Source organism: Rattus rattus, chromosome 5 (genome assembly GCF_011064425.1).
Source record: "Rattus rattus isolate New Zealand chromosome 5, Rrattus_CSIRO_v1, whole genome shotgun sequence".
NCBI lineage: Eukaryota > Metazoa > Chordata > Mammalia > Rodentia > Muridae > Rattus > Rattus rattus.
In genome coordinates, this window is record NC_046158.1 from 106340153 (window position 1) to 106411276 (window position 71124).

The 71124-nt window shown below is 45.7% G+C and overlaps 2 protein-coding genes across 4 annotated transcripts; one reads left to right on the plus strand and one right to left on the minus strand.

The window, feature by feature from the left end:
* Positions 1 to 12866: 12866 nt before the first annotated feature.
* Znf2 (zinc finger protein 2) lies at positions 12867 to 34193 on the minus strand. 3 transcript variants are annotated; one of them, XM_032904167.1, is made up of 7 exons: positions 34136 to 34193; positions 31021 to 31091; positions 30474 to 30600; positions 28514 to 28630; positions 27073 to 28043; positions 23261 to 23268; positions 12867 to 13791 (listed from the first exon to the last, which is right to left on the minus strand). In XM_032904167.1, exons 2-7 carry the CDS (start codon positions 31051 to 31053, stop codon positions 12876 to 12878), a joined length of 2172 nt encoding a protein of 723 aa, XP_032760058.1. In that variant the 5' UTR covers positions 31054 to 31091; positions 34136 to 34193; the 3' UTR covers positions 12867 to 12875. The 3 variants fall into 3 exon arrangements, with proteins under 3 accessions (XP_032760058.1, XP_032760056.1, XP_032760057.1); XM_032904165.1 differs by lacking the exons at positions 12867 to 13791; positions 23261 to 23268 and having other exon boundaries at positions 26182 to 28043; positions 28514 to 28627; XM_032904166.1 differs by lacking the exons at positions 12867 to 13791; positions 23261 to 23268; positions 31021 to 31091; positions 34136 to 34193 and having other exon boundaries at positions 26182 to 28075; positions 28514 to 28627; positions 30474 to 30573.
* A 2632-nt stretch (positions 34194 to 36825) lies between these two features.
* On the plus strand, positions 36826 to 52351 carry Mrps5 (mitochondrial ribosomal protein S5). The gene is made up of 12 exons (XM_032904168.1): positions 36826 to 37101; positions 40106 to 40192; positions 41321 to 41458; positions 43965 to 44090; positions 45137 to 45370; positions 46345 to 46379; positions 47728 to 47818; positions 49461 to 49507; positions 50279 to 50336; positions 50566 to 50628; positions 51014 to 51150; positions 51970 to 52351. Exons 1-12 carry the CDS (start codon positions 37044 to 37046, stop codon positions 52192 to 52194), a joined length of 1299 nt encoding a protein of 432 aa, XP_032760059.1. The 5' UTR covers positions 36826 to 37043; the 3' UTR covers positions 52195 to 52351.
* The last annotated feature ends 18773 nt before the right edge of the window (positions 52352 to 71124 follow it).

A 71124-nucleotide genomic window follows, 5' to 3' on the forward strand; every position in this document is an offset into this window, starting at 1 on the left:
AAAGGCTAATCACAGGAGCATGGCAGCTGATCTGTGGCTACACCACTGAGAGGATGTGTCTCTGCACAGTGTTAGTCTTTGGAAGCAATCAGAGCAGGCTGGCAGGACGGCATGTACAATGGTTAGCTTTGTTCCTGTAACAGAGATAGACCAGCTTACAAAGATAAAAGGGATGTCTTGGCTCACAGTTTTGGAGACCTCAGTCTAGGGTCCCTTGGCCTTGTTACTTTTAGCCTGCGGTGAGATAGTACACATCACGGTGCACGTGAAAGGCAGAGGAAGCTGCTCACCTCCTGGTAGCCAGGAAGCAAAGAAAGAGTGAAGAGGGGCCAGAATCACAAAATTCCCTTTGAGCACATGACCCTAATGGTTTAACTTCCTTCTCCTCAGCCTTATATGTGGAAGGCTCCACAGCTAACAGTACTGTGGGCTAGGGATCAAGCCTTAAACACCTGGGCCTTTGGTGGTCATTCAAGATCCAAACTGTAAAACATTTCCAGACACAGCATCTCAGGCTTCACTTTCAGGCTTCACTTTCATACAAAGCCCAAAGAGCTGCTGCCAACTGCCTCCTGTGAGGTCCCAAGAGAGGATCCCTCAGGCTCTTTCTTAGAGTCCCTCCCAAGATCCCAAGAACTCCTTCCTCTCTGACAAGCAGGGGAGAAAGTAGGGTCATCTTTCCACTCTGGGCTGGATCTGCCTCCCAACCTCTAGTCCCCTAGGTGTGTTTATGGAAACAAGTTTGTAGACCGGATACTGCAGGAAACTGGTGGATAAAGGCTGAGTCCTGCCAGGCTCAGAAAGGCAGCTTATAGGTGTGTGTTAGGAACAGCCTGCTGTGCATGGGGGATGGGGGGGAGGGTGATGGAAACCTGAGCAGTTAAGGTATGTGGGGGCGGGGGCAGCGACAAAGACAGTGTGTGTGTGTGTGTGTGTGTGTGTGTGTGTGTGTGAGAGAGAGAGAGAGAGAGAGAGAGAGAGAGAGAGACGGAGACAGAGACAGAGACAGAGTATGTGTGTGTGTGTGTGTAAGAGAGAGAGAGAGAGAGAGAGAGACAGAGACAGAGACAGAGACAGAGAGAGAGACAGAGACAGAGAGAGTATGTGTGTGTGTGTTTCCAAAGCTAAACCAAAGTGCTATGGTTTGGGGTCTTTTTAAGAACCCCTGGACAAAGTGAGGGTGGCAGGGGCAAAGCCAAGAGTGCGACCGGAGTCACCCCTTGGAAAAGGGTGTCTTTCAAAGGCAATTAGTCTGTCAGGGTACAGGACTTCCCACATAATAAGGCAAGGGAGGATTAAAGAACTAAAAATAACTCCAGGTTCATTTTGCCAAGACTCAGCAGGCCATTCTACACGCACACCTTCCTTTAACCATGATGCCGCTAACACAGGCTGAAAGCACAGGAGAACAGGGGTTGCTTCTGCAGCTCCGGTCCCCTAAGTGCAAAGATGAGCGGCCCACAGCAGGGACTGTTCACAGGATCAGGGTGCAAAGCTGTGCTAAGAATGCACACGGGAGAACCGTGTTCTATTTTCAGGGCTTGTTTGCTTGCTTTTTCATTTCGAGATCACAGTAACATTATCTCTCTCTTCCCTTTCCTCCTTCTAAAATCTCCTTGCCATCTTTCAAATTCATGGCCTCTCTTTCTCATTAATTGTTACTGCATGCACATGTGTATGTACTCATATGTTCCTAAATATAACCTGCTCAGTCTGTATAACGTTATTCGTTTTGCATGTTTTCAGGGCTGACCATTTGGTACTGGATAACCAGTGGGCATGCTCTTCCCTGGGGAAAATGCTTTCTCCTGCTCTCAGCGTCCCTTCGTTGCCTGTAACTCTTGGTCTTCCCAGCCGCACTGGTCTGTCTATTGGTGTCTTCTTCAGCTCATGTTTAGGCAGTCACGTTGATGAGTTTGAAAGGGTCTTTTGTTGCTCTGGCTGGCCTGGGTGCACTAAGACCGAGGACTGCGGAACTGGGACCTTCTCAAGAATTTTTAGGAACGGAACACAGAACACTGGGCTGGGCAGCTATGTATCTTTTGTTTTCCCAGCCGGTTCGACAGAAGCACCTCAGAGCTCCCTGCCCTGGCTGTGCCCCTGTCAGTCATGACCAAGCTGTCCTGACACTGGCACTGGATACAGAGAGCCCCTGGCTACCTGTTTCTTGGCCTCAAAATTGAGATAGCATTTGTCCCCACATCTTAAAGCTATCAGATGTGTTCAGGGGACATGGCATGTGCTCCACAAAGGCCAGCAATTACTTATGGAGTCCAGAGCTCTCGATGCAGCTAGTAGGGGAACTGTGCCTTTCAGCAGGGAGACTGAATCTTTGTTTTAAATTTTATTTACTCTTTCACAAGTTCTTTTAAAAATTATTGTATTGTTCACATATTTGGCGGGGGCATGCCATATTGCACACATGCAAGTAAAGAAGAGTTAGAGGAGTCAATTCTCTTTCTGCCATGTGGGTTCCCGGGATAGAATTCACATGGTTAGACTGGGAGGGAGGTGACTTTACTGCTGAGCCAACTCACCAGTCCTATCGTACAGTCCAAGTGGGCCTCATCTTGTGATCCTCCTGCCTCCTCCTCTTCAGGATATCCTACTGGTGTGAGCCACCGCAACTGAGTGTCACAATCTCTCTCCATCTTTGTCTCTGTCTCTGTCTCTCTCTTCTCTCTCTCTCTCTCTCTCTCTCTCTCTCTCTCTCTCTCTCTCACACACACACACACACACACACTGTACTTTGATGGGTCATATTCCTCCCTCATCCCCCTCCTCCCCGCCCCTCCCCCTAGCCTTTCTCCCTTCTCCCCAGCAGCACCCCTACTTGCTCCGCTGTCCTTGAGTGTGCCCCATTGCATTTAATTAGTGTTTCATCCATGAATAGCTGGTGGGGGCCATTTACTTGAGGAAGAGCAACCTTATCAGTGACTACACCACTAAGGATATATATGCCTTGCCATCTCCTAGCAACCATTATGTACTTGCAGCCCCTCTGCGAGGTATAGGACTTCATGCTTCTGTCCCCTGTTCACAATGGAAGGCTGCTGGGCCAGTCTTGTGTGGGTAGCCATCACTGCTTTGGAGTCCGACTTGAAGACATGGCTACTCTAGGAAAGTACGCCATCACTGAGATTCATGGCCAGACCATCTCTAACTTTTTTTTAAAAATGAGTCAGGGGCTCACTATATTACCCAGACTGACCTTGAACTTGAGATCATTCTGCCTTTGCTTCCCGAGCAGCTTGAGGTTACAGACATGTGCAGGGGGGATCCTTCCCCTACCCCCCGACTCCGATTTTCCAAACCCTTCCACAGGGCTCTGTATTGCGCATGTGCCACCTGTCAAGTATCTGTGAACTCTGCTACTGTTCAGTCCTCCACAAGGCCCTAGGGTTCCTACACCAGAGCTGCAGATGTGTTCTAGATGAGCAGATAAGTCGTTTCCCGCGGAGACTGGTGGATTAGATAGGCAATCGGTGAATAATTCGATCTACTTAAAAGTGACGGATGGTAACAATGAAAAAAATGGCCCTATGGAGCCGCGGAGCTGCAGAGGCAAGGATCTCCACCGAGCAGCCTCAGGAGTCCGACAGACTGGTCGACACTGCCACCTGGTGACAATTATGAGAACTACATGGACATCCTTAGGTATAGGACCAAATGCAGAGAGAGCCCCTGGGGAACATCCTAGGAGCCAATTAGTGTGCAGGCACCCCCAGTTACCCCAGACTAAGCCAATCTGGGGTCTCTACCAGGCTACTGTTATTGACATATTCTTGTTTTGAAATAGAGTCCTATGTTAGCACAGGCTTGCCTCAAACTTGTAACCCTGCTTCTGCATCCCGAGTGTGAAGATAACAGGCACACACTGCTATACCCGCGGCTTCTTAATTTCTCTTTGAAACGCCTTAGAAAGCTTGCTGTGCCTGTCACAGATATTCCTTCCCTAACAAGCAAAACCTTTCTCTTTTCTGCATTTGCCATCACTTTGGCCTCCTTTCGAGGGGCCCCTCAAAGGAGGGAGCCCGGTAGCATTGTGCTGTGGGTTCTGGTTTCTTCCACGGGCAGGGTGTGAAGTTCACTGTGTATCAGCAGCCCTTCTCTACCGCTGGCTAGTGGCCCATGGCAGGAACATGCTGTGATTCGTTCTCTGCTACACTGACGATGAACATTCAGGCCAGTGACACACTTACAGAAATCTCTTTTTGTGAATGTGTTTCCACTCCTCTTGGGCACACACCCACACGTCAATGTGGTGTTGAATTGTGTTATTCGACGTAGTGGTAGATTCCTTTATCCATTAAGTCATTTCCCTGGCCCTCCATGGTTTTGGGTTTTTGTTTTGTAATTGCATGATGGGAGATAATATAGCAATACAGACACAGTGGGCCTTCTTCTATCTGTGGTCTCGCTTTCTGAAATTTCAAGTACCATCCGAGAATACTAAATGAAAACTGCCAGAAATAGTCAAGTCGTATGTTTCCAGTTCACTTATCTGAGTGGTGTGGTGAACTGTCATGGCCTCTGCTCCATCCTCCCCAGGGGGAACACGAATCACCTCTTGGTCCAATGTATCAATGCTGTATACACTACTTTTTCTCAGTCACTTAGCCATCACGGTTACTATGACGACTGCCAAAGCATCACAGTGTTTGCATTTAGGGAACCCTTGTTTTTACTAATAATGACTGTAAAGCACAAGACCAATGATTTGTGTATACCAGAGAGACTATGAGAATAAAGTGCACATGATACAGAACTACTCAAGGTTTCATGCTTCACTGGGGATATCACGGAACACACCCTGATACATAAATACAGCTGTGTCTGAGAACAACATTACGAGAATGTCTACTAGGCTTCCAAAGATGAATAAAAATGGAATTTCTAGAGCAGACAAAGCCCTCAGAGGCACTGTGGACGTAGCTCTCTGGCAGAGTGCATATTTACCTTCCAGAGACCCCAGGCTCTGTGCCCACCGGTCCCTGCCAGCTTCCAGGTGTCCCTTTTTAAAACGTTTCTATTTTTATTTTGAGTATGTGTATATGTGTATCTGAGTATGGTTTTGCGCATGAGTTCAGTGCAGAGGCCTGAAGAGGGCATCACATCTCCAGGATCTGGAGTTAGAGGACCTAGCCCCCTTGAGGGGAAGAAGGGATACATGGAGGGGAGGGGAGGGAAGGGACACAGGAAGAGTTGGAGGAGGAGGGGAAGAGGGGGAGCGATACAATTAGATCTTAAAACATTTAAAAATGTAAATGCAGGGCTGAAGAGATGGCTCGACAATTAAGAGCACTGACCGTCCCCTTAGAGGACCGGGGCATGATTCTCAGCGCCTACGTGGCAGCTAATGGCTGCAACGGCCAATGCTGCCTGCGACTAAAGTTCCACACGATCTGACACCCTCTTCTGGCCTCCATGAGCACTGTACAAACTCGGTGCACAGACATATATGCAGGTCAAATATCCACTTACCTGAAGTAAAAATAAATCTCAAAAAACATTTAATGTGAATGTAAAAAGATCTTAAGTGTGTCTATGTGTGAGTATTGGTGTGCACCTGCCATGGTATGCATGTGGACATAGAGGACAACTTTTGGGAGCCCGAGTTCTCTTTCCCCTTGTGGAAGCGGGGTTCCTCTTATATCTGCTGTTACATGGCTTAGTCCAGGTCAGCTGGCTCACGAACTTCTGGGGCATACTCCCATCTCCACTGCCCTGTAGGAATGCTGGGGTTACAGCACCCCTTTTTTGACACAAAAACTAGCCAGCACAGTTACCTGTCAGAGTCGTGTCATGAGTGACCCATTCCAGTCAGGCACTGCCTCCCAGGCTCTCCCCATCCCTTCAATCATTTAACTGTGAATCCACCAATGAATTAACCTGTTAGCATCCTCATGAGCCAATCACTTCCCCAATGTCCCTCTGAAAATTGCATTAAAGACCCAGTCTTCAGTGTGTGAGCTTTCTGGAGGTACACTTGAGACTCTAATCACAGCAGGTAGAAATACCACTGTAGGCTGAAAAAGACTACAAGAGGCCAGGCAAATGAACACAGTGTATGCCATTACTGGCTGGAAACAGGATAGGGGGGCTGCAAATGGTATTTTGGGAAAACCATGGATAAGCTAATGCTCTATGGCAAAGAGTATTACCCTGACATCCGATTTCTTAGGTTGACTAAGGGTGTGATGGTAAGACATACCGATATAGTCAAATGTAAAGGAATAAGAGAACACCATAGAAATTGCTCAGAAATTAAAAATGGATACCAGGTGGTGTAGCAAGCCTACTCTCTGGCACTGCCATGGTTTGGGTAAGCATCCGCCATTAACTTTTCAAGCATACTGAACACGAGATGGATGAATTTTATTCTATGTAAAGTCAATATTGGCAAAGTTGACTTTCCAAATACCCATAAAATTAGTTTCAAAGGCCTAGTAAAGTTGACGAACCTCTGTTAAACAGAGCCAAGGGAGCGACTATAAAGAAGCAATCTCAAAAAAAAAATTATACAATTACAAGCCAAACAGAGACTAAAAGGAGAAAAAAATGAGCTCAAATGACAAAAGAAAAAGTTTAAGAAAAACTTAAAAAATTTAAGCAACAGAAATATGACTAGGCCCTAAAGCTAATTAACAAATCTACCAACACACCAATCCCAATTTAGCAGGGAACCCAGACACTCAAACCCATCTCTTCCAGATGGGGAAATCGTGACATTGGGTCAATCTCAGGAATGCTTGGGTCCTTTAATATTAAAATATCGATATAGTTTGTCCCATTAGTATGAGCAGCTTGGGGCTGGGGACGGCTCAGCACTGAGAATGTGCACAGAGGACCTGAGTTCAGGTGGCGCCTACGTGTGTAACTCACAACTGCCTGCAACTCCAGCGCCAGGAGATCTGTGTATCCGACCTCTGTGGGCATGCACAGGCGTGTGTGCATATCCTCACATGGACACACATGTAATCACATGAATTGAAAAGCTAAATGCTTTAAAAATTAAAAGTATGCATATATATATTATATATATTACTGCTTAAGGAAACGTAGTTGTAAATGAAGATACAAAGACTCTTATAGTCATTTTTATTGAGCTACACCACCATCATAAGGAATGTGGAATGGACAGGTCATATAAACGATTATACTAATTATATCTAATAATTACATAACACCTAATAGTTTACCAGTCACTTTTGCATCCACCCTCTACCTAGTTCTAGCCGCTCTCAAGCAAGTATGGCATTTTCCAAATACATATACAAAGAAACACTTCAAACATGAAGTGACTTGTCTCAAATGTCAACTATCATCTGAATTTTGTTGGTCCTCTATAAAACCATATATCAAATGAACTGATAGCCATATATAGGTAATGCATAATTGGGAAAAATAAATCCAAGTGACAAATGTAAATTCGATTTGCCGATGGCTCTTATGCGATCTGGGAGTAAAGAGAGAGATAAAAATATTGACGTGGCAGTTTACGCTCACGGTTGTAGCTATCTTTCCTTCTCAAGTTTGCAGTAGACAAACTGAACACTGCTATTTCAATTGAAAAAGTAAAGTTCCCTCAAAGCTAGGAGAAGCAGTGTATAGTTCTTCCCACACAGGAGCCTATCTGCAGAACCAGTGGCCATTCCAGTTCTAGCTGATTATTCTGTACTGCCGTCTGTATGCCACAGACCTTCAGGCTGTGCTCCACAGAACCCCACGTGCTGTGTCAGTGCCCAATGCAAGAACGGCAAGGGAAAGATGGAGTCGCTGTCCCTAACAGCTCAAGCACAGATGAAAATCTCGGTAAGAGAATACAAGAAGGTTCTCACAGGTAGAGAGAGATAGATGAAATGGACAAGGACCTAGAAACCTGAGGGATCCCACAGCAGAATTTCTTGGCACTTCTTTTGCCTTATATCACAAACTGCTTTTTGGAGAAGGTGACAACCCAGAAACTCAGAGTTGTGGAAGAGAAGAAGAGGAGAGAAGGAAGAGGGGTAGATTTTGTTTGTTTGTTTGTTTAAAGATTTATTTTTTTTTATATATGTGAGTACACTGTAGCTGTCTTCAGATACAACAGAAGAGGGCATCAGATCTCATTACAGATGGTTGTGAGCCACCATGTGATTTCTGGGAATTGAACTCAGGACCTCTGCAAGAGCAGTCAGTGCTCTTAACCACTGAGCTATCTCTCCATCCTGGGATGGGGGTAGATTTTTAAAGGTCCAAGAAAAATCTTATTCTTTCTAAAAAAAAAAAAAAAAAAACAGGCCAGGAAAGGAGCAGACCAGCCAGCCAGAAAACTTTTAGATAATATCGCCCAGTTTTAGGACAGGAAAACATGCACAGGCTATTTGGGGAGTTTGCATTTCCACTCTCCACCCTCCGCTGTGGCGGTATCAGAGTTCGAGGGGCCACCAAGGCCAATGGAGGACACATGAAGGGATGAGGCTCCCAAATCTACCCAGAGACAAGGTATCCCTTCCCAGCCTTATTGGCATCCGTGGGACCTACAGTTAGAATTTGCCCCACTCATCTCACCCCACCCTAATACTGATAGTCATGGCATTCATGGATTTCCTGGCCAGGGCAGCATGAATGGGGAGCTACAAATCCTTCCCCTCTCTAGCAGTACTGAAAACCCCTCTCCTACTGTAGTGCCAGTAGAGGAGCAGGTAAAACCAGACTTCTAATGACAACTCAAAGCAACATGGATCCCAGAGTTCTTTCTCCACCAGAGGAGGCCTACCAATGCAGAAGATTTAAATAGAGTATCAAGTTTTGTGATACACAAAATATCCAGACTTCTGTATAAAATCACTCATCACTCCAAGACCAAGAGAATCTTCACTTGAATGATTATGTCCAACACACTGACATGGCATAGACGTTATAATTGTCTACCAAGGGATGAGGGGCACACACAATATCGGGAAAAATGGAGCAAAAAAATACAGTAGCTGAAATAAGTTCAAAAGAGAGAGGAAAAATCTGGCTACAAACCTGAGGACTGAACAAAAGAAAATATTCAATATTATCAACAGATCAAATGACAAGAGACTGAATTGTATCCATCTGTTTCTCCCCACCCACCCTCAGTTTATTATGTTGACATTCTACCTTGCATTAGTCAGGGTTCTCTAGAGGGACAGAACTTATAGGATGAATCAACTATTCTCTCCCTCCCTCTCTTCTTCCCTCCCTCCCTCTCTCCTCCCTTCTTTCACTTCCTTTCTCTCATACGGTTTTCTAGAGTGACTTACAGGCTGTGGTCCAGCTAGCCTAACAAGAGCTGTCCTCCAACAGAAGGTCTAAGGATCCAGTTCTATCCATGTTCTGTCCATGAGGTGGGATGTCTCCGCTGGTCTTCATTATAGGCTGGAGTCCCAAGGAAGTAGTCTCTAACGCCAGTGAAGGAATGGGTTTGGTAGAGATCATAGGAGTAAGACTGCTGGCCTTATAAAAAGCAAAGGAGACCTCTCAGAGTCTCCTATACAGGGGGAGGCCATATGAAGATCATCTTCAAATAAGGAGGAACATTCTCATCAAGAACTGAACCTTGCTGGACCTTGATTTTGGACTTTTATCCCTCAGAACTGTGTTTGAACCACCCAATCTATGGTTGTTATGGCATCCTGAGCCAACCAAGATCCTGGTGCCAAAAAATGGGATGCTGGAAGAGCAAACATTAAATGTGACAAAGCACCTTTGCAATCCGATAGTGGGTAAAGGCCAGAAGAGTTCTGAGGTATGCGCAGAACGCAAAGGCTATTCTGGTGAGGACTTAGATGGCAACGAGGAACCTGCTCTTGGAACTGGAGATGACCTTTTCATAGTGTTGAACTTGTCTGATGAGTATGCTAATGTTTTGCAAAAGGAAAAACCCAAGAGTGATGAAACTGGGTAGTTAGTCGCAATTTCTAAATAAAGTACTAAGTAAAGTACGTGATGAGTGGAGTCTCACTGCTTTTAGTGAAGATGGGAGATGGGAGAGGTGAACTAACGACTGGAGTGCTAATCAAGAAGGAAAGAGAATCTAAAGATATGGAAAAAGTCTACTCATATGGGGGACTTTGAGGAAGTTTATTAGAAAGACCACACTAATGTTATGTTTGAACAACCATTTGATTAAGATGATGGGCACAGCTCATGGGCTAATACAGTGATGGGCACAGCTCATGGGCTAATACAGTGATGAGCATAGCTCATGGGCTAATACAGTGATGGGCACGGCTCACAGGCTAATACAGTGATGGGCACAGCTCATGGGCTAATACAGTGATGGGCACAGCTCATGGGCTAATACAGTGATGAGCATAGCTCATGGGCTAATACAGTGATGGGCACGGCTCACGGGCTAATACAGTGATGGGCACGGCTCACGGGCTAATACAGTGATGGGCACGGCTCACAGGCTAATACAGTGATGGGCACAGCTCATGGGCTAATACAGTGATGGGCACAGCTCATGGGCAAAGTCAACTTGTTCAGCTTGGTTTCAACAGGGAAGATGGCCTTAAACTTAAACCTGGAGGCCAAGGCCAGGGATGGAATTATCTGGAAGAGCCATAGGGGAAGGATTGCCTCACCAACAGGTCCACAGGCTGTGAATCAAACCAAAAAGGATTATTCTCATATCTCACAATCTAGTGGAATTCTCTACGTTTTGAACTTGCTTGGCATCTGTCATCCATTCCTTCACTGGCATTTCTATCCTTTGGTGCAGGGATTCTGTCCTACCATAGTATTATAGAACTGTATAACTTACTCAGTTTCACAGGTTCACAGCTTAGGTCAGATAATCAAACGTCTTAGCCATAGCTGATTCCGGTGAAAGACCAAGCTCTGGACGTTAGATGTTACAGCTGGGGCTGGAATGCTACACTTTGGGAGCCGCTGAAGCAGAGTGAGTGCATGCCATGCATGGGCATGAATTTGGGGGGAAGCCGCAAGAGCAGCGTGACAGGGAATAAACTGTGTCCCCTTAAATGTGTGTACGGAAGGCCTGGCTCCTAGTGCAAACTGAATTTGGAAAGAGGACTTTCCAGAGGTAATTAAGGCTAAGTGAGGTGGTAAGAATAGGATTCTAGTCCAAAGGGATCGATAACATAACGAGAGAGGCATTCTCTCACCCCGCACACAAACCAATGATAGTCTGTGTGAAGACGCATCAAGAAGCCAGTCATAAGTCACCAAGAAGGTGGTGCACTCCTACAATACCAGCATTTGGACAGGGGTGCAAGAGGATGAGGAATTCAAGGGCTTCTTCAGCTGCATAGAGTATTTGAAGCCAGCCTGGACTACATACTACATAAGATCCATGGAACACCAAAAAGGGAAGCAGATGTCTGTGACTCAGGAAATGAAGCCAGATGATTCCTCAAGCTCCAGGACTCTGGGAGACACTTTCCTAAGAGATTCTGTCTCAGCAGATCCAGAAGACTAATAAAAAAATGAACTTAAAAAGTGAACAGTCTTAAAAACCTGTGAAACTATAATCAGAGCTAATGATTCTGCCACTCAAATCAGAAATGGACACCAGGCAGGGTACTGGGCTAAAAATGCATTTTGAAAAAATGGTATCAGGCTGAAAATTCTTCAAACTTGACAAAGGATATAAACCTATGGACAGAAGCAGCTCAACAACTGCAGAAAGATATCCACTCAAGGAAATCCATGCCAGGACACAGCATTATGTTTCCAGTACTAACCTTCAAACTTTCCGTCACAAGTGTATACACACAGTCACCTGGCACTACCCCAAGAGTCTAATGGAGAAGGGCAAGCTTCTCAGGGCAAGCTTCTCAGCCAAGGCTCTCACAACCAATGCAGCGTCAGTGCAGACCTACAGTTACAGTTTCTGCGGCATAAAAAAAATTCAAGGTACAAACTACTTACCACTGAGGTAAATCTTTATAAATAAGTATTCTTGGGTAGCTCAGTTTAGAACACACTGAACATATCAAAGGTCTCTTTTGTAAACTGACTAAGCTGTAAGTCTTCAGCCTTGGGACTAAAATGACTCCCAGTATACATCTTACTAAGCAAGACAGAAGGACAAGAAGTGCGGAAGCCCCCATGCCAGTGTTGCTCAGCTTAGGGCAAAGCTGCCCTCACATGAGCTTCGAAACACAGCAGCTGTTAAGTCACTGCAACCAACACTTCCTGGGGTCACGCCTCAACTCTTTCCCCTGTCCTTTCTGTCTACTTCCTTAGTGTTCTTGGACTTAAGGACAACTGTTCTACCGTTTCTGACCCTGGGCAAATTCATTGTGATTTCTCTTTCTTTTTTCTTTTTCTTTTTTCCCCCGGAGCTTGGGACCGAACCCAGGGCCTTGCACTTGCTAGGCAAGCGCTCTACCACTGAGCTAAATCCCCAACCCCTTCATTGTGACTTCTCAATCTTTTCTATCTACCCCTAACATGGCCATGTATTTAGACTTATCTCCCCATCACTAAGAGACTCCATACCACAGGTAACATGTCTTCTCTCCACAATGCTACATCCCACTCACTCACAGACTTGGCAGTGTACATACGCACTACGATGCTGGAAGCAAATTTCTGTTTTCCATTCAGGAAATATTTTTAAAATGCAAAACCTCCTTCCACAGTCTAGTGAGTTATATCTCACACCAGCAGTATTTCAATAACTTTTAAAGTAACAGTCTTAAATTTCTTTGTAGCCCTCATAACATATGATAAACATTCAAAACCAAACAAACAAACAAAAATATCCTTGGGGGGTTGGGGATTTAGCTCAGTGGTAGAGCGCTTGCCTAGCAAGCGCAAGGCCCTGAGTTCGGTCCCCAGCTCCGAAAAAAAAGAAAAGAAAAAAAAAATATCCTTGGGATGTAATATGCTTATCCAGTATGGATTCTCTTTTGTTGGCCACAGACTAAATACTCACTAAAGGCTTGTACATATGCCTTGTTTTTCCCTCCAGCATGAGTTTTCTGATGTTGAGAAAGAGATGAACTCTGGCTAAACGCTTTTCCACATTCTTTACACTTATAGGGTCTTTCTCCAGTGTGAGTTTTCTGGTGTTTTGTAAGAGATGAGCTCTGGCTGAAAGCCTTTCCACAGTCCTTGCATTTATAAGGCTTCTCTCCAGTGTGTGTTCTCTGGTGCCGAATAAGGGCTGAGCGGTCGCCGAAGGCTTTGGCACAGTCCCCACATTTATAGGGCTTCTCCCCAGTGTGAGTCCTCTGGTGCTGTGTCAGGGCTGAACAGTACCCAAAGGCTTTCCCACATTCACTGCACTCATAAGGCCTCTCCCCAGTGTGAGTTCTCTGGTGCTGAATAAGGCCCGAGCGGTCACTAAAAGCTCTGCCACATTCCTTACACTTGTAGGGCTTCTCTCCAGTGTGAATGACCTGATGCTGGGTGAGGAACGTGCTTTGGCTGAAGGCTTTCCCACAGTCGTGACACTCGTAAGGTTTCTCTCCTGTATGAATTCGCTGATGTTGAGTGAGGTACGAGCTCTGATTGAAGGCCTTGCCGCATTCGTTACACTCATAGGGCTTCTCTCCAGTGTGAATTATGTGATGCCTAATAAGGGCTGAGCGGTGACTGAAGGCCTTCCCACAGTCGAGACACTCATAGGGCTTCTCTCCCGTGTGAATCCTCTGGTGCAGGGTAAGGTGTATGCTCTGGCTAAACGCCTTCCCACATTCATTACACTCATAGGGCTTTTCTCCTGTGTGAGTTCTCTGATGCAGGAGGAAGGCTGAGTAGTAACTGAACGCTTTCCCGCACTCATTACATTGCCAAGGTTTCCTCCCTGCACACGTTTTCTCTTGTTTAATCATTTCTGAATTTGTAAAATTCGTAAGTGAACCACAATTACGAAGTTTCTCTCACTGGTGTTGAACAAGTAGTGACCGCTGACTAAAATTCCTTCTAAATTCATCATGTTGGTAGCCTCTCTCCACAGAAAGTCTCTTCCGAGGGACCAGCTCTCGTCTTGGATGTTTCTCATGGTTTTCCTGCTGATTTTCCACAGAGTCTTCACAGCCCCTGGCCCTTTCCTCTGGAAAGTTCTCCAGTAACGCTCCAGGGGATGAGTCCTCTTCAGAAAAGTGCTTCTCTGGAGTTAGCTTCATGCCTTCTAGTATTGTCTCCCACTCTGAAAGAAACAGATTACATACACAGAGAAAAATAGCATTTACACTAGAGAATAATAAAAAAGGTGAAAATATTTGCAGAAAACACATACATTTCATAACTCTCAAAAAGAGTCTTGCACTGTTGGGAGGACATGAAAAACAAGATGGTGGACTGAGAAAAGATGCTGCAAAAAAGGGTGAGCAGTCGGGCAACACTGCTTTAGGCATCGAGGTAGGAAGTGAAGAACAGTAACAGAACGGAGCCTCTCAGTGCTGACTTAAGGGTCTGTGGGACACAAGGACGGGACCAGAAAAGCAGCCTCTTGGGACTTAGTCACTGTGCTTTCACTGAGTACCTGAACGAAGACCATCTTTAACTTTCTTTCTTGCTATAACTTTTTCCCATGCTCTCAGTAATGTCCTAACTGTAACCAAAAACTAATCTCCTACACACAGACACACACACACACACACACACACACACACACACACACACACACACTCACATACACATTCATGCATACAAATTGACTGCTACTGCTTCAAAACAAGATGAAAATTCTAGAAGCTAGAATTCAATGTTATATGTATCTATTAACTCAAATTATTAGGAAGCTTAGGAGTTAAAAACACATGACTGGGCATGGTAGCACATGCCTTTAATCCCAGCACTTGGGAGGCAGAGACAGGTGAATCTCTGAATTCAAGGCCAGCCTGGTCTATAGAGTGAGTTCAGGACAACACAAGGCTATACAGAGAGAAACCCTGTCTCAAAAAAACAAAAACAAAAAACAACCAAAAAAAACCCAAAAATCCAAACACACAAACAAAAACAACAACAACAAAAAAGAAAGAAAACATGACAATCTCTGTCTGCTTAATATCACTCCCAGCCAGAAAAAAAAACACAGAACTAAAGTGGACACTTCTAGGTCTTTGGAAAGTCAGTTATGTCAAATGACGATTCGCTGGGGCACACGGGTGAGAAGGTGTCTTGCTAAAGCAAATGTGAAGAACTGTTCTCCTGAAGCAGACGCAGGTGAAAGGATGTTTGGATATGGCAGACATGTGAAAGGACCCGTGATGAAGATGTATAAATGTGGGCAGACAGAGGGAGACAAGCACTGAGCCTTGGTTTGGTTCTCTGAGTCTCGGCATTCTTCATTAAAGACACACGTGTATTGGTTTGCCTTACATAGTGTGGTTGAGCTCAACTTGTAGTAATGCTGCCATTGAGAGAAACTCACCCATTGAGAGAAACATTGTGAGGTTCCTGTGGCAGCTTGCTGCTTCTGCAGTCGTGCCTTAGGCCAGTTGGTGAGCCTGGCAGTTTCTTCAGGATTGAACTACAGCTGCCTGAACTCTGCTTGCCGAAAGGACTCGAGTGTAGCTGCTGGTTCGTGCCTGGTGTCTGCCTGCCTAGAGGACTGGTTTGCAGCTGCTGAATTGTATTTGGTGTTTGCTACAGGTCTGAACTGCTGCCAAAGATTAAGCTCGCCCCCAAAGGACTATTGCTGAACAGGTCCACTTCCCCCATATCCTAATAGCTTTTCTCTTATACTGCGTCTGCTGGGTGGTGGGCAAGAGGAGGACTTGAACCCTAATTAAAAGTAGGTTGCAAAAAAATTTATGCCTACACAGAATGAAACAGAATCACTTTTTTTTTTTTTAAGAAAAAGAGCAGTGTGTGCAGGTTCCATTTGCTCAGATTGGTTCCTGATGTGTCAAGGCACCTGTGTCAGAATCCTGATGTACTGGTAGACTTCAAGGGGAAAGTTTCATTGCCAAAAGTAGTTTTAAATCCTTCTAGGCTTCCAAGGTGTTATCATTCGAATACAGTTTGAATGTGGCCCAAGGGGTCATGTGCTAAATCAGTAAAGAGTGCAGCAGCGTTGGGGAGGTAGAATCTTTAAGAAATGGGGACTCATGGGCTGGAGAGATGGCTCAGTGGTTAAGAGCACCGACTTCTCTTCCAGAGGTCCTGAGTTCAAATCCCAGCAACCACATGGTGGCTCACAACCATCTGTAATGAGATCTGATGCCTTCTTCTGGTGTCTAAAGACAGCTACAGCATACTTATATATAATAAATACATCTTTTTAAAAAAAGAAAGAAATGAGGACTCATAAGATGTATTAGGTAAAGGGGCCAATACTGTTGGAAGGGTGTTTTGAGGAGTGAATTAATTCTTGCAGGAAGGGGCTGTTATAAAATTGGACTGCCCTATATACTTGGTCCCTTCTGCAAGTGACAATTCCCCATTCTGTTTTTCTGCCATGTAGTTAAAGAAGCTCTTACTGGGGCCATTAACACGTGACACAAACCTCTTCATTCTCCAGAACTGTCTAAAGCAATTTCTTTTCTTACAAAGTACCTGTCCTTGAACACATATACCAACACAACACAGACAGAAACATAGATACCAACACAAACAGAAAGTGCCTGTCCTTGAACATATATACCAACCCAAAACACACTAATACAGATTAATACTAATTAATGCTATTTAAATTCAGCCACGTCTCTAAATGTTATAAATTGCACACCACACTCAACAAAGTACCTGGAATTTTCAAGGACAAATAGGTAGAGAAATATCAAAAAGCAAATGGATGTCCAGCTAAGGGAATGAAGAATTGATGCTCTAAGTATAGGTAGAGAGCACACGATTCACGGAGGATACTGAGATGCGCCTGCTTTCTGTTAAGGATTCAAGAGAAGTGAAAAAAGTTTAGACACACAGACTATGATGACTTTAGAGGAGATGGGAAGATGTAGTTGGAAGAGTTGGCAAAGAACCTAGCAAAATGATGCTTCTTCAATTACACAAGGATTAAGACCAGAGAAGTATAATTTGCTGGTAATCTGTTGCAATGATTCATTTTGACATTTTAAGAAAATGACATTTTAAAACATCCATGACATCATTAAAGAATACCAGTAGACAATAGCATTCATTTGCTTAGCATACAGGAAGGTGCTGTTCTAAACATTTTCCTAAACTATTATATTTGACCTAAGAGCTGTATTGTTTTACAGATGAGAACCCTGACTCACAAAAGAGGGTAACCCACAGAAATAATGAGTAACTAAGACCAGCTTTGAACCCAGGAGACCGATTTCAAATCTACCCTGAGGGTAGAAAAGCATTATACCATGTTGCTTCTGCTTGAATAGAGAACACAGAAATCAAACAAAACAAAACAAGTCAGTGGACTAAGATGGGAAAGAAAAGCATTATGCTGTGAATATAAAATATTATGTAAAAAGCAGTCAAGCAGTGTAGGGGCACAGAGGCCCCTGTGCTCACACGTAAGCATTAGGGAAGCCAGGAATGCTAAACGCACAGGATCGTCTCTTCAAAAGGAGAGATGTATAGCCTGTTTTTCACCCAGAAGGCCAGGAGCACAGCCCGGTATCCTTTGCACTCTCCGTGTGGCTGAGACCACATCAGAGCCTCTCCCAGACCCTAAGTATTAGCTTGTTCTTCTCAGTCAGTCTACAGAACCCATCTTTATGCATAATGTCACAGGTATTTTACAAAGAGTTTTGATGTAGTCATGCCTTTTAGCTTTATTTTACACACAGGACTGAGTTAATTATCACCAAGAAAAAAAATTCACCCAACTGTGCTTTGCTTAAATATGCCTAAAAAATTACTCAGGGTCAGAGTCTAGAAATTTGAACCAACAGACAAATCCTGAAGTTTGAGTAAACAAACTAGGTACTGAATTGTGTTGAACCAGACTGCCTTCTTATCTCTCACAGACAGACACTCTGCAGGCCGTGATGTTTGCGGAGACCCCTGCGAAGCAAGAACTAGAAATATTAAAATACCCATCATACTTTTCATAGTATCTGATGTGATTGATTCTGGCTTTATATCAAATCATCTTCACAGGGCTAGAAGGCAGCACAGGAGAGACCGGGTCTCTAGGTGGCCATTTCCATGGGTAGAGGCAATCCATGGGCAATAGCTCATCTACAAGCACGTATGTGACTGCCTGAGTTATATTCCCACTATTCCCAAGAGTCACTCACCTGGACTGGCTGCTTTCAAGACATCCCTCTCTAATTCTACCCTATCTTCCAACTGAGAGATCACCTCACGTTTGGCAATTGGAAGCCATGCTCACAAGGAAGGAAAAGGTAAGGAGTGTACTGACGGTGTTCTGGTCTTAAGGGAAAATTTGGCAGAGTGGGGAGAAGGGGAGGAGAAAAGGAGAGGGAGGAGGGGCCTGTTCTGGATTTCTTCAACAGTGCTCAGAAGAGGGTTGAGAAGCTCATGTGGGCTTGGTCCTAGTTAGGGCTACTACTGCTGTTGAAAGGCCAAATCTTTAAGTTCAGATTCCATTTTAGAGAACCTGACCTAAGTTTGAATTCAGGTAAACTAACAGGTGGGTACGTAGTATTAGTTTTCAAGTTGCCCCCCCAAAAACCCAAAGACTAGCTCTAATCTCTAGGTTAATCCCCAACAAGACTGTCTCCAGGTTACACTCCCAACATACCTGCACCCCCAGGTTACAAGCCCACCCCTGCCTAACGACCACCAATACAGAGGGAAGCAGAAATTAAGTTTATGATATGACACCCAGCACCAGCCAGTTATGTTAAAGGCCATAGTAACTTTCCAATTAGATGCTTGCACACTCACAACCTGCTTGCTGCTTACTATAAAGTCTTGCCAAGATAGATTCCTGAAAAGGCACCAATGCTTACCAGTGGCCTCCTGCCAGAGACCCACCAGAAAGACCCGAAGTGACAGTAGATGGGTGACAGAAAGAGCAGATGAAATGACCCTGGCATCCTTTTTAATACGAAGACCCTCTGTCATAGCTGTGTTCCTCAGACCTGTTCTTTGTCCTTTTAAGTCATCTGGATAGAAAGAATGACCAATGAAGAACTATCTCATTGCTTTCCTTTTAAAATTTATTTTTATTTTATGTGTAAGTATTTTGACTGCATGTATGTATGTGCACCCCGTATGGCCTGGCGCCTGAGGAGGCCAGGAAAGGATGTTATATCTGGAACTGGAGTTAGAGACAAAGACGTGGACTGCCGCGTGGATGCTGGGAACCCAACCCAGGTCCTTTGAAGGCATAGCCTAATATCTCTCTCTCTCTCTCTCTCTCTCTCTCTCTCTCTCTCTCTCTCTCTCTCTCTCTGTCTGTCTCTCCCATCCTCTCCCTCCCTCCCTTCCTCCCTCCTCTTCTGATCAGGAATTTTATCCTGTCTACCATCAGCAACTATATACCTGGTTAGATGTTTCCTAAAAGCTAGGTATGATATGGACAGCTGTGCCAGAACCTATACAAAAGACCCGCTAGTCTTCGAGAGCCCACAGAGACACCTTTACTGATTCCTTTCCCTCAGCTGTGGCATGTTTCATCTTGTTGGGCCTCTGGAAACCCTGATATGGCCCTCATGGCTTATGTGACCATGGTCTATGTGACTAAAGACCCAGTACAGATTTCCTGTGGTCTGGCTGTAACATCTCCTCCTTAGACTTTAACTCACACCACAGTGACACAGACTTCTTGGCCTCTCCAATCACTTACACACACCTTCCCCTCCAACCAAAGCTCCTCTCTCGGAACATCCCTGCATTCTGCTTTCCAACTACCTACTACCCTCCTTGGCCTTTCAAAATGAACTTTTTAAATCTTAAACTCTTTTCAAATAGTCTAGTTGATGGACACTCTTCCAGGGGCATTAATAAATTGACAGAGACAATCATTTCTGCATTTAAAACACATGTGTCCCTTCATCTATCTGGTTTATGTATCTTCTGTTTCAGCAAACGCCATGAGACAGGGCCTGTGGCTGTTAGTCCTTTGCATCTCACAAGGCCATTTATAGTGCTGAGTGGCTAGAACACGTTCAGTACAACAGTGGCCAAGAAGCATCGCTGGAAACCACTGAACTGAGAACGGGACCCCCGTTGAAGGAATCAGAGAAAGGACTGAAAGAGCTTGAAGGGGCTTGAGACTCCATATGAACAACAATGCCAACCAACCAGAGCTTCCAGGGACTAAACCACTACCCGAAGACTATACATGGACTGACCCTGGGCTCCAACCTCATAGGTAGCAATGAATAGCTTAGTAAGAGCACCAGTGGAAGGAAGCCCTTGGTCCTGCCAAGACTGAACCCCAGTGAACGTGATTGTTGGGGGGGGGTGGTAATGGGGGAGGATGGGGAGGGAACACCCATATAGAAGGGAGGGGAGGTTTGCTTGGAAACCGGGAAAGGTAATAACAATTGAAAGGTAAATAAGAAATAACCAATTTAATAAAGATGGAGAAAAGAAAAAAAAGAAGCATCGCTGGGAAGGAAAGTTCTGTCTAAGTGTGGACCATTTCCTGTGAGGCTCACCACTCGTGGGTCTCTCAGGATGGCCCCAGTGGTCTAGGACACAGGGCAGAGCAAGTTTAAGAATAGAAGAAAACATAACCATGCAGAGAAAAAAAGAAATATAGACTTATCTGGGCCCTAGGAGTCAGTAAAAAAAAAAAAAATGGTTATGCCATTTTCTTTAGGTTTTCCAGCACTGGGAGGGCCTGAGTCCTCAGAAAGTGAGTCTAGAAGTGGATGCCAGGAGCCATTACAATTAGTCCAGCCGCCAGCCACTAGCTACCTTGTCTTAAAGTTAACACGGAACAATCCCATAACATCCCTGATACAGGATAGCTGATATGAACTTCTACCTCAGGTTCCTCCTGGACACCTCTGCAGTTACACTACAGAAGAATTCTTCTATGAGAACCTGAATACATTATACAAATGCATACTTCTTTTCTTCTGCTCAGTCAGAACAACACAGATCTCTCTGTACATAGATCCGTGCTTCTATTAACGATTTGCCTGTGTTCTACTCCAGGCTCAAGGGATGAATGAAGCCGAAATTGGTTTTACTCTTTTTGACCACTGGTCTTTCAAATACAATACCTGCTTTCTCAGAGCAGTGATAGGTTTTATGAGAAAGCATCTAAAGCATTTAAAAATTGAAAGCAATTAAAACCCAAAACCCAAACAAACCGGATTCTAAATAAAATCTGAGACTTCAAATCCCTGCTTTCCTTTCCTGTCAAAATGGGTTATTCTCTTTCTTAAAGGAGTTCTCACGGGGACAAAGGCAACTCAGTGTCAGAAGCTAAATTGTCAAAGCAATGGGTTTTAGGAGGACTGTCCACTGACGGCTTTTTATCAAAATCTCAATGTGAGACCCAGAAGCAGAAAGCAAAATGCTCACTTCGCTCGAAGAGCCTCACCTCGGACCGGGGCTCCACGGAGACTGCCTCACCGCCAGGGGGAAGGACGTGAGGGCACCGCTCGGGTGCATCTAGTGGCCAGGCGCATCCAGGTTCTTCACTGCGCTCAGCAAACTCCGAGGGGTCTAGGTTCAACCCTCCAGGCTAAGCCTTCTCACCGCCTAGAAAGGTACTCAGATCTTGGGCCGAGGGGCTACAGCGAGCTGCTCAACCGAACTACAACTCCCAGAATCCTCTGCATATAGCACCTCGGCTTTTCACACTGCTTCCCAGAGGACCTCGCGGCGCCTTCTACTATCCCTGCGTGAGGGCTAAAGCCTCTCATTTTCCCACGATGGATGCACGTGGCTCTCCCATTGCTGCCCGTCTTTTGATGCAGGCATTGTGTACCGCGTGCGGTGGGACCTCCGCTCTGGGTTACAGTATCCCGAAGGATCATGAACCTTACCCATGCAAGCTCCATTTTTCCTCTTTAAGAGGGAATGCCTGGATGCAGCCCTTATAGGGTTGTTTGTCTGGAGCAAGCTTTCACTTATATTTTACTTTAAAGTTACATCTGTTTGTTTTTGTTTATTTATTTGGATGTATAACACAAAATGCCTATAGCGGTCAGAAGACAACTTGCTAGAGTAGGTTGACCCTCTACCATATGAGTCCAGTTTGGTAGCAGGTACTTTTTTTAGTCACTGGGTCCTGTTCCAGCCTCCATTTTCATTAAACTTGTTACTGGAAACTGGTACCTGCTGTGAAATGACTAAGGTAAGGCCATCTTGTCCCAACTTTGTGTCCGCCTAGAAACTTCTCAGCCCACCCCACCCCTCTCACCCCCACCCCCAATAGCCGTATCCACCTTGGCAATGGTTTGGGAACTGTCGTGACCATGACCCGACATGTAATGTCTGAAAATACTGCTGAGCTTTACAAAGAAAGCAGATATTACTAGGCCACCTGGATTCCCCCAGTAATGTAGCTCTGATGTAGTCGTGGTTGTCTTTTAAAAAACATACCCCTGAGCTTGGACACCAAGAGACTTTTCAGAGACACAGGCTCCCTCTTGGTCTGGCCATCAATAAAAGGACTCAAAACTTTTAGTTGGCTTAGTTAATATAGTTGTCAGTAACAAGCTCATGTTGATAATTTCAGTTGCCCCTGCTTGAAAGAGCTAGTAATTTGAGAATGGTTGTGTGTGTGTGTATCTTGGTGGGGGGTGGGACACAGGGGCAAATTTATTTGGAAAGTAGAAGCTATGGCCAACAAAGACCATCTTAGCAGGTGATTGCAAGGCGTATGTATAGAGGCTTATGTTCAGAGGCATATGAGAGGAACCAAGGTAATGATAAATTTAGGGTGGTCTACTTCTCCCCAAATTAATGACTACCAAAATGAAATCAAAGGAAGTGGAGCCTGAGAAGGCTTATTTAGCTTGTCTCAGTGACAGGCCTGTTATAACTGGAACAGAGACTTACCTTGATTTATATGAAATGATTGAAGATGCTTGTGCCGTCTGAGTAAGGCTGTTCTGAGTAAGGAAATATGGATTTTCAACTCTACAAACTACCTCAATTCAGAAATGGCCAGGTTCCAACAAGTGTTATTGAACTGGTACTACTATTAACCATTTTTGGAGTGGCCAAGGCAACACCTCCTTGTCCTGATCATACCCTGACTCCATTTTGTGCTCAGGCATTTTCCAGCCTTTCCCCTACAAGCTGTCATTTTTGCCTCATCAATGTGATGCTTAACCGTACATTTAAAGTTTATTACCTTCTGTGCTTGAGAAACCAAAAAAGCAAAAGAGAGTGCCTCTAATACATTAAATTCCTAACTTATACAGGCTGTACCCCAGCAGCCTACTTCCCTTTTTCCCACTCATTGGACTATTCTTAAATTTACTGTTCTATCAAGATAGTGGATCATGAGACTGCTATTTTGGGTTTTGTAATTGTACTTGCTTATTCTACTCAGAAAAATAACTAGGACAATTGCAAGACATATGTGTTAAAATTAGACCCTGCCTACACATAGACAAAATGCATATAATCTTGTGGGGTTTGCCTTTATAAGCCCAGGGCTGATATAGCAGGTGCTATGTCTTGGGAGTGTTCTCAGGTGCAGTCCTGGCCCCATATTGGGCACCATTGTCTAAAACAAAACACCTGTTGCTATTAAAATTTATTTATGGTCATGGTGAGTCTCTGAACTCATCAATGTAGTCAAGACTATTCCGCATCTAAGACCTGGACCATAGCCCAGCTGTATAACCCAAACAACTGATGTGTTCTACCAAAACAAATGTTACCAGGTTCCTGTGACCCATACCTGACAATGCTATCATTTTGGGTTTTGCCTAACAAATACTCTTTTTCCAAGCTTCAGTGCTAAGAGTTCTTTGGAGACAGAAGCCTGCTCTTGGTCACTGGATAGTCAAGGACTCTGATCTGGCTTTTTAGGCATGGTAGTCTGTAACGTTGTCCCCTGAACTATGAGTCAGACTACCTACATGAGCTCTGGGATTCTGTAGATTTGTGACTTGTCAGCTGGTGTATTCTCACTTATCTTCCCATAGGAAACTAGTCAGTTTGAACATCAGTTTGTATTTACAGAAGAGAAAATTTGACCTACCCAGGTCTCCAGGAAAAAGCCACAATGTCAGATTGTCCTTTCTCCAATATAGTGCCTAAATTTTAAGTAGACCTAAAGCTTCTTGGGTAAACACTCCTTTTCTCAACACTTGACCTCCTGCCAGTGGGCTGAAAACAAATGTGCTGCTTGGGAGAGTGTCCTGTGTCCTTCTCCATGCTGGCTGGACCACAAACAAGTTGTCAGGGTTCATGCAAATAAACATGGCAGATCAATGAAACAGGAATGAAAGCATTACCACTTAGCTCAGAGGGAGTCTAGCCAGATTGTGGGAAAATCTCAATAAACCAGGCCTGGCCACTTTCTCAAACAAACAAACAAACAAACAAACAAATGTAATAGCAGGAAGGAAAACTACATTCAGTTTTGGCACAGCCACACTGGGAAGTCATATGTAAAAGTTGTCTTTGGATGTCAGAGGTAGGTAGCTGTAGGCTGTAAAGGGGAAAGAACAAAGGAAAAACCAGGGGTCTGCACAGCAAGTGATCACAGGCTGGAAACTCACTGACCCATAGCCTAGGCTACACAGAGATTGCTGTGTAACAGTGCAGATCACTTTTCCAAAAGGAGGCATTGGCCTCCCCACTGTTTTCAGTCACTTTTCCTAAGAGTCTTTTCAAAGTCTGGATTTGCCCCAGGTTCATTTCACTGATGATGGCAGTGTCTTAGACAAATACAATACTTGACACTGAGTTTATTTTGAAGACTTAAACTTAGAGACAATCAACAGACATGTGTCAATTGTCCCCTTTATTTTTTACTTGACATAACACTAGGTATTATACGCAGATCCTGTGACATTTTTCTTCAAGCTGTTTATTATATAAAATACTCACAAAAATGGATTCCCTGACACTCTTTGGCTTCATGAGAGACCAAAATGAGTTTATGTTTAGAAGCATGGGAGAGGACTGTTCCACAGTTTAATTTCCCCTCAGTTCTAAGAGAAACCTGCCTTCATCTACTGGAATACACAAGCCCGTTTCCAGGTCTTACCCTGCAAAAAGGGAATACACACTCCCAAAGTCAAGGTTGTCTCATACCTGACCATTAATACAATAAAATACAGGGCTTCCCCAAGGAAATAGATGCATTTGGATACTCAGGATCTAAAGTTTGGTGATGGTGGAGTGCATTAATGAAGATTTTAAATACTAAAAGATATTTCATTCAATAGAGAGCTACTTTAGGTCTGGAATAATGGGTAGAAAGGGGTCATGTAGAAAGACTGAGCTAAAGTGTGTGCAATTGATAGTGACTTCTAGTGTCATTCAAATATCAAGGCACCTGTCTGTGTCCCTAGCCTTCAGGTGTGGCTTCTGGCTCAAGTAGAAGTGATCAGAATGGCACCTAGCTGATAAAAATAGCCTTCAGTGTTCCCTTCCTTATTCACAGTAATGTGCCGGGCCCAAACAGTACAGATCGAATGGACACTTACACACACCCGAAGAGGGTCACAGGTCTTTGTTTATTTAGGCTTGTTACTGTGCCATGAACGATGAGGAAGGAAGGAAGGAAGGAAGGAAGGAAGGAAGGAAGGAAGGAAGGAAGGAAGGAAGAGAACTTGGAAGTGATGACTAGTATGTTAAGAGTCTGGACTGTGAAAATTCAGAGAGAAAGGAGGTGGACCCGAGCAGGTTTTGAATAGGAAACTTTGGTATTCGTTAGATAATTGATAACCTAATATTTGCAAGGCACACTGTAAGACAGAGGCTTATTAAATCACACCTCTGAGTGCTTACAACTCATCTAAGACAAAATCTAAGAGCATAATCTATAGTAGAAATACTGAAGGCAGACCCATACTGAAGACCTAAGATTCACCTTGTGTCACGCAGGGTATTTTACTTAATCTCTCTAAACTTCAGTGAACTCATCTGTGAAATTCAGACAACAGAAAGGCCTATTTCACAGTGTGAGGATCCGAGTTGATCACGTCCTTGAGTGGAATGTGGTATTCGAATGAGAATTGCCCCCAGAGACTCATATACTTAATTGAATGTTTGGTTCCTAATTGATGGAATGTTTAGAAAGGATTAGGAGGTGTGGCTTTGTTGGGGGAGGTGTGTCACTGGGGATGGGCTCTGAAGTTTCAAAAGCCCTTGCCACGACCAGAGTGCTAAGACCAGTCTTTCTCTCCCAATCTCTTGGCCTAGTGCTTATGGATCAGATATGAGTTCGCAGCTACTGCTCTGGCACTGTGCCTGCCTGTCACCATGCTCCTTCCATGATGGTCACAGACCATCCCCTGGAACCGTAAGCAAGCCCTGCAAAATGCTTTCTAAGTTGCCTTGGCCATCATGTCTCTGACAGCAATAGAAAAGTAACTAAGACACCTGGCTTCACCTTGTGTCCCCCAGACTATATTAATCTCTTTAAACTTCAGTGTGCTCCTCTGTGAAATCCAGACAGCAAAGGGACCCATTTCACAGATTTACTGAGAGGATCAGCCAATCTAGCCCTTTTACAATTCATCGCTGAGAGTTTGCCTCAACTAAGTGCTTAGTAAGTGCTACCACTACCACTAGTCCTAGACGGCCAAATACTGGGGCACAAGAGAACAAGGTCTTTGTGGCAGAAAGCTTCAGAAGGGCTAAGGGCTATAGAAACTGCTGGAGAAAATGGTATTCTCCCATAACTGTGACATTCTCTACTGTAAGAGCCTGCAGCTATTTAGAGCGCAGTGATAACAGGCCTGTTCTCACTGTGTCTGCAGATTCCTCTCCTAACATCTGTCCTGATGTCTGACCATCTCTAACTTTCTTTTGCAGTGCTTGGGATCAGACTGCAGCTCCTCATGCACGCTGGGCGATAGCTATCACCGAGCCACGCCCAGCCTCTGTGCAGGATTTTGAGTGTGGAGACTCATGGTTTAGTTCCTGCACTCTACGCTGGAGCAGAGGTCGGGCAGAAGACAGTGGCCAGAGTTGGCAGAATGAACAAATGCTGGATTTGTAGATGACAGGGAAACCTTCCACGCTTGAAGGAAAGCCCGCTGTCTAGCTCGTGGCTTCCCCTGCTCAGTCTATCCCTTGTTTGGCGTAGCGCCTCTGATGTTGGATAACTGAGGACTTGGAGCTGAACTCTTTGCCGCACACACTGCACTCGAAGGGCTTCTCCCCCGTGTGAACTCTCTGGTGCCTTGTGAGCCGGCACCTCTGGCTGAAGGCTTTCCCACACTCGCTGCACTCATACGGCTTGTCCCCAGTGTGTATCTTCTGGTGTTGTGTAAGAGAAGAGCGGTCAAAGAAAGCTTTGCCACACTCGCCGCACTGATAGCGGGGCTCCCCCGTGTGCACCTTTTGGTGTCTGTTTAGGGAGGTGACACCATAGAACGCTTTCCCACAGTCACTGCATTCGTAAGGCTTCCTGCCAGTGTGGATCAGCAGGTGGCGAGTGAGAATGCTCTTCTGGCTGAAGGCTTTCCCACACTGCTGGCATTCATAGGGACTCTCTCCGGTATGGATTCTCTGGTGGCGAGTGAGGGATGAGCGGTCAAAGAAGGCTTTGCCACACTCGTTGCATTTAAAAGGCTTCTCCCCTGTGTGAATCCGCTGATGCACAGTTAGGGATGATCGGTCAAAGAAGGCTTTGCCACACGCACTGCACTCATATGGGCTCTCTCCGGTGTGGAACATTAGATGTCTACTGAGACTACTCCTGTGGCTGAAGGCCTTCCCACACTCAGGACAGTCATACGGCTTCTCTCCAGTATGAGTCCTCTGGTGGCGGATGAGGGACGAATGGTCAAAGAAGGTCTTCCCACACTCACTGCATTCCTGGTCTTGGTGTTTAGCGAGGGTTTTCTTGGATGGAGTTGACCTTTGCTGCAAGCTTTTATCCAAGGGAAGGGGCTTTTTGCAAGTCTTTGCTTTGGGACTCTCCTTCTCTAGTTCCAACTCACCTGTTAGAGTTTGGACTTCACGTTTAGGGCATAGAGAACTTTGCCTTCTATAGATTTCTCTCAGTGTGCCTTCTGAAGCATCTAGGATCTCAGAGTTAGTTTCCAAGTCTGCAACAAAGAAGACAGATGCAGTTTCTTCTCTGGACTAGGAGACATGACAGAGGAGAGAGATGCTATGACAGACACTGTGGTAATGCCTGGTCATGGCACAGCTCAAGCCAAAGGCACAGGAATGAAGGAGGAGCCTGGGAAGGAATTTGACAGCAGCCTTCTCAGGATACAGGAGAATGGCCCTGGAGCGGGGCCAAGAGCTTACTAGGGTAGGCTGAGCAGAGAGCTGGGTGACCAATAAAAATTTCAGAAGTGTACGTAGGCAAGGTCACAGTTCTGAGAAACAGGTTGATGAATACAGGTAAATAACACTTGCCCGTGTAAAAGAGGAAAGAGAACCAATGAGTGACAGGAAACGACCATGCACACAGACAACCTGCACTTGAGCAAAGGTGACCCCTTACACTCCTCTGACCCAGACAACAGAAGCAAACACAATCCTACCCATCCTGTTCAAACCTGCTTACCTAGAGAGACACTCTCTGGCCATGCTTTCTCCTCAGATCCATGAAGACCCTGCATCCAGGATTCGCCCCTTCTCTTGAACTGAAGAATCACATCAGGTCGAGGAACGGGAAGCCCTGCTCATGAAGGAAAAGAGGCAGGAGGCTGCTGTGATGAAGATGAAGATGTCTAACCATTCCGAACTTAAACCTGGCCTCTAAGTCTAGACACTTCCAGAAATGCAGAGATCGGACCAAAAAGCCTGAGGGAAGGTCAGGACTGGGGCTCTTGAAAGGAACAAAGGTCAGGCACCAGGGCACTGTCCACAAAAACCACCTCAGTTCACACAGCAAATGAAAGTTTTCCACTGGCACTGGCAGGATAGAGGCCCTTGGCTCAAGAGGTAAGTATTAAAAAAAAATCATCTTGACTAAAAAAGCTGAAGGAGCGACTCAATTTTGTTTGTTTAGATTTAGGATAATGGTTTTATGGAAACAAGTCACTTGTGTTCACAGTGGGAAAATTAGAGTTCTGTACAAGTCAAAGAAAACTTTTTCCTTCCTTCATTTCATATTGATATGGAAAGACCTTACATGTGATTCTGTTAACGACTGGATAATGGGGCTGGTGAGATGGCTTATTGGGTTCACCAAGTCTGCTAAACTGGGCTGGCTCCCTAGAGCCCACATGGTAAAAGCAAAGAAGCAAGTCCCGAGAGTTGTCCTCTGACCTTCACACACACATGCTGGGGCATATGTATGTTCCCCCAAATAAATAAAGAAAAAAATTAAATGTTATGAGAACTTCAAAAAACTGGATAATGAAATACTACTGACTTGTCAACTGAAGATCTTTTCATATAACAAATTTAAAATATTAATTTTAATTAGCACAGATTTTCTACAATGTTTTAATAGCTATACAATACTGTGGTAAATGTGCCCCCTGAGCTGTACAAATTGGTAATCCTATTACATTCCCTGGCTCATTCTCCAGAAGCAATCATATCCATAGCCATATAAACAAAGTTAGATCCCATGCCTGGAAACACCCGAGTTCCCCGTGCACAGACTTCTGCCCTGGGAGACAGGTACTTTCTCCCTCTGCCTGAGAAGTGCCTGTCTGCTGCATGCTGGTTCTTCTCTGACAGACTGGCCATTCTCATCCCTTCCTGGCACTTCTGGTCTCTACCCCAGGGATTCCATGCTGTCTGATATTTCACTCACTAAGGCTCAGGATGTTCCTCAATGCCAACCCTCAGCCCAATATTTGCTTAATATAAATTTGCAATGTGAATTTGACTATTATCTGCCATTTTAGCCTATTTCTACATCGTGTAGTGCTTCCAGAGTGGCCAAGACTACAGGTACAAACCACTGTGCATAGCTTCAGACTCTTATTCTGGAAACTTCTGAGAGTTCCTTATTACTTATGGGGACTTTACTTCACTAACAGGCGACATCAACAACAGCTCTTCATTTCCCCCTTGTCACAAGTATAATTACAAAGTGACATTTATAGGTATCTAAGATTGTCATTCAAACAAATGTTCAAAAATCAAGCACGTCTCTGACAACCTTTCTCCTTCTTGCATCTTTGTAGCTTCTTCCTCTGGCTTCCACAAAGGAATCAGTATCTCTTACCAAGATGGATCCTTGTTCTACCACATGGAACTGAGGACATTACCTGTTGGCATGCCAGGGGAAGACCTGGACATATTAATGATTTTATTTGTTGCCTCAGGCAGCCAGATCCACACATACAATATATACTCTGCTCTATCCTCTAGACTGTCTTCTCTTCCGTGGAAGCCAGTTGCTCAACCAGGAGGCCCGTGGTTACCCAGTGCTGTTAACACCAGGGCAGCCCATCTGTCCAGGGCAGCCCATCTGTCCAGGGCTGGGTTCACCAGCTTTGCATCTAAAGCCATCTCCTTTGGCTCTTTTGGGACAAGTTCTGACTCCTCACAGGAAGCCTGCTCACCCAGAGAGATGATGCTCTCATAGTTCTCCAGCATCACGGTCTTGTAGAGTGCTCTCTGCATGGGTACCAGATGCTTCCACTCGTCATCTGTGAAAGTCACAGCCACGTCTTCAAACGTCACCGATGCCTGAAAATACAACCATACTCCCCTTTACAACCCTTTTCTTTCTTGTTGTCCATTTTGTTTTTCTTGAGACAGGGTCTGACTCTGAGTGATCTACAGCATGCACCACATCCTGCAGCCTAACCCGGCACTCTTTGATGAATGGGGGCTGACTCTCAGTCTATTACTGGCTGCACCAAAGAGACAACGGAGACAGAACCACTGATCATAGAATCCTCCAGGTGACCTGTTCTGTCAGCTACACACATTTTGTACTTGGGGATAGGCTAGTAAGTACAGGCTCAAGGAACTGAAGGCCATCCTACTTTGGAACCTCACCAGGCTAGGAATGGAGGGTTAGAAGGAAGACACTCAGGGTAAAGAAAGTGACTATATTTTGTCAACTAATAACAGTATCTCAGAAACAAAAGAAGCCCACCTCACCTGACATCTGGTAGGTGGAGACACGGCAGCCATTCCTTCCTATGCTGCTCTGGTAGAGAAGGACAAGAGTCCTAGGGAGGAAAAAGTCGGGAGTGGGGGGCGGGGGAGAAAAGATATGAGAATGACCCGTGTGGCAAGGCCCCTCCAGCTATCAGTGAGCTTGTGGCACCTTCATCCCATCTCCTCACAGAGAGCAAACAGGGCAAGGCTGAGAGCACGCCACGCTCATTCCAGAGTTACAACAGAAGCTGTGGATGTTGAAGCCACAGCACACTGTCTGCTTTACCGTGATCTTCAGGGCAGAGTTCTGTCTCCAGGAGCCAGAACACAGTGAGAGTCCTATATTTACATGTTCACGTTTACTATCGCCCTGAAGGTTTACTGAGGAGAAAAAAACCATAAGGAACCTTAGAAACAACTATATGGACAAGACAAACAAGCACTGTAACCTCCTCAGAGTAGCACTCCATTTACAGCTCCCGCTAATGAAGCATCCATCTTTGACACTGTAAGGCTGTTCGCCTCACTTCCTGAACCAGACTGAGCATAGCACAGCTGGGCAGTGAGTGAGTAACTGGGAACTTCCTGGTCTGCTTTCTCTTGCTCTGACGAAACACTGACCAAAAGCAACTCAGGGAAGAACAGGTTCACATGGCTCACAGGTTACATTACCAAGGGAAGCCTCAGGGGAACATGGAGGCAGAAACTGAGACAGAGACCATGTAGGAGCACTGCTTACTGGCTTGCTCAGCTATTTATATAGCCCAGGCCTACTTCCCAGGAGTGACATTATCCACAGTGGACTTGTCCTTCCTGTACCAATTGGCAATTCAGAAGATGTCCCACACAAACATGCTAACAGGCGGATGGAGGCGACTCCGTTGAGATTCTTCCCAAATGTGCCTAAGTTTGCATTCAGGCAGCAAAAACTATGACAGATATGATCTGGTGTGAAAAGATGACATCCTTTGTGAACATGAATTTTAAATTGTCGGGACAATATGCAGGAGATGAGTCAAAAAAGCTATAAGCAGCTACTGAGTAGGCACGGGGACCAGAGGAGCAGAATCCCCGGGAGACAGTACCAATGGATGTGGCTCCATTTGTGCTGGTGCTCACGGGTGCTTCCAGATGAGGTAAGTGAGCTCCAGTTGCAGCTCTACTTATCTTGGATTTCCAGAAGACTCTCTTCAACCTCCCTTTGCTTAAGTCAGCTAACTGGATCTCACTCTCTCACGATGAAGAGTCTAACTAAAGACTGGTTGGGTGTGACGGTGCACGCTTGCGGTCTCCGCACTGTCTTAGCCCAGGCAGGAAGGGTTGAGGCAGAAATGCAGCAGCTTTCTTGGCACAACTGGGATCTACAGTTTTGATGTGAGGGAGGAGCAACATTGTAGGCAGGGAAGACCTCAAGTCTTGAATAAACAAGAGGCAGATCTCTAACACATCAAGGGTTACTACTGAAATTAGGTAGCAGAAAGTCGGTGAGCAACCCTGGGGGGAACGTGAACCCAGAGAAACCAGCAGAGGTCAAAGTACATCAAAAGGTGCTTTGGGTGAGGGGTGATTACAGCATAGTTGTGTCGTCATTAGATATGTACTTTAGGATTGGGACGAGTAATAAGAGCCTTCAAACACAGACATTCTCAGGCTGGCCAATTCTCTTCTGGAATTTATTTAAGAGAAGAATAGTCACAAAGCTTTTAATTAACCATCACCAACGCAGCATCTTTATTGAAGGTTGTCTGCCAGCCAGCTTCCTAAGCCCATTACACATACCATCCTATTTAAATAATGCAACTAAAATCAGGACTCTCCTAAGCATCTCTGACGGACAGCTTGATTAAATAATTTATTGTCTAGAGGCTAGACACACGGTGGAGCGCTATCAAACACCACCATAACTAGTATTGTTGAGTGCTTGCTCTCGTGAGCCTCTATGCTGAATGCTTTTTATAAAGATAATTCCTTTCCATTTTCATACATCGATAAGAGAGGTACTATTTCACAGCAATTAAGAGATTCAGGCTTTGTAAAAGGCTGAGGTAGAACTGGGAAAAAGCCTGCCTGGAAGCTTTTAATTCTGTTATAATTTACTTTCATTGAAAGATAGCCATAAAGCTAAGCACATCTTTACCTGCAACACATCCCAGCATTTTGGGAAGCTTGATGCGCATGACTGAAATTTCATGGAACAGAAGTATGGTGACATACACCTGTAATGCTCACACTTGGAAGGCTGAGGCTTACCACCAGGTCAGGCTACAAAATAAGACCGTATCTCCAATGTAAAAAACAAAACAAAACAAAACAAAACAAAAAAACCCACTAGGGAAAAGATCACTGGTAAACCACAAACAACTTCAATGTAACAGACAACGTCATCGCATGGACTTCTAGACATCTGATGGTTACTGGTGGTTGGAACTAAGTTGTGCCAGTTCGACTTTATGGTGGTCAGAATGTTAACCTCGAGAATTGTTTCCTAAAATTTTGTTTATGTTTACCTCATTTGAGACTCAAAAATAGCCTGCTTGATGGGTTTTACCCCGATACTGTGAGTCTTGTTTGACCTCAATATAGTCCCTTCACTCTTATTTTTTCCCACTATTCCTTTACAGTGCACTCCAGTCAATATCATCTCAAAACTGCCTAAAGCCATGTGCAATTTCCTTTGGGGTTTTCTTCACCTAGAATTCAGTATCCTCCAGGACCCTATGCTCATGCCAGGACATTCCGGCGCAAACTCGGGGCGAGGCGCTGAAAGACGCAACGTGAGACGTTTTCTAGGGGACTGGGTGAGAATGGAATGGATGCTCCTAGATCCAGGGTCGGTAGCATTCACATTCTCGAAGCACTCATCATGGAAAGAAGGAACGAAAGGAAGACCGGGACCTCTAATTTGAAAGTACAGGATTCTGACACACAGTGGACGTACCCTACAAGGACACTGGTAACCGTGCCGGTTCCCCACGAAACCGACACACACCAGAAGAGAAGACTCTCCGTGCACGCAGGCCACGCCCACTAACCCTCCCCCAAGTCCCCAGAGTCCCCCGTTTCTCCGCCACCGCGTCCACTCGGCTTCTCGAAGACCTAGACCCGCAACCCTCACCTTCGGCAAGAGTGCTGGGAACCTGCGAACACCTCACCACCTCAGGTCGGGAAGGCAGTGCGCCTGCGCGAAGATCTTCAGCTTCTGAGCGCCAATCAATGTGCTGCCTTTGCATGGACTACATTTCCCAGAGGTGTGGACAGTCAGCGCGCCGTAAGATGACGCGTAAAATCCTGCACAAGGTTGCACTCCAGATATGTGGTGCTGAAACGGATGGGACCAGGCTTTGAGAGCGCTCAGAAACCTGGAACTCAGCTGTCCAGGGAAGGCAGACCTGAGCAGTACAGCTAGGGAGGAGGACCCTAAACGGCACAAGTCCGTTCTAGTTCGTTTCCAGTTTGCCAGTGTGCCTATCTTTTCTGAAAGCCAGGGTTCTCACTTCTTAATCTCCTTTCAGTGGACTATCCCAGATGCATGAGCCGAGAAACATACCTGTTGCAGTCTTCCATCAAGAATTCTTGGCGGGCAGCCGTGACTTACGCCTTTAGTCCCAGATTGGGTTGCATTTGGGGGAATTTACACTCAACTCTGTAGCCATAATCCTGTATGAGGATGACCTCCTTTTTACTGCTTCAGAGGATACCAGCCCCAAACCAGGCTATACGGACTTTAAACTTTGTAGCTCAGTCTGTATGCACGCACACAAGTGTGTGTCCTGAACTAACTATGTAAACCAGGCTGGCTTCAAACTCAGAGATCCACCTGTCTCTGCCTCCAAAAAGTACTGAACTTTAAGGTGTGCATCACCCTGCCTGGCCTCTTTGTAGCTCAAAAAGAACACAAAATTTCTAGGGGAAAAACTCAAATTGTGAGGCCAAAAGAGTTCAACCTTCATTTGGCCCTAGGATATCTGCATTTGCCCCCCCCCCCAACTAAAAGATAGATTTGGGATTTTCTGGGACTAACTGGATACTGGCATGGGTTACAGTATTTAAACAAATGTCCAGGCCCGTCTGTGAGAAACTAAGTGAGGGTCCCAAGCCCATACCATTTGTAATGAGGGACTAAGGAACAATCTTTTGTTAGGCTTAAGAAAGCCCTAGCATTGGGGCCATATGTATAGCTTTCAACTATACATTACCAAACAGTAGGGTTGATAACAATTCTCATTTGACCATTGGGTGGTACATAGCATACCTGTCTGGACAACTGACCCCAGTATCTCCAGGGATTGACAATGACTCTTTGATCTCCCATTACTATCTGTATAGCCCTTCCTAAAAACTTGATCTCTTTGGCTATCAAGTAAACTCCTCCGATATCAGTTTTTCTTAAATAGAACCTAGAATTGGCAAGGAAGTAAATTGTTCTACTGAGTAAATACATACTTTCCTGGTGTTACATGTTCCTGCTACTATCCAGAAGGAAAGAGGTTTGCTAAACTCCAAGAGCAATTCTATCAAATATTGACCACAGATTTTGTCTCTCATACATGCCATCCAGAAACTCTCCAGTGTTGTTACGTCTGCTACAGGGGACACTAAAAGGATGGCTCACTTGTTGAAGGAGGGAATAAACTATGTCACTAGACTACCAAGGTCTCAGCTATGATGTCTAATTTTTGTTAACCCCTTTCCCTTCTGTCAGTCTCACGGATCCCTTGTGAGCCTCGGTCTGCACCTAAGGCAGTGGAAAAAGCAATTGTGAAAGGGTCCCTCTGTAATCTTGAAGGATGGCTGCATGCAGAATCCTTGACCCTGTTCCCCGAGTATTCAATGGAAGCTTGTAACAGAGCTCTCTGATACTTTGGTTGGACAAGGTCAGAAGAAACATACAATCACCTCTTCTCAGGAAAAGGATTCTTCCAGTCTGCTCCTGAGTTTATGATGGGTAAAATCCTGCACAAGGTTGCACTCCAGATATGTGGTGCTGAAACGGATGAGACAAGGCTTTGTGTGCTCTCAGAAACCTGGAACCCAGGTTCCAGGAGCTGCATGGCATGTACTTCAGACATGGTCACTACCCTAAGACAGATTTGGAGGATGTAGTTCACCAAATCTTGCCAAGTCTTCAACTGCCTATTTAATGGATATCCTCACTGAATCAACTAAAGGCTTTCCGGCCTGTGCTGAAAGACTTGCGAAGTAACCAAGGCACCCTCACAAGCAATTTTGAACTCCCTCAGAATCTGCAGGTGTTTCAAATCATGACTAAGATATTAGGTAGCAAATGCAGCTTGCCCAACTATTGCCCTCAGCAAAGTTTAAATGATAATCCGAAGAAGCTAATAAAGAAAACCTCCGTGCCACTTTCTAGTGCCGTGACAAAATACGATGACCAGGAAAACGTAGAAATAGTTTAATGGGGGTTTACCGTTTCAGAGGGTGAGTCCAGGGCCATCAAGTATGACTCATCTGAGCAAGCAGGGATAGTGTAAAGCCATGAGCAAGTGAGGTAAAAACCGTGGCCTAGGGCTGGAACATGCCTGTGTGTTAGCAACCTTTACCATGAATCACAAATGCTTCTGAAGTCAAAGGCAACATGTTTAATATACTCTAGGCCTTCACTGGAGTTAGATACGAACTTCCCAAACTTTGTTTCATTCATATCCGGGATCCTTCCCGCTGTTCCCAGGTCATGCCAGGTATTGGCTGGTTGGATCTGGTGGATTTGGCCACTACCAGAGAAAAAGAACCCAGAACTAGCCCCGCCCTCGCCCCGCCCCTGCCTGGGGTCCTAGCGCGAGGACCCCTGAGAAGCTGTTCAAGGCTAAGCCTGACTCAGTTCCCTCTGTGGTTCACATGGACAGTTTTTCGACCTCCGTGTGCCCTGAATGGTGATCCTAGAGTCTCATCTCACCTCTTTGAGCTGATGATGGACATCTGACGAGGCGCGGTTGTAGCCCGTCGCTGCAGGCTGTGAGGAAGGCGATTCCAGAGACAGGCAGAGTCGCTGCTCCGGCTCCAACATGGCGGCGGCCGTACGCGCTGCGGGCTGTCTCCCCGCACTGTGTAGCGTGCCGGCAGGTGAGCCTTGGGACCCGGACTGAAAGCGTGCGCAAGCAGGGGTCTTTTTTTCGGGTCTGTGAAGTCCAGGCTCTAGGAACGCGAGAAGTCGTCGGGCCTCTGATCCCGTTCTCCCATTCGGGTCGGGCCAGCTGTGTGACCTTGCGCGCCTTTTCTCCCTCTCTGGTCGCTCGGCTTGAGATTATAAGAAGTAGACTGGGCAGTGTGCTTTCAGCCGGGGAAACCGCTCCGGTCCAGTCTGTGAGGAGGAGCGAATGTAGCAAGCATCGCCTGTGGTTCATAGGGTGATGTCAATCCCTGTTTCGAGTCAGAGTGCCTCCAGCGAAGCTCAAAACTAAAAGACTAACAGACTTTATTTAGCGCTGGACAGTGTGCTCAAAGGTCCAACTCCTGACAGTTTATTTTGTTGCAATATTTGACCTGAGATCGCTTGACAGAGTGACTTGAGCATTCCTTTGTTTTGCCTGCGTTGAAATCATCTCATTAAGGCCTCTGTTGATAGTGAGTTGTAACATTCACAAGCGCTTACCCGTGTGCCTGAAACAATCTTAAACTATTTATGATTTTATCCCTCCATACTTTCTTCACGGTGCTTTGATGATTCTGTTGTATTCTCATACCACTCCACCCCCACCTGCCTTTTCGTTTTTGAGACAAGGTCTCACTATGGTCTCAAGTTTTTAAGCCTCCTGTCTCAGCTCCTAAACACTGGAGTTACAGATGTTTACTATAAGACTCCTCCTCATTATTGTCTTAATGATGAGGGAATTACAGCACACAGAGATGAGAAACTTGCTCACAGATTCATATTTAAAATTTTACACTCACAATGCCTTGCTTCAAGTTCCATCCCCATCTCTCTTGAGCCCCTCTCCTGTGATCATCTGAAGTGTACATTTCAGTGTTTTGTTTCAGTGTTTTGTAGATGGTGCATTTGTCATCACAGTCAGTTTGAGAACATTTTCATTACTCCAAAAGAAAAAAAACTACCTTTTAACTGTTGCCCCCACCCTATCTCTCACTAGCCCTCAACACTAGGCAACTACTGATCTATTTCCCATCTGTCCATAGCTTGCCTGTTCTGGGCATCTGGTCTCTGTGATTGGTATCTGCCAATAGTGCAGTGTTGTCAGGATTTGTCCATGCTGTGACATACCAGTCCCATGTTGCTTGTGAGCCAATAATACTCTTAGGTGCATACAGCACATTTTGTGAATCCATTCATCAGCGGATGAACATTTGGTGGACAGGACTGATGTTAAAGCATTTGTATGCTGTGCTTCTGTCTGTGCCCATATCTGTCCTTGTGTGTGTGTTTCCTGAGTGGAATTGCTGGTTGAAGTGATAGTTCCAGTGAAGCTGTGGTGGTGGTAGTGAGTGTCGGAGGTGGGCTATGAGGCTTTATAGGCTGCCCTCCATTCCTGGTCACCTGCCTCCTGGGTGTGGGGGTGGTTCTCTGCATTCCTGCCATCCTTGCTTGCTGCCCTGACTTCTCCATGATGGCCTTTATCTCTGTGGGACTGTGAGCCCAAATAAACACGTTCTCCCCTAAGTGGCTTATGCCAGGATATTTTATCACAGAAACAAGAAGTAAAGTTTTGGTTGTTTGAGACATGTCTCAACAGCTTGCCCAGGCTGTTGAAATCACTCTCCAGTCCATGCTGTGTTTGAACTTTCCATCCTTCTGTCTTAGTCTCTAATAGTTGAGTCTCAGAACCAGTATCAACTGCCTAACTTCGTGTTCATTCTTCAATTGGATTGACTTTTTATTATTGAATTGGATTCTTTGCATTCTAGATTCTATTCTAGAAATAGGTCTCTTGTCAGATATATAATTTGCAAGAAAAAAAGTATTTTTGGAGACAGACTCTCACTGTGTAGTCCTGGCTGTCTTGAAACTCACTATGTAGACCAGGTTGGTTTCGAATTCACAGAGATCAGCCTGTCTCTGCTTCCAGACCAGGATAAAAGGCGTGTGCACCATGAATAAACATTTTTTTACCCCATTTTGCATGTTGACTTTTAAGACCTCCCTCCTCTACCAAGGTTCTCACTATGAATTAGTCTAGCCACAAATTCACAGTGATTCTCCTGCCTCAGCTTCTCAAATGCTGGGATGTACTATTATACCTGACATTAATAGTGTCTTTGAAACACAAGTTTTTGTTTTTGAGCATCTAGGGCCTAGTGCACGCCAGGTAAGTGCTGTAGCGCCAGTCCGTTTTCAGCATTGAACACGGTTTGAAATTTTGATTGTCTCATTCATCTGTTTTCCCCCTCCCCTTTGGGTGCTTTCAGTGTTATATCTAAGAAACCACTGCCAAGTCCAAGGTTGTGATCATTTACCCCTGTTTTCTTTTAAGAGTTCTATATTTTTACTATTACTTTTGGCCTCTGGCTGATTTGGGTATTAGTTTTTATACATGATTTGAGGCAGAGCTACACTTCATTTCATCTGGATTTTACTGCCCTGCTGTCTTCATACATGAGTTTTCTGAGCACTGCTGTCAGAGTCTATTCTAGAACACCACACTAAGTGAGGGCTGGCGGGCACCAGAGGGAGCAGGAGTGGGGATCCTGGAGGCTTCACCTGAGCTGTTGTTGAAAGAGACCCCTACCCCCGTCAACACACACCTTCTACTCACCTAAGATAGGGAACCTCCAGAGGACAGCGTGAGGATTCTTCCGAAGTCTGCCTTAGTGTTGTTGGGGTTATTTGCATGAGTTATGTAGCTCAGAAGGACCAGCACGGACGGCACGGGGTGCAGGTGACATCCAAGAGACTTCCACAAGGCTTGGAAACTGCATGGGTTTGAGGGTGAAAAGGTGGAGATTAGGTGATGTGTCAGCTACTTGGTAAGTGTCCGTGGAGCCGAGAGATGGCTTACTTGTTGCCTTAATCCTTCTGTTCTGTGGGTGCTAATATCTTATGGGAATTACCTGTTACAATGTTCCACCTTGTGTAGAAAAGTATCTTTAAACACTTTTTTCTCCCAATTTATAGGTCATTTCCTGTCTAGGCAGCTCTCTTTAAACACCTTTCCAGTAGCAGCCACTTCCTTTTTGGCAGCGAAGACAGCTTTCAGCCAAGGTAAGGTTCTACTGCTTCTCTGTTCTCTTAATGTTTATTTACTATGCAGTAGTTTCGTTCCAAGGTTCTAAGAGAGGGTGGCCATGTAGGGGTCCTGGAAGACAGTTACACATGTATCAGCTTTCCTCCCCAGAGGCAACTGTAGTTACACTCTCTTGTATGTGCTGCTGGGGTATGTAAGCTACACTGGCAGACACACCTGCTTTGTTTCTAAGCGTGAAACAGGATATCCTGCATACCCTGGGATTTTGCTCCACGTGGACATTTGCAGATCAGCACACATTCCCTGTTGCACACAGCAGAGGGCTCTGTTTTCCCACAGTAGGCTTTGAGCTTATGGCTACTGCAGAGAGGTGCCGCATCCATTGTGAGGAGGAGGTGCAGCTTCTGTAGCCAGCATAGATATTTAGGTTGTTTTGCTTTGACGCTGTCTCAGATTTTGATTTTTTTTTTTTTTCTTTTCCTTTTTTTCGGAGCTGGGGACCGAACCCAGGGCCTTGCGCTTGCTAGGCAAGCGCTCTACCACTGAGCTAAATCCCCAACCCTGATTTTGATTTTTTTTTTTTTTAAAATAGATTTCTCAGTGTTTATGTGTCTTGGCTGGAGGTAGGGGTAGGTCTGTATCATGTGTGAAGGTGCCTAAGGGGGGCAGAAGCATAGGTTCCCTGGAGGAAGACATGTAAGTGGCTGTGAGACATCTGAATGGGGTGCTGGGAACCCAACCTGGATTCTTTTCAAGAGCAGTGCATTCTCTTAACTGCTGAGCCATCCCTCCAAACCCCAAAACACAATTCTTAAAAAGGCAAGATAGTGGTGATTTAATCATTTTTTAAAAAACTGTGTGTGTGTGTGTGTGTGTGTGTGTATACACATTCTACCATGTATGAAGAAGCCAGAGGATAGTTCGTAGGAGTTGGCACTCTTACCTCATGTGTTCGTGAGGTCAAATTCAGGTTGTCCGGCTTGTTAGCCAGTGCCTTTAACTGCCCAAGCATCTCATCAGCTCTTAGTGACTTGTTTTTATTAGTATGATTAGTATATTAGTATGATTCGTGTGAAATGGTGCTAGCAGTGCTTCTCTACAGCCACGGGGCATCTAACACATAGCTTCATTCTGTCTGCCTGTAGGCTCTTTGTCACCAAGGGAAACAAGACACAACCACTGTCTGACCAGCTTGAGCCATGCACTGCAGACACAGTGCTGCATTTCCTCTCCCAGCAACTGGACGGGCCAGCAGTACAGACCCTACAGCTTCTTCACCAAATGTAAGCAGGGTGGTAAACTTTTCTTTTCTTGGAGCCAGAAAACAGGTGTTTGTGCCTTTATTTTTCTTCTTAAATAGAAATTTTAATGACTAGTTTATAATATCCTGTTAAACTAAAAGCATTCCTTGATATACCCCAAGAATTATCTACATGCCATCAACTGTACAATTGGTAACAAATTTGCTCTGAATGCTGGGGAGTGTAGCTCAGCAGTAAACATTTGTCTAGGAAATGTAAGGCCCTTCATTTGGGGCACCTGAAGTCTAAGTGGTATTGGATCATGGCCCAAGACTCTGATGATCTAGAAGAAAAAAATATATATAGGTGCTCTTTTTTGTGGCACCTCCTAGGTGGTGACTGTGTCAAGGCGGAGCTGTCTGTCTCCTTTCCAGCCATCATCTCTCAGAAGCTCACCGAAGTGGGTGATGAACACCACGCTTTGTACTTTCTCTGAGAGCAGATGGCCACAGAAGTAGCTGCTGATGCTCTGGGTGAAAGGTGGAAGGGTTTTGTGGTCTGAATTAGTGTTGGGAATGACAAGCAGTATTTTCCCGTGAATTGAGGACTTGACACACAGCACAGCTCACCAGTCAAGGGCATCCTTGTTACAGACCAAGGAGAACTGGAGCGATACAATGCATGTGTGTTCAAGGACATACTGTGGGTGCCAGGCTGGGTGGTTTCATCTTGGTCATCGTTTTAAAATGTCGAGAAGGATATCCCTTGACTAACAGACTCCTGCACCCCATGAGTTGGTGCTCAGAAGAGCTCACACGAAATGAAAGCTTTTCTGTCTTTAAAGAAGCCCCCAATATATTGACAGGAAGCGTTAAAAAAGAAGGGAAGAAGCCCAGGACCAGAGCACCCAGGGTTCAGCATCTTGTCACTCCATGTGTCCTGCAACACAGACGCCAGCCTTTGCTCTGGAAAATCAGTGCAAAATGAGAAAAATGAGGAGGCTATAGGACACGCTAAACTTTTGACTAAGAGAATGGAGGAAGTCAAAGAAAAATGCCCCAAACAGACTGTCAAGAGATGTGGGCTATTTTAGCTGAGGGCTTCTACTTACTTGTTCAGTCAAAAATAAGTCTAATTTAAGAGTAACAAATTAATGATCAGATTTTGGGTCTCAAAATGAAAAAAGCCAAACCAACCATTGGCTCCTTTCAGTTGTTTCTTAGCTGAGCAGACAGACTGATCAGGGTAAGGTAATTTTATGTAACACTATTTGTGGACACCATTCCTATTTGCAATGGTGTTGCTGGTCTGGAACTTGCCATTTAGGCTAGGCTGGCCAGCAAGCCCCAGGCTCCACCTTGTCTGCTCCATCTCCAGTGCTGGGATTGCTGCATGTGCTACCTACCATGCCTGGCTGTTTTTACATGGTTCTGGGATCAGATTTGTGTCTTTGTGCTTGCAAAGCAAGCACTTTACCTACTAAGCCATCCTACCATCCCTGGCTTCAACTTTTTTTATTAAATAAACTGGTAAAGGAATAAAGTAGTTCTAAAATAGTTGGTGAGTCAGAAAGATGAACTTTAAATACCAATAAAATACAATAAGGATCAACATAAAAAAATCTAGGCATATACAAGTATTGATGTGAGATTCAGGATTGAAATAGATGTTGGGACTTTTGAAACTGACCAGTGGAAATATATCAGCAGTACTATAGTGTAGGTGTATTAAAGACTTAATGTGGAGTCAAGAAGAAACACATGAAACGCTGGAATATCTGTGTTTTCATATCTGGTTTGAAAGAAACAGATGTTAAGATATTGGTAGAAGGGCAGAACAAACTGTAGAGGCATTAGTTCCTGTGTGTAGGAAAGTGTCCTAGTCAGTCTTCTCAGTTTGAAACAGCCTAGAGCCATCTCAGGAAAACCTCAAGTCAGATTGGCCGTGGACAGTCTGTGGGGCTGTTGAATTTGTTAATTGGTGTAGCAGGGCCTCACACACTGGGAAGCACCAGGGCTGGGTAGGTGGTCCTGGGCTGTGTAAGAAATCAGAGTAAGCCCAAGGCTGCCATCAGGCCAGCAAGCAGTGTTCCTCCATGGCATGTGCTTCAAGGTGACACTTACATTCCTGCCCGACCTCCCTCAGTGATGGACTATGAACTAGATCTGTGAGCTACACAAAGGTGATCTTCTCCTAAGTTCAGAGTCGTTTATTCCAGCCGCAGAGAAAGATACTTACTGATTACTCCAGCGGAGTAATTAATGTGGAGGAAGAGAACAGGGAAACACCCTAAGTCATAGCTGACCAAACAGAGGCTGGTAAAGACCTGGGGCTCAAGTGTCGACTGTCTTTTGTGAGGAGTAAAAGCATTGTCTCTTCTTGGGCTCTCCGAATGTAACTGTGTGGTACACAAAGAGTGACTTTGCTGCTTTTCTAATGTCACTGCAAAGGTATACATGAAGAACTTCTGGCTAGTTCATTCAACAGAGACTGTAGATCATTGCTTTTAGAATGCAGAATTTAAGTCAGCAGACCTGTTTCGTTGCAGTGACTGCAGAAGAACTCTGGAAAGGTGCGCTAGCAGAGACTGGAGCTGGAGCAAGGAAAGGCAGAGGCAAAAGGACAAAGAAGAAGAAGAAGAAGGATTTGAACAGAGGCCAGATTATTGGTGAAGGTAACTCACATTTAGAACATCTAATCCCCTGTTTTTTATATCCCAGGCTGACCTTGAACTCATGATCCTCCTGCCTTAGTCTCCCTGAAAGTAGGATTACAGGTCTGTGCCAGAACGCCTAGCTAATAAGCTGACCTTTGTTTTTAGAATTAGAAAATGACATGTATATCTTGCCAGTTAAAAAAAAAAAAAAAGCAAGAATTGCAGAGAAAGTTGAACCCCTTTTCAACACCCCTAAATGCCTTTCTAAAGATAACTTAATTATGCTGTGTGCTGTGCAGAGGTGAATTTTGACATACTCCAGAGTTACCTGGGAAGAGTCTCTGGTTGTCTAGGTCTAGTTGGCCTGTGGGCATGTTTGTGGGGTGCTGTCTTGACTGTCAGTTGATGTGGGTAGACAGCCTAAAAGTAGGAGGCACTATCTTTGGGTTTGGTTCCTGGACTGTATGAAAAAGGAGAAAGTGCGCTGTGTCTGCTCTTGACCGTGGCTGTGGCTCGATGCATCTTTGACATCCTGAAGTGATGGACGGGAACTTGACTCTGAGTTAACATAAATCTTCCTGTGAGTTGCTTTCATCAGAGTATTTTATCATAGTAGAAAAGGAAATAGGATATGCCGTCTTAAAATCTGCTTGTTTTGGCCAATAGTAGTTCTTGGAAATCAGTCGACGCCCAATCTTCGACAGTGACTTTGTTCTGTGGATTCCACACAGAATTCCCTACATACCAGCTGTGCCTCGCCTGGACACTTAGAAAGCGCTATTTTGGCTTTCACAGTAACAGTTCAGTCGATATGCTTGTCCAGGCCCAAGTATCCCTTGTCCTGACAATTAGTCTTTCCTTAGGTAGCATGGATACAGGGATTGCATGGATACAGGGATGATTTATGCGTACATTGACAAGTTTGATAGCACAAAGTGACATGCTGAGCAGTCATGTTGCTTAAGCTCCACCAGTCTGGGTTATCTGTTCATATCTTGCTTGACATTTTAATACTAGAAAAATGAATCTTCAATTTCTTATTTGTGAGTATTTTAAATCTTCAGGGCGTTCTGGTTTCCTGTGGCCTGGTTTGAATGTTCCTCTTATAAAAAGTGGAGTTGTCCAGAACATTGGCCAGCGAAGCAAAGAAGAGCAGCAGAAGGTGGAGGCCGACATGGCCGAGCAGAGGGAAGAGTGGGACCGGAAGAGGAAGATAAAAGTTAAACGGGAGCGAGGCTGGAGTGGGAACACATGGGGAGGTGTCAGTATTGGCCCCCCAGACCCGGGACCTAATGGAGGTACTGAGCTCCCGTCTTCTTTGCCTTTGTGACAGTACTTGGGTAGCTTTTGAAATAATTTTATTTACTTTCCTGTCTCCTGAAAAGGGTTTGAGCATCTTTGAATAAAACTACTTTATTGTCCAAACTATATGATAGAAAACACTGCCAAGAAGTGTGATAGAAATTTTCTGTAACAAGAAGTTATACTCGTGCAGTATGCCTTAACTAAACTCAATGGTTTATTATTTTCTTTTTAAGGAAAACAAAAGCCATGAAAGTAGAAGAGAGAGAGATGCTGGGAAGAAGGGTTTCAGGCGAGCATCAGGGGAGCGAGCGTGATTCTTATCCCAGACATTACACACGTGTAAATTTTCAAAGGATAAAAACGTTTTAAAAAGTGAGAAAATGGAATATGGAGAGTGAGCTGGGAGACCATAGGCAGAGGTGTCAGCAGAACTAGAGACAGGAGTTTTGAGTGGCTAAGTGTGTAGTGCCTTGACTTCTGTCCTGCCATGCCAGTAGTCAGGGTGTGGCCAGAGAGCTGCACTGCAGTATTCAGGGAAGGGAGTGTGGGGAGAAGCTTAGGGAGTCTGGAAAATGACAGGCTTCGGTGCCTTGAGCCAGTGGCAGATGGGGGTCAAAGCTCTGCAGCTGGCGCAGACTCAGAGCTGATGAGGAACACTAAGGAGTAGGCAGAGGGTGACCCAGTCATGAATCCAGAGGTAGAACCATCTATTGAGGATGCGGGCTGGGGGTGGTGGTGCAGGATGTAGCCTGAGAGGGGTCACAGAGGACCCGAGACTTACTAACATTAGAATCTGTGATGGGCTGCAGCTCCTTGGTAGAAAGCTTGCCTAACAAGTACAAGGCCCTGGTTCAATCTTCATTAATACCCCATCAAAGAAAAATATCTGTGATGGTGCCATGTTGAAAAATACTTCCATGCGTTAATACTACGGACTCATTTATCTATATGCTTTCTCTTTTGGTAGAAACCTATGAAGACTTTGATACCAGGATTCTTGAGGTAAGCACATGGGATTAAGCACCCTGCCAAGCCCACAGGAGAGGCTGGGATGTAAGGAGTGGGTGAGGCTAGTGCAAGAAGACTGGGAAGAAAAGTCTTCGATGGTGGCAGTGTCTCAGATGCAGAGCTAATCTGGGTAAGAAGATAGCGAAACTCCATGCTGCGTTAGTTAGCACAGGCTGTCCTGTTTCCCTTCAGGGGTCCATAGTGAGATCTCATGACAGGGTGACTGACGGTGTGGTTGTTTAAGAACAGATTTGGAGCTTATGTGTACATGTCTCCATCCTAAACTCAGGAAGGGTTAGCAGTTGATCACTGAGTTAGAAACTAGGTGTAGGCAACACTCAGACTGAGGGACAGAGGAGGTGAGCACGTCACTGGTACAAAGCCGTTGTGAAGCTGGCTGACCGTCTAGCTTTGCTGAGAAATAAGCTGTGGGCCCTTTCCAGCCCTTGCAACTGAACCCTGCTTGAGTGAGCTTGCAGAGCGCTCTCTGGGAGTCGCATTGTTGTCTAGTGCTGCACACTTGCTATTCAGAGGCCTGGGAAGCAGTCGCACGAGCTGTGCTGTGCTGAGCTGAGCATGCGTGTACCGTCCTGCCAGCCCCGCCCCTCGGCAACATTGCTGTTATCCAAGATGGAGTTTGAACGCTGACTTCTATTATACGTCAGTAGTTTTTTGTGTGATATCCACAAGAGTAGATGCAACCTCCCTTCCCTTTAATTCCACTTCTTAGTAAAGGAGCACCATGAGCCAGCGGTGTAGCTGCCCTGGGAGTGGTAAAGTGAACAGTTTCATAGTTCTTGGCCTTTAAAATGGGCCAGCTTAAACCAGACAAAACCACCTGCGTGTGTGTGTGTGTGTGTGTGTGTGTGTGTGTGTGTGTGTGTGTGTGTGTGTGTGTGTGTAGTTCATCATAAGCAGCACTACCATTTTCCTGTTTCCCATTAAGCCTGATCCTTACCCGTCACCCCGTCCTATGCAGTTGCTTTTATATGCTGTGTTTTACCATATGTAGATAGGTGGACATCTGTTGCTGGGCTGTCTCCTGCTCACTGATAAGCCATTCTATTTTTATCCAAGGTGTTTGCTTTCCTGTGGCATATTCATGAAAGTGGGCCACTTAGAGTTGCAGAGTTTCAAGTTCCTTTAAACATCTTAGTTGAATCTTCCGCTAAGCCTGTGAAATAGAAAGAAAGTCTTACTTCCATTCTCTTCCTGAGGAGATGACTCTTGGGGCAGCTATGGGAGCCTTTGTTTGGAGAAAGTCTGTTGCTTGCCTCGCAGCTCCAACTGGTCTCTTTCCAAATCTTCCTAAGGCAATATTGATGAGACATTCATCTTTCAGGTAAGAAACGTTTTCAATATGACAGCAAAAGAGGGAAGAAAGAAGTCAGTCCGTGTCCTGGTTGCTGTTGGGAATGGAAACGGGGCTGCAGGTAAATGGATGGTGGTGGTTGGGCTTGACCTGGCCTTGCTGAAAAGAGAGTCCCATGTTGCTGGCCAGATCTTTCCTCCTGATTACATCTTTTAGTGGTTTGGGCTTACGGACCCAAATTTTCACTATGTAACAAAACCCAGCACACCTCGTTTGTTACTTTTGCTGCTGGTGCAGGAGTAGGGGAGACTTCTTCAGTAAGGTCACTACTCTTTCAGGTGCTGATAAGGATGTCAGGTCGCCTCCCATCATACCCCTGTCTGACACATCAAGTTTCAGTGATTGACAGCATGCTGTGAGCACCATACCTTTTAGTTTTGATTTGCACATCTTTAACTAGGAAGTTTGGGCACAGTTTTGCTTGTTTATTGATCATGACATTTTCTTTTGAGCTTTGCTAGTTCCTGTATTTGGCCCAACTCTGTATTTATAGAGTTTTTCCTACCTGATTAGCATAAGCTTTTTATAAGTTAAAGACCTCAGCTCACTGCCTTTCAGATGCTTTGACTTAGTTTTAGTTTCCTTCTTCACAGTGTTAAACCCAGAGATGTTGGAAGCTTTTACATAGCAAACCTGTCACTCTTGCATCACTTCCACCTGTGCTTTGGTTAGAGTCTCTGTTTGGAGATTGTAAATAAGTCTGCTCATATTATTCTCTGCGATATGTTTTGTTTTATTTATCTGAAAATTAGAAAATACAGTTTCTCTGTCCGGGTCTCAGGTCTCTTGCGTGTTTCATGCCTTATGTATAACTTACAGAGTCACAGTCACTGAACGTCACACTCAGTAGTTGGCAGTGACAGCAGATGCCAGGAGCTTTCCAAGAACTACGCAAAACTTTACTTAAAATACTCTCGGGTTGAAGGACCACTGATCTCATCTCTGGCTAAATTAAAACGTGATTCATCTTGACAGTCCCAGTGAGAGCATGTGGTCCCTCTGGAGCTCCTCACTGTGGTCTGTTTCCGGGGTGTGCAGGATCATTTGCCTAGTTTTAAAACTGGAGTGCAGGGACTGGCGGGATAGCTCAGGGGTTCAGATCACTTGCTGCTCTTTCAGAGACTAGTGTTTAGCTCCTGGTGTCTGCGTGGCACTCACAACCATTTGTAACTCCGGGTCTAGGGGATCTGACACCTCTTCTGACCTCCTTGGACTCCTGCATACATGTAGTTCACAGACGTGCACTCACACACATACACAGAAAATTAATTAATTAATAGCCCGGAGCCTTTAATCCCAGAACTCAAGGAGGCAGGGGCAGGCTGATCTCTTGAGTTCAAGGCCAGCCTGAGCAGCAGAGTAAGTTCCAGGATAGCCTAGGGTTACACAGAGAAACCCTATTTCACAAAACCAAAATATATAAATAAATTAATAAGCTAAGCTCACTTCACTTCAGTAGAAATTTATTCAAGGCAATGCAGTGCCTCTAATGTTAAATTTTATGAACATATTCAAAAGTGAAATGTTCACAACAGACCAGCAAGGGCCTGTGGCTCTGTGCTTGCTGGTTGTGGGGACAGCTTTTCTGCGGGTGGTGGGAAGATGGAGTGCCTGGGAACAGTGGGAGCCCAACTGGGACTGAGGTGGAGAGCGTGTCGTGTGCAGGGCTGTCTATCTCCATGTGTGTGTCTTGTCTTTGAAAGGTTTTGCCGTCGGGAAAGCCGCTGACCGGGCAGACGCTTTCAGAAAGGTGAGTGCTTTATCTTTGTCTGAGAGAGGGTCGTGCTAGCACCTGAGCAGCTCCAGGCCCTCCTGCCTCTGACTCCAGAGTATGGGAGTTCACGAGTGTGTGCTACCACATCCAGCTGCAAACACTTCCCTTTTGCTTTTAGTAAAAGAGAATGAGCCTTGCCTACGACCTGGGAACCATGAGAAAATAATTTGTTCTAGAATGTTCTCACGGGGCTTGCTGTCGAAGGTGGTTTATCCCATAGGAAGCCGTTTCTCATGTGCCTGTCACAGGCCTGTGATTGCTGTCTGTGATGAGCCTCCGTGGAGGCTTGTGTTCCAATGGGCTCTTAAGAGCCACTCAGGAAGTTCACCTCGTGGAACTGTGAAACTTGTTTGTGTCTTTTGTTGTTTTAAATACTAAAATTTTCATATAGGTAGAATTGCTTGTAATAAAATATTTTATAAAAGATGTTTTTGAACTCCAGCAAGAAGTTCAACATGGAGACATACCTCTTTAATCCCAGTACTTGAGAGGTTATGGCAGGAGGATTTTGAGTTTAAGAAAATATATAGTGAAACCCTGACTCAAAAACAAATTTTTTTGACAGTGAGGTCTCTCTAAATAGCCCTGGTTATCCTAGAACTCAGTATGTACACCAGGCTGGCCTTGAATTTCCAGAGATCTGCCTGAATCCGCATCCTGAGTGCTAGGGTTAAAAGTGTGTACAACCATTCCCAGTTAGCCAACAAAATAAAAAATATTTTCCTTCCCCCCTTTTTTCTTTTTTAGGCAAAGAACCGAGCGATTCATTATTTGCATTATATAGAACGATATGAAGGACACACAAGTGAGTGGGGGCACTTCTGAGGTCTGCAGGAGTGTGTCCATTGCAGACCGTGTCACTAGGTGTTTTCGTGTTCTCCGATATGCATGTGAAAATAGACCTAACCTGGAGGCCACGGTGTCTGTCTTTGGCCTGTGTGCTGCCGGGCCAGTGCCGGGATGGGTTGCTTCGTGATGCTCAGAGGCCGTTGACGCCTCACACCTGAGCCTTCCTGTGTTTCTTTTACCTCCAGTATTCCATGATATTTCACTAAGATTCAAAAGGACACATATCCGGATGAAGAAACAGCCCAGAGGTAAGCAGCCCTTGCTGTTTGTTGACTACACAGAGAACGGCAGCAGCCCAGGCCTCTGCCCCTTTTTGTCACCTTTCTTAATCTTTTGGAGGCATTCTGTCACCTGAGGTTCCCTCTGCTCTTGGTGGCACAGAGCTGGCCAATATAACCACTAAGCTCTGTCTCCAGATTCTCTCCCGCGTTGAGCGCCATCTTCTGTTCGGTCTCTGTTGAAGCACTGAGCGTGCAGAAATGGTTCTTCCGACTCTGTGACCCTGCATCGCCTTTGTTTTAGAGAGTTGGTTTAGACACATTTGTTCTCCAGTGCGGAGACCAGAGCCACATAAGAGACAGCGAGACCTTCTCCAGGAGGGTTGTTGGGTGTTTCATTTTGATCTTCTTGTAGGTTACGGCCTCCGCTGCCACAGGGCCATTATCACCATCTGCCGCCTCATCGGCATCAAGGACATGTATGCGAAGGTCAATGGGTCCGTGAACATGCTCAACCTCACCCGGGGCCTCTTCCATGGCCTCGCCCGCCAGGTAACCCGGCTGGAAAGGCACAGTGCTAGTTTATGTTCCAGGCTGTGCTGTTGTGGCCTCCTCAGAACCTCTCCAAGTGAGGCAGAGGGATTCTAAGCCAGGCCCAGGCCTAGTTAGACAACCAGGGCTCTCATCTGTTAGGAAATACATCCTTGTTTGTTAATGGTCATAGTTCTAACTAGCTCAGTCAGTGTGGACCCTGCATGGGCAGCACAGACTGATGTGCTCCTCCCAAATGGAGGGGCCCTAGGTGCTTCGCCAAATCCAACAAATAGGATTAAACTAGCGAGCGGGCTTCCTCTTTTCATTTGGCATTTTCATATGATAGACCAAGCATGTTTTATGATAGAACAAGGTGATTCTGACCTTCTAAATGTTGAAGTTTAAACTTGAGGAAGTCCATGAGGCATTTGTTTAAAAGTTGCTTGAGTGGCGCAGTCACTCTGGTGTAGCCATAGAAGCAGAGGGTGCTGTGTCCTCCCAGAGATGGGCCCTGAGTTGCTCTCCAGGGGCCTGGTTCAGGGTCCTTCCACCCTCACAGAGGGGTGGTTTGTAACTGTGCGGCTGGCTGGTAACCCAGAGACTTTGGCAGATGCGTCTTCCATCTTTGGTGTGTTGATATTAGGCTGAGGTGAATCTGTGTGGACACACCCTCCCCGAGGGCCACACACATTTCCCAAATCAATTAAATAATTACTTTACTTTCCCTGCTGCTAAGGGCTCCTGATGCTGGCTTCCTTCCAGGTGACAGAGCCCTGATCCTTTACGTTTCAGGAGGCCTTCACAGATCTAGTCTTTTCTCTGCTTGCTGTCTTCCAGGAAACCCACCAGCATCTGGCCGATAAGAAGGGTCTCCACGTGGTGGAATTCCGGGAGGAATGTGGGCCTCTGCCTATTGTGGTTGCCTCCCCTCATGGGGCCTTGAGTAAGGAGCCTGAGCCTGAACCTGAGGTCCCCGATACCAAACTGGACTGGCAAGACGTGAAGGCCATGCAGGGAATGAAGCGCTCTGTGTGGTTTAACTTAAAGAGGTCGGCCACCTGAACATCCCGCCTGCCCCGCCTGCCCCGCCTGCCCCGCCTGTGCCGGCTGCTGACAGCACCTGAAGACCCCACCCCTTGCCTGGATGTACTGTCTTTTTTATTTTAAAAAAGTCTAACCTTTGTTTTCAAATAAATAATTATAGACTTGGTTTACTGAGCGCATGGCATATTGCGGTGTGACAGGAAAGTTGCATGCAAATAGCAGGAGCGATTCCTTATTTAAACTGGTAAGACGAGTGAACTGGAACAGCCATTGCCGTGACAACTAAAGCTTTACAACTAAAGTAGTAAAGTGTCTACTACTGAGTCATCCAAAAATGAATGCTTTCAACTACATTTTACAGAGAAGTGGGGTAGCCTGACCCACTGAGCCACTCACTTCCAGGCAGACCCCAGCAGTTGTGTGCCATTTCTGTTCCATGACTTCTGTACCAGGCTGTGGTCTCACCGCTGGCTCTGTTTACTGGTCTCTGGGTGATAGTGATTCCGGTGTGTCTGGAGTTGTCTCCCTGTCACCTTCACTCACGAGCCCCTGAAAGCTAATGGTGTCGTGTCCTCGTTGCTTATTGGGTGTTCATGCGGCCCATTCAGATCCTTTGCCCACTTAGAAAACTGGGCTATTTGTGCTTTATTATCAGCTGTAATTGCTCTTTGTTGTGTATTTAGACACAGCTCTATATTGTAGCTCTGTATTATAGATACAGTTGGGTTCTGGGATTTTTGTTTGTTGTTTTGTTTTTTGTCTTCTCTGACAGACTTGCCTTACCTTTAATTGGCATTTTTAGGTCATCAGCATATAAAGTGGCTGTTTGCAGTGGTCAGTATCTGCCAGTATCAGTTAACTTCCTTGTCTTTTGTAGTTGTTCTAGAGTTTGCTCTGTCTGTTTACAACGGATCCAGGTCTCTCTCCCCTGGGCAGCACCATCCTGCTTTGTAGCCAGTGTAGTCAGGTACCTTACAGTGCTGGAGGCTTGGGTTCCTGTCCTTTCCCTCATGCTCTGCTGCCGTTCATTCATAAACATGAGCAACGCTTGTGGGGTCACCATTTCTTTTTTTTTTTTTTTTTTTTTTTTTTTTGAGTTGGGTTCGAACCCAGGGCCTTTTGCGCTTTAGGTAGCGCTACCACTGAGCCAAATCCCCAACCCCTAACTTTCTTATTAGATTTAACAGATATTTGTTAAAAACCGTAATAGAAATGGTGACCCGGGGCTGGGGATTTAGCTCAGTGGTAGAGCGCTTACCTAGGAAGCGCAAGGCCCTGGGTTCGGTCCCCAGCTCCGAAAAAAAGAACCAAAAAAAAAAAAAAAAAGGTTAAAGGGTTTTGGTTTTTGTTTTTACTTTTCCTTCTCATTTTTTTTTTTTTTTTTTTTTTTTTACAGATGTCTGTTTCTGACCCCATCTCCTCATTCTCTTGTATCTTAGCTTACACGGCAGGTTCATTGTTTGCCTGAGTCTTTGCTTAGTCCGTGAGACTTCTCTTTGAATAGTTTAAGTATTTTCTCTCACACTTTCTGAGAGGTTGGGTGCACGGCTTATTTCTGCCCCTCTCTAGGTAGCGTGTCTTCTGTCGCCTTGCAAAACTTCTTTCCCTTTTCTGTGCTCCTTAGCAGAGAGACTGTGAGGTGCCAAGTGTGGGTCTTAGGCTCAGCCTCCCCTCCTCTTTCCTGCTTTGTCAGGTTCTCTAGATGCAGCCTCCAACTAGAAGTCCTTGTGTTCAGTCTAGCAATAAACCCATCAAAGATGCTCCTCACTTTGATTGCGGCCTTCTGACTGTTTTGTCTTTGTTTATTCATATTTTGAGACTGGGTGTGGTGGTTTGAATGAGAATGGCCCCCTTGCACTCATATGCTCATATATTTGAATGCTTGGTTCTGTTAATGGAACTATTTGGGAAAGATTAGGAGGTGGGGCCTTGTTACAGGAGGTGTGTCCCTGGGGATGGGCCTTGAGGTTATCTTTGTGCCTGTTGTCTGTAGATCAGGATTTAAAGCTTCCAGCTCCGTATCTGCTGCCTAGTGCCATGCTTCCTGCCATGATGGTAGTGAACTAACCTTCTGAAAGTGTAAAGAAGGCCCTAATTAAATGCTTCCTTTCATCAGAGTTGTCCGGGTCAAGGTGTCTCCTCACAACAATAGATCAGTGACTGACTCCCGGTGTGGCCAGGGCTGATCCTTCGCTAAGTGTTGTGGTAACGTGGTGTGCCAGTGTGCGCCCCTTAGAATCAGACACCTTGTTTTCAGCTTATGGTCAGAGATAGAGCCCAGAACCTTGGCCGAGCTAGACAGGTGCCCTGCCACGGCACAGCCCTAGCGTGCGTTTTGATTCTTTCATAGAATCTCCCTATCTGTGCACATCACTGTCTGTTCTTTGGTGGTGTCCTACCTTAACATACTAATCTTAGTTGTGTTAAACATTGCTGGGGTGGTGACTCTGACGCCCCATTTCTGCTGTGTGTCAGGCCTGCTTTGTTCAGACTGCACCTCTGCTTACAGTGTGCCTTGTCACTGTTGCTGGGAGCTGGACATGATGTACCGGGTAAGGAGCTGAGTAAGAAGGCAGTTAGTGATGTAAGGGCTGAGACGAGGGGGCTGCGAAGTTTTCTGTGGCGATGGGGTTAGTTCTTCTGGTGAGCCTGTCACTGGGTGCTTCTCAGTTCTACCCCATAGGTTCTGGAGGAATCCCCATTCCCAGAGTCACACAGTCTAATAAACCAGCAGTGATTTGTGTGCTAAAGCACCCTCTCTTCCCCTGCCTAGTGTGTTCAAGGCCCTGGGTCCAGTGCCCTGCTCATACTTACATATTCCCAAAAGAATGTTTTCTCGAGTTACATTATTCAAAGGTGTAGATAGAGGCTAATTACTAGGAAAGAATTACCTTTAAATTAGATTACATTGAAGATTTTTCTTTTCAAGTAGAATCCACAGAAAAATAGTTGGGTCTGGTAGTGCTGGAGTGCGAGGGCAGAGCCTTGTATTCTCTGTTGAACTGTGCCCCAGACCTCTCTGTATTTTTGAAATTTTATTATTGTCCTAAAAAAGCAATGAGCTTTACTGACCTCTCTTCTATTAGTCTAATCTGTTATTTTTTTACACCTCTTTTTAAAATGTCATTTTTCCAAATTACTAACAACCACATTGACATTGGGGAAAAACTATTTGAGAATAGTTTGGCATCTAATTTTCCCCAAAAAAACTTGGCAATAAAATGGAAATTGAAGCAGAAGTTTGTCTTGAGAGCAAAGCCTCATCACTAGCAAGGCTGTGTCTCAAAAGATGGTTTTTGCTCCTCCCACCAGAAGCATGATGAACCCGCTGAGCTGGAGGTAGAACGCCAAGTTCTCTAAGTGTGGAGGCCCTGTGACTTGGAAGCCTGGCTTGTCAGCACAGCCTCTAGCTCCCCTCTCTGCCTTGGACGGCATGCAGAGAAATGCACCTAGGAGTGATACTTGTAAGCAAAAGTGTAGAGATGTGCCAGGCGACTGGACCCGTGGATGCCCTGGCCTCAGGAGGCATTGCTGTATCTGGAGCATCTGTTACTTAACAATGGAAGGAACCGGAGAGTGATACCCAGCAGAATAATTGTGTTGAGTGAGAGAATCCAGGTTTCCTTAAAACAAGATGTGAAAGTTTCCCAAAGTACAAACTATAATCGTAGAAGTCGGGTTAATGGTTGTGTAGGGATGGAAATGGGTGTTACTGAGGGGCATGAAGCGGCTTTTGAATAGTAGATGTCGGTGGTGTGGTAATAGTGTCACAGTGTGTACAAACATCAAGACTCCAAGAGTATGCTTTAAGCATGCTGTAGAAAGGGGTCTTAGCTTGGGCTCTAACCCTCCCTGCAGAAATGGAGAAGGCAGACAACAAAGGATGAGCAGACAGAGGTGACTTTTTAGTGGCCGGTCAGTAACAATGCAAATGCAAAGGTAATATTCTAAGCTCTTCTCGGGCCACAGGATGCAAGCCGGGAGAGGTTTCCAGTGTGACAGCTCTGTCCTCAGCTAGCTTCTGGGTGTCAGGGTTCTAAGCTCTTGGGTGAGAGCAATCCTTGGCAGAGCCAGTCTGCAGAGAGCAGATCCCTAGTCCCTGGGAAATACAGAAGTCTGGGGCCCTGCCTCCTCCTTACAGGCCAAGTGGCTTCTCAAGGCAGGATCCGCTGCCCTGCATGTGGAGCAGGCGCAGTCCTAGCAGGAGTGGGCACCAGTTCCTCTGCATGTGACAGGCCTACAGGTTCCACCTCGGGGTGGGTGTCCCAGGAGCATCTTCCTTCCCTGGGAGCCAGACTGAAATCTTTAGGTTTCCTTTGAAGAGAACAGGTAAGTAAGTCTGGGAATTGTCCCCAACCCCAGCTGGGACCCAGCAGAGAGATGGCATTCCCCATTACATAGTGTCTGGCGGGGGCTGTGTGCAAGTGAAGTTAAAAATGTAAATTGGGAGAGAGCTATCAAACCCAAAAGGCCAGGCAAACCTGAGTCCTCAGTGAGAATGCAGCCCTCTCCCCTCTGAGGCAAAGGAAACAGACATGTCCCGCAGGGCCTTGTGGGTATCAAATGCAGCTAGGAGTTTTCGCATGGGCTCTGTGCCAGTTGGGCTATTAAAGCTTCATTCACTAGGAGTGGATACCTGGTTGTTAAAGGGGCAGTTCCTATCTTTGGTGGGGTGGGTTTAATTCATTATGACTGCAATCTGTCAAAGGTAGCCCTGGGAGCCGGGGTTTGCATTTGGAGGTCTGATTGGTTGCCTTAGCACTCAGCTGTCCGCACTGGGCTGTTGTGGAGCTTAGACAGATGTTGGGGGCCTCCTGAAGCTCTAACCAGCTAGGATAGCTGTAGTGGGAGGGTGGACTCTTCACTCTATTATTCAAATTGCGTTTGTGTTTCAAGATTGCAACCACTAGAGGGCAGAATTCCTCAATAGACTGCTACCAAGTAGACAGAAATCCAGCTGTCTTGTCACAGAGATGTGCAGTTTGAAGTGACTTTCTACTAGAGAGGGGGTTGTTCTTTCAAATGCAGGATACCAATTCCTTTTAAACATCTACTTTGCCTTAGCAAATGCTATCATGGAAGAATCATACGCGCTTTCTTCGTAAGGTGTGGGTGTGTTTCTGGCATCTTCCAAGTCACAGATCACAGGGTTCAAACAGTTTTATTTAATTTTATTATTTATTTGAGACACAGTCTCACTATGCAACCTTGTCTGGCTTTGGATTTGCTATGTGGATAAAGCTGACGTAGAACTCACAGAGATCCTTTCCTGCCTGTCTCCTGAGTGCTGGAATTAAAGCTGTGCACCCATGCTGGGCCTCAGACAAGTTTATCCCGGGTCCAATATGAAGTCAGGATTGTGGGACAACTGCAGAGTCATTGACCTGCAGGTGTGGCATTAGTCAAGCTGAATTACTCTCTACCCTTAGACTCAGCTTAGCTTTCTAAGAGTGAGTAGTGAGGAAAGCAGAAATACACAGAGCCTACATTTCCTGCCAGGGCAGCACAGGTGAGCGAGTCAATGACAGATCAAGGAGCTGAGACTCCTCGGGCTCTGGCTTGTGAGGCACTGGCATCTTAACAGCAGGCCATTGTTTCAGAAAAATTCCAGAAGTGACTGGGGTGAGAATAGAGAGAGCCTGGCAGAGGCAGGAGATGCCTCAGTCTGGGATTCTTGGGGAGCAGCTGAGTGTCAGGCACCCAGCTGTGTCACTGCTGGGGGTGGGGTCGGATGCAAGCAGAGGCACTCAGTGCTTAGCATGAAATCCGATCCCTGCCCTTCAGAGATTGGCTGCTACTCTGATGTTGTTGTATTGGACCCTCCTAGGAGCCACAAATGCTACTGGGGGAAGGGGTGTTACAATGCTTTTACAATGGATACAGAAAGGTCAGCATTTATTAAGCGTTTAACACGTGACATATACGGTGTTTCAGTCCACTTGTACAAGTAAACTAAAAACCCTTGAGTACTGAGATTCCTAGATTAGATGGATTTGCTCAAGGTAACAGCAGGTTAGAGGTTGCCAGAGCAGCTGGCCTCCTGAGGCCAGTACGCTAAGAAGGCAAGGTGAGTGCCTTTATCCAGGGTTTTGCTTTGTTTTTCTTTGGGAGTTGGGATGGGAGACAGAGGTACAGAGAAGACAGGAGGTTTACTGGGTTTCCAGGGAAAGGAAGGTAGAGTTGCGAGGAAGGAATAGTTATTTTCTTAAGGTCTTGAGTGCAGATGGGGCTGTATGTGTGTGTCTGTGGTCACACTCTGTTCCATGTGAATGAAGAACACAGCTGGGGGATGCTTGAAAATGAAGAGGGGATAGCCAGCCCCTAGCCGCTTCCCGAAATCCCAGTCCCCTGCCTGGTCAATCCCAGCCACTACAGACTCTGGGTCACTGCTGGAAGGTGGCACCTAGTAGGGACAGCTCTTGAGGCAGTGAGGCAGGTTCACCACAATTTGAGCTGCGAAAGGCTGGCTCCTGGTCTGGGATGGACAGCTGGGTTCATCTGTGGGATGCTGCAGCATTGCTGTCCAGGAGGGCTTCTCCTGGAAGGCTCTGCACCAAAGGACTTCTCCCAGGCTGTCCTTGAGGAGCAGCTTCGTGATGAGCACTGAGCTGGGGCAGCAGGAGGAGGTGGGCGCGATGTGCGGGACCTAAAGTCCTCAGGCAGGAGCTGATAGTGCCGCCTGGCAAACAAGTCGCTGGCTGTGTACCACTGCGGGGCGCCAGGCACCAGGCACCCTGAGACCTGGCGACCTGATGTCTGCAGAGGATGGGGAGCAGCCAAGGCCAGAACTCTGTGGTGACTGATTTTCAAACACAATTGTAAGCAGTAAACCCATGAATTTCACACTTTCATGTCCAGATACAAAGTGGGCAACAGAGTTGGATGGGATCAAAACTCTGGGAAGTTTTTAAACACAGATTTGCAACTGATTTAAGGACTGAAAGAATACATCTCTTCCTCATGATGAGTGAAAATTCTACCCACATGAGTCAGTGAATGAAAAAAAAAAAAAAGAACATGTGGCCAGGCTGCTCTTGCTTGCTTCCTCAGTTTACCTAGGTAGAAAGCTAAGAGGAAGACGGAGTAGTTGACAGACTAAGAGCATGCTGTCAGGGTTACAGCAATCTGCCTGGGGAGAGGAGAGACTGACTCTGGACAGGTGGGGTCGGGGTTGGGGGGGAGGGGGGAATAGGAAGGGGTGGGGGTGGGCTGAAGCTCTTAGCTGAAGGCAGTGTTCAACAATGGGGATTCCTTGAAAGTTATTCCTTGTTGGGGAATGTCCATCAGTGTCCACACGCCAGGGCTGCATGACTTTTTTTTTTTTTTTTTTTTTTTCCGGAGCTGGGGACCGAACCCAGGGCCTTGCGCTTCCTAGGTAAGCGCTCTACCGCTGAGCTAAATCCCCAGCCCCCGCTGCATGACTTTTATCTTATTCCTGCAGCACCTAGTAAGTAACTAGAAAGTTCTCTAGTTAGCAATAGTGCGTGGGTTGGCTAGAAAGATGGCTAGTGATTAAAAACACAGACTGCTCTTCCAGAGGACCTCAGCTGGGCTCCCAACATCCACAACTGCCTATAACTCAGGCTTTCAGGAAGATCTGTAGTCTCCAAGAGCACCTGCACTTACTATGCATACATGCATGCATGCATGCAGGCGTGCACACACACACACACACACATACACACACACACACATACACACACACACACACACACACACACAAACACTATAAAAATAACCTCAAATAATATTAAAGCTGGGCGTGGTGGTGCACACCTTTAATCCTGGCACTCTGGGAGGCAGAGGCAGGCATATTTCTTTGAGTTCAAGGCCGGCTTGGTTTACAAAGTGAGTACAGAATAGCAAGGGTTACAAAGAAACCTTGTCTTGAAAAACCAAAATCTTTAAAAAGAATAGTACAGATACAATAAAAAGTCAGGATAAGGATTTTTCCTTCCAGGCTCAGTCTTCTCCCAAGTGCTGTCCAGACCCAACAGGAATTCTAAGGTACTGCCCTAACCCTAGCCTGAACCCCTGAAGATCAAGTCTTCCCCTCTAACTTGTAAGAAGGGCCAGGGTGCCAGCACAGACTCTAAAGTGTGTAAGAGGTACTTGTGACACTGAGGGAACCTGGAGGGCAACATGTGCCCCTCTGCCAGTGATCGGGGAAATGGCTCCTTTTGGTAGAGAGCAACCAGCTTCACAAGTTCCTGAGGAATTCTGGCTTTTGTTTAACCATCAGAACTTGGGGAAATAGAGTTTCCTTTGGACCTGACAGGTTCCACTGGGTCCCTCCCTTCCTCTGGTTGAAGAGAACATAGAGGAATTGCTTGTTCTCACTACCACGTAAAAACTTCAGAGAACAGTAGGTCTTCAGAGAATGTACACAAGTTCAGAGCGTTCTGTTGGTTCTCACAGGGCAGAAGAAAAAATAGGCTCTGAAGCCTTTTTGAGAAGGTAGCATTTCTTTCTTAATGACCACATTTACCTGGGACCAAGTAGAACTGCTCAGCTGAGGAGAGTGGGGCTTAGAAAAGATGATTTGAAAGGGGGTTCAAGGTAGCTTAGGAACAGTATCTTACCCCAACGGCACCCCGGGTCCAGGGTTTTCTCAAGGTCTATTTTTTTTTTTTTTTAAAGAAATACTTAGCTTTTAAGAATTTAATGAGCATTGGTGTTTCACCTGCATATGAGGTTGTCAGAACCTCTGGTACTGAAGTTACCGGCTGTTGGGAGTTGCCGTGTGGGTGCTGGGAACTAAACCTACTGGAAGTGCAGTCAGTGCTCCTAACTACTGAACAATCCCTCCAGCCTTTCTCAAGGTCTTTATGTGTTTGGCTTCTTGTGCTAGAGCGATAGACTCAAGGGAACAAGGTCTGTTCTCTCAGTGGATAGCCTCGAGGGACTTGGAGTGACCATTTTGACTAGAGTCTTTAGGGTCATTGACATCCAGAATCTTCCACTTGATGCTGGACAGGCTGAGAACTCCTCTAGAATTGAAGCCAGCCTGTGTCAGGTGGTGGTGAGGAACTCGCTCAACATGGCGGCTGTGGTACTCTCACCCCCACCCCAAGTTGTTCTGCGGTCCAAAGGCTCACTCTGTCCTCTCCTCTGAGATGACATGATGACACAAGTTCTGGAGAGCACCCAAGACAGCTGGTCACCAAAGTGGGGTGGGAGGAATGGGGTGATGGCCTGCCTGGTGGTCAGGCCACTAGCCACTAGCCACTGCTGCTCCAGAAAGGCTCTGACCCAAAGAATTCCCAGCCTGTCCCCATGTGAATATCCCATTAAATATCTATTTGTTATCTGTAAAACATGGCTGGTGTTACAGCTCAGTCGGTTGAGTACTTTCCTAGCATGTGTGAAACTCTGGGTTCAATCTTCAGCACTACATAAAACCAGGCATGGTGGTTGTATTAGTCTAGAGTCACAGAATCTTGAAATGTCTCTATATATTAAGGGAATTTATTTGGAATGACTTATGGTCTGCAGTCCAACTAGCCCAACAATGGGCAGCAGTGAATGGGAAGTCCAAGAGTCTAGTAGTTGCTCAATCCCATGAGGCTGAGTGCCTCAGCTGGGCTTCTGTAGAAGAAGTATTTCCAACAGAGGTGCTAGGAGATAAGTGCCACCAGGTAATGAAGAAGGAACCCTTTCTTTTTCAATCGCCCTTATGTAGGCCTCCAGCAGAAGGTATGGCCCAGATTAAAGGTGTGCACCAGCACTCCTGCACCTAAGCTCTTCTTTACTTGGAGCTTGCTCTGTCCCAGACTGGTCTTGAACTCAGAGACCTTCTTGCCTCTGTCTCCTGGGACTAAAGGTGTGTATCACCTTGGCTGGGCCTAAGCTTTTCATGGCCACTATACCTCAATAACCAAAAGCATGTGTCATCCCAAGTCAAGATCTGGATCAGAAGCCTGCGTCTTCCAACCTAAAGATCCAGATTACAGATGTACCTATTTCTGGATTGTAGTTCATTCCAGATGTAGTCCAGTTGACAACCAGAAATAGCCATCCCAGTGATGAATGCCTATAACCCTAATACGAGGGAGGTAAAGGCAGGAAGATCAGATATTCAAGGTTATCCATGTCAACATAGTAAGTCTGAAGCCAGCTTGAGCGTCCCTCTCCACACACACACCCAGTTTTATTTCATTTGTTTTGTTTTGTTTTGTTTTGTTTTATTGGTTAAACAGTTGGCCCTCTACTGGTGTGGGGCAAGTGGACTGCGCCACCAGACAAAAGAACTGGTAAGGCTGAGTGAGCGGCTAACCCTGTGAACTCAGAATTGAGTAAGGTAGGTAGGCGTGGGACCAGCTCTCTGCCAAACTACCTTCTCTGGACCATGTAACCACAATAACCACTGAGAGGGCCATGACACTCAGTCACGTAGAGGAAACGCCTGGAGTCCATCCCCATGCTCATAGGGCATCACTAGCATTTCAGAATGAGCCAATGGGAAACATCTACCCCTGGATCCTACCCTCTCTGTAACTTTACTTTTTAAGGCTTATTTTTAATGATGGTTCTTAAACATTTTGACCTCCCTTTTAGTCCACCACCCACCAGAGGTAGTGGAAAAGAAAGGATATGGGGTGTGTTTGGGGGTGGGTGGACCTGTTTAGAAAGGGTTCTTTGGAGCAACTCCCATTGCCTATCTGCAATGTCTGGAAGTTGATAGTTCTGTTCACAGGTCAATAGTGGCAGCTCGATCTACTTGCAGACATTTTACCAATATACAGCAGTCCAGTTTGGTAGAGTGGGGACAGCCAATGAGAATCAGCAACAGTGGCACTTCCCAGCAGAGACAGCCTCAGCACAAGACAGCTAGAGAGTCCAGGGAGGAACACCAGACAAAGTTCTTGGCTGTGCCTCTCTAGCAAAGTGAAGATCAGCGAAGACTCAAGACCAACGAGCGAGCGTTGCACAGCGAGCTCTGTAAGCAAGCCAAGCTTAGCCGCCATCACTGTCCATTGCGTCCTTTGTATACTGTCTCCAAACATCACGTGTCCTCCACAGGTTTTGCGTCAGCACGTGAGTCTGTCTCAGCTGACATCACTCTGCCAATCAGCCCCGATCCACAGAAGTGGCAAGGAGCCATGCACACCACCAGACGTTTTTTGGTGCATGCCTCTCTATGGAGTCCTGACAAATGCAGCTCAACTTGTCAGTGTAAGGCGGGCCAATTCATGCATGTCCTTAGCAAAGAATCCTTCATCCCGTGTGCTTTCACATGCTTGCTTTAGCAGTACATTCTTCCTCCTGTGTCTGCTTCAGTGAAATGTTCCCCAGCAAAACACCATCCAACACAACTGACTTCCTAAAGAACTTTTGAGTTTCCACTTCACTACTCAAAGTCTACATGGAATAAAGTGCACAAATTATTTTACTGAAAGTCATCTGAGAGTGGCTGTTTTACTGAGTTGTAATACTTTGGGGAAGAGTTTTCTGTCCGGAAACATTGATCAATAGACCTTAGGTCCCCACTCCTCCCCAGCAGGCTGAGCTCACATCCCTGCTGTTCCTACCATCCCTGCTGCTGCCATGCTCTGCTGCCACTGCCTCTGCCACTGGCATTGGCACTGCCACGGTAGCAGGTGAGACTTGGGATCCCAGCTACATGCCCTGTTCGGGCTTCCCTTCTGAGAACTGTAACACTTTGGCCATTTCTGGGGGGACCAGAGTCCTACAGAACATCTGGTTCTTTGAAGGACAATACCTGGTGACAAGTATTGGTAATGGGTATACTTCCAGTGACTGATAATTGAGGGAATTAGAATCTAAATGTTGCTTTGACTTCAGCGACACTGTGAATATGGGTATCACATATATTTGTCTATATTTGCAAACCAGGATTATGCGCTATATGGATTTGAGTTGGGCAGGGGTAGGGGGCTTAGATCCAGTTCAAGGTCCCTCAATGCAGAAGCCACAGGTTTGTTTGTTTTTTAGATTTTTGAGACAGGTTTTCTCTGTGTAGCCATGGTTGTCCTGGAAGTTGCTCTGTAGACCAGGCTGTCCTCGAACTCACAGAGATCTGCCTGCCCCTCCCTCCTGAGTGCCCTCCATGCCTGGCAGAGGGAGGTTCGTTTTAAGAAGTGATAGGCAATGAAGATAAAGAGTTGGCTCAGCAGTTCAGAGCACTTTTTGCTCTTGCAGAGGACCCAGGTTTAGTTCTCAGCATCCATAAGGTGGCTTGCAACTCCAAATAAATCATGGCGAATTCAAAGCCTGGCGTATGGGCTGCAAATATAACTCAGTGGTGGTGCACTAGTCTATCATGCATGAGATTCAAATCCCAATACTTTAAATAATTAATAAATAAACAAAGAAATAAACAATAAAATTTAAAACTGATAAAGCAAACAAACCTCAGAGTGTTTGTCTGATGGAACTTGCTGCAGTTCATTGATACTTCTGTTCTGGTGAGGATATACTTAGATGTCTCTGCTGTCTGGAAAGAGAAACTGCGAGACAAGAGGTGAACACTCTGAAGGGGTTGCCACCTCTGTCAGTGCACACTTTCCCCCAAGCCTGAACATCCTTAACTTCACCACGGGTTACTCAGTGGCCCCAAAGATTGACACAGAGGGTTGCAATCCAGAGCCAGGCTCTGAGGGCCTGGTTGGCATGGATGTGTTCTCGGTGCTTTCTTACAACCCTTAGAGCATGTGACATGGAGTTGGGGGCTCAGCCTAATGAGGCTCATCCTTCAGGGCCTGGATCTGAACCTGCTCACCAAACCATAACCAGGCTCAACCTCCAAAGAGATGAGAAAGCTTCATGGGTCCGTGTACTACTGCACCTGTCAAGAGGGACTCATTGGAGTGAGATTGAAGGTTTCTTCTGCACACCCCAGATCCTGGTTCAATTCTTTGTGAAAGAGAAACCATCACACACACACACACACACACACACACACACACACACACACACAGACACACACACACACACACACACACACACACACACACGAACTACAGGACTGGTTCAAAGAAGAGAGAACATGAGTTGAGTGGGTCCCATGGAAATCAGGCATGGTGCTGCACACCTGAGAGGGCCAGAGGCTTCAGATCAAGCTCAGCTACACATGAGTTCAAGGTCAGCTTGTCCGAGAGAGAGAGAGAGAGAGAGAGAGAGAGAGAGAGAGAGAGAGAGAGAGAGAGAGAGAGAGAGAGAGAGAGAGACAACCTGGAATCCCAGCAATTCAGGAGGTGGGCAGGAGGATCAGTAATTCAAGGCCAGTCTGAACTGTGAGTAGAACCGTCTCAAAAAACTTTTTAAATGTCAAACTCATAGAGGTAGAGCAGGATGGTGGCGAGCAGACGCTTGAGCGATAATTATGACTGTGTATGTCCACTGAGCAGATACTTAAATGATGACGGTTACGACTGTGTGTGTCCTTACATGAGAGAGGGTTGAGCAGATGCCTGGGGGATAATCATGACTGTGCATCCATACTCGAGGGCTATGACAACTGTAGCAATTGCTTTACGATGGGTGTCAGCCAAGTGCTCCATGTGGGACACCTGTCTTAACCATCACCCTCACAGCAGCCCCAGGAAGTAGTCAGCAGACCAGACAATTACCGTTCACCTGACTGGTTAAGCCCAGGCAATACACATAAAAGGCTTACTGTGGTCTTAGCGGAAATGCTAGGGGAGCACGTTTGTGACCTGGACATAGAGAAGGTGTGCCAGCACTGTGGAGGACACCAAGCACCCACACAAACAGCTTTTCTACCACAAGAGTGCTGAGGTGGTTCTGGGTAAAGGCCTTTGCAGCTAGCTTGAGTTGGCTTTGAGCCCCACCTCCACCCTACCTACCCCTCCCCCACAGCCACCCTCGACTCCACACAGTGGACAACTGACTTCCACAAGTTGTCGTCTGTCCTCCACACACTTGTACCCACCACATACATATACGCAAGATAAAGTGCAATACAGTTTCTTTAGAAATAAAATAAACCCTGCTGATAATATAAGGTGAACCACTTGGAGGGGAAAAACAACCCAGTGAGAAAGAGACGTGGGTTGTAAACGAGCGACCCTCATAAGAAAGGGCACAACTAATATGCACCTGGAAAACTAGAAGCCCAACGGACAGACAACAGAGTTCAAACAATATCATTTTGTGCAAAGAATAAGAATGGTCATGACCTGTTGGGAAAGGACAGAAAGACAGGCTCTTTTGTGTATTCTGGAGCCGCACTTAAACATCACCTTTATGCTCTTTTGTTTTGTTTTATGTATACAGGTGCTTTGCCGGAATGTATACCTGTGTACACATGTGTATAGTCCATAGAGGGCATCAGATCCCCTGGAACTGGAGCTACAGACCGTCGTGAGCCTTTATGTAGGTGCTGAGAATTGAACCTGGTCCTTTAAAAGATCAGCCAGTGTTCTTAACCACTGAGCCATCTCACCAGTCCTTTAAATTTTATCTTCTTTAAACCAATTACTGATTGCGGTGTGTGTGCACACACAAGCATGCTGTAATGCATTGGTGGAGGTCTAACGACAACTCTGTGGAACTGATCCTACCTTTCTGTAGGTTCCAGGGATCTGACTTAGGCTGTCAGACTTGTGTGCTGAGCTTCTTTACCCACTGGGCCATCAAGAGGTCCCTGGAGGCACAGTCAACACCCTCCATGTTTTAAATGCACTGATCAGGAATTTCAGTCTTTTGTGTCTACCCTGGAAGGGCACTCCTAGAAGGAGATTTGTTATAACTCATCTTAAAAACAGTGACAAATGTCATAATTAAATGACCATCGAAAGAGAGTCTAAACCAGTAGCAAATAAGCATGTCCCTTGACACACTGAATGCTAAGAGTGTGACTGTGGAGCGGGGACGCTGAGGACGATCTGAATGGCTTGTTTCCATTTGTGTGATGCAAGCAGAGACAATGCACATAAATGCATAATTGCCAATGCACGTCTCCCCAGCGCTTTACAATATGTCAGTTTTACCAAGGACTTTGCTTTGTAAATTGTAACGTGTAATCCTGCATGCTAGGAGGTAAGGGAGTGATGGCCTTACATTAACCTGATGGTCATAGCCACCTCTGGGGCAGGGCCAAGCTGGGGAGTGATGGGAGAAGAGGAATTTAACTGTGACTATTTCATTTGTTTCCAGAAAATCTGGTTGGAGCCTCCATGCTTGCTTCTGATGCCCTCCGTGGGCCCATTTTCCTGTCGTCCCTTTCACACACACACGTGATAATGGTTAATGGACTACTTCCCCAAACCCATGTGCTGAAGTCATAGCCCCAGTGTATCTGAGGGTGACTGTAGTTAGAAACAAATCTTTTAAAGAAATGATTAAGTTGTAATGAGTCCCTTAGAATAGGCTCTAATTCAAGGTGACTGGAGTCCTCAGAAGAAATGTGGACAGGAGACGCTAGGAGTGTGAGCATAGACAGGTGTCTACGTGAAGACAGTAGGACTGTCCCTGGAAGCCAAGGGGAGAAATTCCAGACTGAAACAAATCCCTGAGAACGGAAAGCTTTTCCTCTGAGATCAGGAACAGGATGCCCACGTCTATTCAGCAAAGAACTAGAGTCTCTGCCAAACTAGACAAGAAAAGGAAACAGTGCAGACTTACATTGAAAAGGAAAAAGTGATATTATCTTTGGGAATGAGAAGATCACAAATAAATAGAAAGTCCAATGACCACACATGAACATACAAACACACACACATACACACAAACATACAAACACACACACATACACACAAACATACAAACACACATGCACACAGACACACAGACACACAGACACAGACACACAGACACACACACACACACACACACACACACACACACACACACACACACACACTCTACTAGATTACAGGAATTTGACAAATAGAAAGACACCAAGTATTTTACTCCACTATGCTGACGAGGAATAATTCTGGAAAGGAAATTTTGGGGAAAGTTCTGGTGACAATATCACTAGCATAGAAAACACCTAGGAATTAGTTTAAGGAAATGTAAGACATACTCGGTGAAGACTTACCATCGTCCTGATGTCGGTACTACTCCAAATGGTCCTCACACTCAGCGCAGTTCCTAGCCAAACACCAACAACAGGTTTCATCTGTAGAAAAACTCTTCCCAAAGGTTAGTACGAGACACCAGGGGATCTCCAATAGCTACAGATAGAGAATAGAAGAACAAACCTAAAGGACTCAAACTTACAGACTTCAAGCTTGCCACAAAGCTACAGCAGTTGAAATATATGATATCTGCACAAAGTCACCCAGGCCATGGAGTAGAGCTGAGAGGAGAGCCTAACGACCCTTGCGTATTTGGCCAAAGTCTCTTTGACCAACCGTCCAGGGCCACTGAGTGAGGGAAAAGCTATCGTCTCAGGAACCTGGACATAAACACGCAGAAGAGCGAAACCACGTCCTTAACTAACCTTGTGCACGGGTGTTTCCTTTAAACGCAGCTGGGATGTAGCTCAAAGGTAAAGCACCAGCCTGAGTTAACTCCCAACCCAACTGCAAAAGAAAGAAAGTATCTCACTAAAAATGAATCAAAGATTTAAGTTTGACACCCCAGACTGCAAACTCTTAGAAGAAAGCATAGGACACAACGTCCGTGTCATCGGATGGGGGAGGGTGGGTCTTTTGGGTATGGCAGCTTGAAGAAAATGGAAGTGCTTTGTGAGTATCACAGTATCAACGGAGTAAGAGGCCAACCTACGTAATGGGGAAATCATGCAAAGCTCACATCTACTAAGAGATTGCTCTCCAGAGGACGCAGAGGCCACTTGGAGCCCACAACACCGACAAACAACCTGATTAAAAGAGGCAAGGGTGTAGCTGGTGGCATAGTGCCTGCTTAGTGGACGTAAAACCCTGGTCCCAATCCAAACACCACATAAAGCCAGATGCAGCGGAAGACGCTGTGACCCTTGCGTTTGGGAGGTGAAGGCGAGAGCGCTAGAGTTTAAATTCCATCTTCAGCTTCATAATGGGTTTGAGGCCAGCCTGAGCCTGGGCTGTATGAGATCCTATCTCAGTAAAACAAAGAAAGCAGGGAGGGAGGGGGGAAGGAACGGGGAGGGAAGGAGGGGGAGAGGGAGTGAGTGAGAGAGGGAATGCTACAGGCAGCAGGCTGCCTTCTCCAACACTCTGGTCAAACTTCACTCCCCACAGGAAGTATTAAGGGTTGGAACTTTAAGAGATGACTAAGGCCTTCAGGAACGGACTAATGCATTCTTGCAATTAGATTAATGAACCAGTAGGTTATCTAGGAGTGAACCCACTATAAGAAGCCAGTTTGGGGAGGTTGCTTGCGGTGTAATGTCCTGTGCCAGCCAACTCAGGAATGCCAGCCAGAAGGCCACTGACATTGGATTAAAACTATGAGCCCAAATAAACCTCTTTTCTTTATAATATATCCACGTATAGTACCACGTTATCGGCGAAAAACAAAGTAGGACGCAAACTGCCCAGTTCGTCCTATGGTTCAAGCAAGCAAGCCAAATGACACCATAAGAAAGCTAATTTCTGCCCTTACAAATACTTACATGAAAATCTTCAAGCAAAATACTTAAAAGTTGACGCTTGCAAGTCAGGTGGTGGCAGCACACGCCTTTAATCCCAGTACTCAGGAGGCAGGGAATCTCGGAGTCCTGAGTTCAAGGCCAGACTGGTCTACAGAGTTCCAGGACAGCTAAGGCTGCACAGAGAAACTGTGTCTCAAAATACCATTAAAAAAAAAAAAGTGTGTGTGTGTGTGGGGGGGGGCTAAAGAGATGGCTCAGCGGTTAAGAGCATTGACTGCTCTTCCAAAAGTCCTGAGTTCAATTCCCAGCGACCACATGGTGTCTCACAACCATCTTAATGGTATCTGATGCCCTCTTCCTGAAGAAAACTACAGTGTACTCATAATAAATAAATAAATAAATAAATCTTTTTAAAGAAAAGGAACACTACAGCACACACACACACACACACACACACACACATATGTTCCAGTACACTCCAGGAACACTACAGCATGCACACACACACACACACACACACACACACACACACACATATATGTTCCAGTACACTCCAGGAACACTAGAGCACAGCACCTGTTCCATCTCCATCAGCAGTGGATAAGTGTTCCTCTTTTCCCACATCATCCCCAGAATTTGCTGTTGTTTGTTTACTGGATAATTGCCATTCTGACAGGTGAGAGACAGACTCTCAAGTCAGTTTTCATTTATGTTTCCTAATGGCAGAAGATGTCCAACCCTTTCCCCCAACCACTTATCAGGTATTTATATTGAGGTTCTTTTGAGATTTTTCTAGTTTAATAGCCCAGTTTTAGATCAGAAGAGTTTTTTCAGTGTGTGAGGTTTGCATTTTTAAAAATATATTCTAAAGATTAACTCCTAACTTATGTTTCATTGGCAAGGATCTTCTCCCATTCTGTAGGCTGTTGGTCCTTTGCTGACTATTTCCTTTGCTGTGAAGGAAACACGGAAAGGACTGGCAATCACTGTGCTAAGTGAAATAAGCCAGACTGGGAAAGAGAAATACTTAATACTACATGCTTTCTCTTATATGCACACTTTAGGCTGTGTGTGTGTGTGTGTGTGTGTGTGTGTGTGTGTGTGTGTGTGTGTGTGTGTGGTGGATGCAGGTCATGAAACTAGAAAAGGGACTGTGAGAGAGGAAGAAGAGATCTTCTGGGAGTGGAGGAAAAGAGTGGAGTTGGTAAACATAAAAATCAAGGGGAGAGCATACTTGAGGGAAGAGCAACAACAAAAGGATATCATGGTGGCAAGAGATGCTTAGGGGCAGAGTGAGCCTGAGACCAGCCTGGGTACACGGCGAACTTTAGATCCATGGGGAACTGTGTGTTTGGTAAGGATCCTACGTTGAGTTTGGCTCATGTATAAGCAACATGAGTTATCCTCATCAGTTAACGGTG

Excerpts from the sequence above, each read along its gene's own strand:
- Znf2 (XM_032904167.1), bottom strand. The coding sequence starts at position 31,053 with ATGGCTGCCGTGTCTCCACCTACCAGATGTCAG. Across the intron at positions 28,631-30,473 it reads TGAGAGCATCATCTCTCTGG|CAGGGCTTCCCGTTCCTCGA; the intron begins GTGAGCAGGCTT and ends TTCCTTCATGAG. Across the intron at positions 28,044-28,513 it reads GCCAGAGAGTGTCTCTCTAG|ACTTGGAAACTAACTCTGAG; the intron begins GTAAGCAGGTTT and ends TCTTTGTTGCAG.
- Mrps5 (XM_032904168.1), top strand. The coding sequence starts at position 37,044 with ATGGCGGCGGCCGTACGCGCTGCGGGCTGTCTCCCCGCACTGTGTAGC. Across the intron at positions 44,091-45,136 it reads AGGCCAGATTATTGGTGAAG|GGCGTTCTGGTTTCCTGTGG; the intron begins GTAACTCACATT and ends TTAAATCTTCAG. Across the intron at positions 50,337-50,565 it reads ACGATATGAAGGACACACAA|TATTCCATGATATTTCACTA; the intron begins GTGAGTGGGGGC and ends TTTTACCTCCAG.